This window comes from Pleuronectes platessa, chromosome 13, assembly GCF_947347685.1.
Source record: "Pleuronectes platessa chromosome 13, fPlePla1.1, whole genome shotgun sequence".
Classification (NCBI taxonomy): Eukaryota; Metazoa; Chordata; class Actinopteri; order Pleuronectiformes; family Pleuronectidae; genus Pleuronectes; species Pleuronectes platessa.
Window position 1 is genome coordinate 25,006,352 of NC_070638.1, and position 64,464 is coordinate 25,070,815.

General features: G+C 40.3%; 2 protein-coding genes across 2 annotated transcripts; both read right to left on the minus strand.

Annotated features, from left to right (window-relative positions):
- Nucleotides 1–1,607: 1,607 nt before the first annotated feature.
- On the minus strand, nt 1,608–48,812 carry cntnap2b (contactin associated protein 2b). The gene is made up of 25 exons (XM_053438666.1): nt 48,405–48,812; nt 26,559–26,669; nt 21,347–21,540; nt 19,874–20,021; nt 19,267–19,470; nt 18,736–18,920; nt 17,814–17,957; nt 16,658–16,916; nt 16,383–16,532; nt 15,245–15,407; nt 13,468–13,574; nt 13,256–13,375; nt 12,926–13,041; nt 11,316–11,400; nt 10,959–11,115; nt 10,443–10,570; nt 9,989–10,159; nt 9,312–9,530; nt 8,550–8,786; nt 8,084–8,317; nt 7,851–7,984; nt 7,428–7,521; nt 6,465–6,695; nt 6,293–6,367; nt 1,608–4,403 (listed from the first exon to the last, which is right to left on the minus strand). Exons 1-25 carry the CDS (start codon nt 48,484–48,486, stop codon nt 4,204–4,206), a joined length of 3,948 nt encoding a protein of 1,315 aa, XP_053294641.1. The 5' UTR covers nt 48,487–48,812; the 3' UTR covers nt 1,608–4,203.
- A 3,364-nt stretch (nt 48,813–52,176) lies between these two features.
- On the minus strand, nt 52,177–56,037 carry ccr12a (chemokine (C-C motif) receptor 12a). The gene is made up of 2 exons (XM_053437994.1): nt 55,880–56,037; nt 52,177–54,446 (listed from the first exon to the last, which is right to left on the minus strand). Exon 2 carries the CDS (start codon nt 54,430–54,432, stop codon nt 53,272–53,274), a length of 1,161 nt encoding a protein of 386 aa, XP_053293969.1. The 5' UTR covers nt 54,433–54,446; nt 55,880–56,037; the 3' UTR covers nt 52,177–53,271.
- Nucleotides 56,038–64,464: the final 8,427 nt, after the last annotated feature.

Consider the following 64,464-nt stretch of genomic DNA (forward strand, 5'->3'; position numbering starts at 1 on the left):
ATTTGAATGTGATTTGTCTGCCTGAAATTTGCTAGTATAGGCATATTGTATTTCCAAGCAATCTATACTTTACTTAATCATAATCTACAACGAGCTGCGTATTTGGATCAGCAACAATAAAAAGCAAGGACTCCCAGGAAGATATCAAGTCAATAACATGTATTGATGAGACATTAATGTGATGAAAAAGGAGAGGAGGAAAGGGATTTTACTTCTGTCATGTGTCCCTGGAATATGTTGACCTATAGTAGCACTAGCAAGTATAGTATAGTAAGGTTTTAAGTCTTCTCTTGAACTAGAGGGTGTCTGACTCCCAAACCCAAAATGGTAGATGATTCCACAAGAGAGGAGCTTGATAGCTGAAGGTTTTTTCTACTTTTGGAGACTTTAAGGATAAGTACGCCTGACTTCAGGAGGCGCATTGCTCTTGTGGGGTAATATTTCTTGTCAGTGCTGCAGACTTTTGATAATTGCTGCAGAGTGTTGTCCAAAATAATCCAGATTCAATGGTAAATGTCTGTAATTTTGTAGAACATAACTGTAAAGGAACTGAACCTTAAATTAACATAGAAGCATTGTAGAGCAGTTTGGATTTGAAGTCTTGCATTGCAGCATGTAGTCTTAGAAGTTACTCCATGTGATGGAAAAGCACATTCTCTTTCCACTTTTCCTCTTTCTGCAGGAGAAAACCTGTTGCTCTCAATATTTCTGTATCAATAGCATACATTTGCACCTCACCTTGACAATGGTAGGATATAAAAAATGGCCGAAAGGAAAGTGGTACCTAGTTGTTCTGAGCTGCAGTGATGGAGTGAGTCAAAGCACAAACACTGTCTGGAATTCTGTAGGAAACAAAGAATATTTATATATAATATAGAATGAAGCTTTAATAAATACAATTTATTTTTCATGACACACTCTCCCTTCATTTTTTCTACACTGGACAAATAGGATCCTGTAGAATGATGACTCTGGCTTTGGATTGGTAAGTAGTAGGGCCATTGAAAGTTCTGGATCGCTTAACCTCTTCCAGAGCAGATTATAATAGAAGCGGAAGTGACTTTGTTGATTTACCTTGTAAGAAATGACCTAGCTTTCAAACACTACAAACCCAGAGTTTAATGTGAAGTTACCTCGATTAGAAATCCTGCATCAAGGTGCAGGCCCCTGCTTAAGCAGCCGATAATTGGCTATTACGTAGGCTTTTGCATGACATTTTAATGTGATAGCACAAAATGGCATATGAGTGTGCTAAAGAGATGCAGCCAAGACTTAAGGATTACAAAGATTCCTTTTTATCAGACACAACACATATGGGGCCAAGAACAATGACTCTGTGTCTGGGGATATGACCTAAAGTTGCATCCAAATTGTGATGAATAACAAATGCTAAATCAAAACAACCAATCTTTATTGGTTAATTAACGGTCCCAGGCTGGAACTATGGACATGTAAAACAATTAGGATTATAATTATATTTGTCTTTTTTATCTTTGATAACTTTTCTTCACAGACCGACAACCCCCAACTCCCACTCTACCATCCCTCCCAAATGTCAATCAACTGGATCCAGTTGTGCGAGGTAAAAAATTGCATAGCAGCCAGTGTAAGATTTGTACTGTATGTTTTACTGGTCTTTCAAGGCGAAACTTCAAGACAATGAGAAAAGCACAAATAATGAGAAATCAGCTATAAAAAGAAGAACAGTTAGGCAAGGTTTGATACATATAACATGAAGAAAGAGCTATGTGATTCTAGAGTAGCATATCAAATCAGAAATGTGAGTCATTCAGTGTCAAACAACATGCCATTACACAGCAGTGCAGTCAATAGTATACAGACGCAATACAATCAAAAGTCAGGATGTAAGCCATAGTTTTATGTGTGTAACAAACATTCTTTTTAAGAAACCTCATCTTACTACTTCAAAATCAGATACATAGCTCAAGTTTTTAAAAGAAGTATCCTGAACTGAGTCGGCCAAGTCTTCATGTAGCTGCTCTGTATCACAACGAAGCTGGTCTCAGTCACATGCCATACTATCCTAGCCCCAAAGTCAGTAAGCCTGAAGCTCAGAGACTAAAGAATACGTAGGACAAATCAACATAATGAACACTGAACACTTCCCTAGTCAGTTGTTTGAGGTGGACAGGCTAATTTCATCAACTCTCATCCAGTACCAAAATGTTCAGGATGTGTTTACTCCAGAATACCACAGAGACTGGGAGCATGGTGAAGCTGCTGGCCTAACTCCATCACAAGTGAAACAACACAAGGTTCAAACCTTTTAAATGTCTCGACTGTGTGTAGTCAATATGTGAAATTGAGGAGCTTTTTACCATCAGCATGGCAGAGTTGTTCTATCCAAACTCTACACTGCTCATCAATTGCTTGTAAAAATTGTTCTTTAGAATCAAATTTCCTCTTTTAAGCTGTCATTTACAGCGGTAGGTATTGATAATATCCCATAGTGATACATAATACAAACATGAGACACACTTAACACATATATAAGAATTTATATTGACTTAGGTACAAAAATACCCTTTTTGTCATTTTGACCCCATTTTATCTCAAATCCGGAGCTAACTTAAGTCTGTTGAGAAAGAAAAGTGCCATGTGTGAATCTGTACTCAGCTTGCAATTTGATGCTCACAAATCTATGCCTAAACTGTGTGCCCAAAATTGGTCTGAGAATACAGACTTGCACGTGGCTCTCTTTTTTCCTCAATTAACCCAAGGGGTTGGGTCTCTGACTTGTCTCGGGGCTGATGCAAATGGCCCAGATAATGTGCCTGATAACTACTCAAAGCCGTGTTTAACACAATATCTTGTATAGAAATAGAAAGGAGACATCATGTTTGTAAATATGTTTTCACCAACCAAAACAAAACAGTCTTGTCCTCATAGTGGCGTTGTCAGGTTGGAGCCCTGTTTTATCTCTATTGTTAGCAACGCTCGTTCTTGGATGGAGTTTGATAACAAACAACAGACAATAAAGAAATTTGAAGTTGTTAGAAACGATTACTTGTGATGGAGTTAGGCTAGCAGTTAGCATTAAGCTAAACTTATTCCCCGCCAGTCTCGATGTACGAACATAGTTATGATAATAATATTAACATCTTGTCTAACCAAACCAAAACAACAAGTTTACCTCTTGTGGACTGACAGGACATCATTCCTTGTTCAAAAGCCGCAACTCATTTGGCACCAAAAACAGTAAAATAAAAGATGCATCAGTAAGTGCCACAATCAATGATAAAAAGATATTAAGAGACACTGTCATTTATGTAGATGCAAAAATAAATACAAGCGTGGCGTTTACTTTTTTCCCTCAGGTCTTAGTCTAAATTATGTAGTCATTTGTCATGGCTACATCTCCTCTACAGGCAAGAAGGCCAGTCAGTGTGCACTCATGCCCTCGTACACACACACACAGACAGAGACACACAGACAGAGACACACACACACACACACACACACACACACACACACACACACACACACACACACACACACACACACACACACACACACACACACACACACACACACACACACACACACACACACACACAAACTGTTTCAGTTTTAAGGCTCAAATTAAACTCTACTGGAATCAATACAAAGTAATGCAAATTATTCGACATAATGTAAACTCCCCCTACAATTAATAAGCATTGCTAAAGATATGAATGGTTATGGCATTAATAGATGAATAAGTTGTATTATTACTATTAATGTCATCATCTTCTAATCTGATATTTTAGCACACTGCACAAAGGTCTACAGATATCAATCTATATAAATAAATAAATGAAAAAATATATCACTCAAATATTAATAAATAACAAAACTTCAATTGAAATTAAATTATAATTGATAAAAAAATAAAAGGAAAACAAAAACATTCCCTTATCCATGGCCTGTAACTTAATGGCACTGTTCTCTGAACCATGAAGGCTGTCATCCTGTCCACTGTAAATAAAGTTTATATAAACCGTTCCACATTTCATCATCGGCTCTGCCTAGTGTATTCCCCTGTGCTTTCATACCCATTTTATAATACCATTGTCCATAAAGTTTTGAATAAACCATTCGGCACTTCCTCAAGGTTCCACAGGTGTTCAACTCACTACAACTGCCTATGCTTAGAAAATTACATACATCCTAATGTCATGTGTCCATGTTGTTGGGAGGGGTTCAGATGAACCACTCCTTCTTGCTCTCATCGATGGTTTCAGTAAAGGCCGGGTCATTGACGATGATCGCAGCATCAGCACAGTCTGCTGACTCTGCTCCCTTGGCCTCATTAGTGTGGTAGGAGCCTTTATGGCGGAACAGATGACGGATCATAAACACCATGATGCAAAGGACAATGAAGATCACCATGGAGATGATGCCTGGAAACAAAGAAATCAAGCAATTTATAATGACAGATCCGGAATATAAATCTTACAATTAGATTTTCTTAAATCTGTGCTCTCAAGAGACAAATGGATTTAAGAGTGGTGCATATCCTGACCTTTAGTCTAAAATACACTGAGGGTCAATGCTAAAAAGACCACCAACCCCTTAATATAACTTAAAAGAGTTTATACAAGACTAAAACTTGTCACTAGCTGAGTAGTTCTTCTCATCATCATAAGTAAACTGACCTTAGTGATTGCCTGTTTAACATTTTCTTAACATCCATTACTAGATCTGTTTTGATTAGGCACAATTGTATTTCTATTTTGTCTGTTAGGACTCTTTGCAATTGATAAGCATTATGAGTTGTGTCCAATCACAGATCACAGTATACGTTCTAGAGGAAATGTAGTAAAGGACTTTACAAAGTCCAATAATCTCAACCCTATCTGATATCCCCCAAATCGATGTGTATAATATTAAAAAAAATGCTTGAATAGACCAGCCAGAGGAACCATCTGGTTCTTGGTCACCTGTTATCAAGAACCGCCTCTATTTGAGTCCATTTTGTTCCAGACTTCTTCTTTTATGAATTATGGAGGCCACTGTGGCTCTTAGGATTCTTCAATCCTGTAAATGTGCAGCTCCTTCAATCTCATGGCTTTGTCAGTTAAGAGACCTTATATAGACAGTATAGATGGTATGTGTCTTTCCAAATAATGTCCAGTCAATAGAATAGGATATGATTAACAAATTAACTCAAACCAAAGTGTAATAACTTCTCACCGGTGATGAAGAGAAATAGGATGATACTGAGCAAAATTTCAAGTAACATAGCAAAGTGTCTTTTAGTACTTACAATGTATATTTTCGGTTTATTCTTTAAAATATTGGTAAATGGTTTGTATTTTTAATGCGCTTTTGCATTATTTTTCCACTCAAAGCGCATTACAGTAGGGGAGAGTGGGGTAATGTGAGACATCGGGTAATGTGAGACACCCCCTGTATATAGGCAACGGTACACATTTGTGGTCATGTGACCATTATGTTTTCAAGTCCCTCCCATTCCCCCCTAGCCATGAAGGAGAAGTTGGTGCTGATGCTGTGGTAATTATGTTTTTTCACAAAAATGTGTTTTTTGCATGTAAAAGTATTTTTTTTTGCTTTGAACTTAATCAACTGTTGTGTCAAAACAAATTGATTCAGGTAGAAAAACTTATATCATACATGTTGATGAACTGGCATTTGAATACGCAGAGAAAAACAATATCCCTGTCCCTGCCAATTGGACAGAGAAACCATGTGCAGGTAAGCTAGGGTGTGCAAAGATCACATGAATCATAATAATCATAAATGTGCTTAATAGACCAATCCCCATGATTCTGTTACTAGTCTGATATTAGTTTTGGAATGTGTGGTTGTCAATCTAGCTGTCAGGATTTTAATTATTACAACATGTGTTGTTATGGTAGTTTCAAACTAGAAAAATTAAGTGGATCACTTTACCCCCTTGATTTCTCTGGTCTGTCTCACTTTACCCCAGCTTAGGGGTAAAGTGAGACACAAGACCACTTTTAAAAAAACATTCATATTTTCACTGCCCTTTGTCCTGAAGACATTCTGATGATTTCCATTGCTAGGAAACATCCTGAATTAATGGGAAATGTGTAAATTTTACTGATATATCATTTTAGCTCGCCTAGAGGGGAGCAAATGTAAAAAATGTCTCACATTACATTTTTCATTTTTTTTACCTATTCACACACACATTCATACATTGCCTAAGGACATATTGTCATGCAGATGGGTGGGAAATTGCTTTACGATAACTGGAGGCACTAGTCCTCATCTTCTGCTGGAGACAAAATTGTGTAGGATTTACCTCCAATTATGACAAAGTTGCGATCCACTCCATCACCACTGGCTTTGTCCTCGTTGAAAGGGGAAACAGCTCCAGCTGTGGACAAACAATTATTATGTACAAACTATCTTTTCTATTGGACTTAAAATTTGGAATTTCCAAATTTTGCTTTAAAATATGTCTGTGTCCCAACCTGCTTCTATGTGCCAGGGGTCACTAGCTGAGGCCATGGAGGAGATGGTCAAGGGTGAGGCTCCACAATTGGATGGGACCAAAATCCCATGGGTGCTGACAGGTGCTGCTTGGCCCAAGCGTAGCGCAGCTTTCAGAGGTGCCACACTGTTAAACTGAACTCTTGACAGACAGCCCACAAAGCCTGGCGTGTTGTAGCGCTCGATTAGGATGGGGTCAATCTGTCCAGTTTCTACAAGAAAGACAGCAGATCACAAAATGAGTGAAGTCACAGAAGGTTTCAGGAGCAGATGGAGAATGTTGTCAATCCTTACAATACATAAAACTATTACATATTGTTTGCATTATTAGAATAATTATTTAGTTTTATTGCATGCAAAAAAATTGACAATGAAATAAAGCTATAGGAGGGAACATATTGATTTACATAACAGGAGAAGGTGCCCAAAGCACACTAATTACAGAATCAAGATTAACATGGAATTCACTCAGAATCACTGTGATGACACTTCTGGATTAGACCTTGTACTGTCTGTCATTGTGTGTGGACATGCTGACACATCAGACTTTATTCTTTATGGCATTGGTTTCCAAAATAGGGTGATGGCGAGATGATTTCCAGAAATAAAAATGGATTTAACAATGATCAGTAAAAAATTATATAATTGATAAGTAGTCTGTATTAACACAGAGCTTTTCTAGATTTGATGACCATTCAAAGCGCTTTACAGTTCAGTGTTTGACCCATTCAAGACCCATTCAATACAGTGCAACTATGGACTGTACTTTTTCCTATGAGAATGGCATGCAGAATGGGCTTGACCCTCTGGTTAGAGGATGACTCTACCCCCTGAGTCACCTGTTAAATTGTAATTTAAACAAAACCATGCAAATATAAAACATATCATCACTGTCATCGCCACGTGACCCCTGAGGTGATGCTTCGAATCAATTACACACTTACCAAAGACCTTTCCAAGAAAGATACTTTTTATCAAGTTGAACTTGGTGTCCGAGGCCTCAGGCAGAGAGTATGTGTACACTGGGTAGTGGTCAAGCTGGGGAATATGGAAAACAGAATGGACCAGTGACACCAAGAACCACTCATCACATAATTTACTAACATCTTGGGAAATACACTTATTAGCGTTTTAGAGACTGATATGAGAAATACTGTAACCTTCATGTAAACATGAAGAACTGTTGCACACGATGCTGATCAGGGAGATTGAGAGGTTTCAGTGGCTAAGCGAACACTGGTAGCTTACACACCTTGATCCAGTTATGTACTGGACATACAAACATGAGACTGATATTCATAAATTAACCAATACACTGTTTTGTACAAATCTGCACCATACGTGATACAGTGGCAGACAGTACAAACCTGGAGTCGTATTTCTCTTAAGTTCCTGGTTATATTGACAGAGTGTGGCTGTCCATTGGCCATGTTACGACGGTCAACGTCAATGGTGTGAGGTTCTGTTAGCCCCCCAAGACTGTAGCGGATCTGGAGAGTGCCTGGAAATAAGGTTTTAATAGGGTGAGTGTAACAGCAGTTCAATATATCTCTATAGTCTTTAATGAAGAAATTAATTAAAAGTATATTGATAAACCCACCATTGTGCCTTAGCACCACAGCCAGGTAGTCTTGAGTCCTGGAACTGATGTAGACCAGGATGCTGGGAGTGCTGGAGGTACTGAAGCTAAACACCAGCTCCTCCTGTGTCAGGTTGGCCTCCCTAGGGACACTAACACCAGATAGGCTCTTCCCTTCTCTCAATGCAAATTGTCCCACCTCTGGCAAGAAGTCATAACGTACCAAGGTCCCTGTTTCAAAGTATCCACCAACATCTAAAGTGCACGCATGCATGCATGCATGCATGCAGACACACACACACACACATACACACACACACACACACACACACACACACACACACACACACACACACACACACACACACACGCAGAAGCATCAAGGTTAATTCTTAATTAACACTGTATAACTTTTGCATCTTGAATCTAATCAATGAAGTCATCTAATCTGATCCAATGTAATCTAATTCAGTGTTTGAGGCTGTACCGTCTGTGCAGAAGGGTCCATCGTAAGCAGTGAGTGAGCAGTCACAAGAGTAACTGTTGTACTGCTCCAGACACTTCCCTCCGTTCCTGCACTGCATCCCATAGCTGTTGCAGTGGCCCTGGCAGCCTTGACTCACCCCTGGAGTCACTTTTGCTCTCCCTTCCAGGTCAATAGTCAGGCCATTTATCTTAAGAGCCCGCATGCAGCCCAAGAAACCCCTCTGACCACTTGAGGCACCTGCGAAATAAGATATAAAACACATTAGTTCAGTTAGAGCGATGAAGTATAGCTATCCACTCATGCTTCACATTCAAAGACTCAACCCTAGTATAAATCATGTTCATGTAGGTGCACTTGGACATTTGTTCCTGTGATGATGCACATTTGTGTCATGCAATGCAGATATAGCTTTAATTGCAATGTCATTATTTAGAACTGCAGAGTTCTACATAAGCTGAATGGAATTGTGGACTCATGGGGTATAATCTAGATGTCATATGGATTTACAGGTTTAGTTGCACAGTAAGAACAACAACAGCTAAGGGAGCTTTATAGAGTGCAGTGCTTTACATAACTACTAAATGATATATGTTGTCTATATGACTTTTAAAACGCAATAATACAACGGATGAAGCGTTTTCCAACTTGATGGTCTGAGCCCTCCATTATCCAGCACTGCTGATGACCCCCCGCTGATGCTGGTCCAGCTCTGTCTGCTCTGTCCCTCCACCCTGTTTATGTGTGTTTTTGTGTGTCTCTTACCAACATATAGTTCGCTGTAGAACTCCAGCTTTTTGTGTCCTTGTGAGGGGGTAGGTCTGACCTCTCTGTACTGTCCATTAAGTTGCAGTGCTGCCTCCTTGATGTTCTTCTCAGCCTCAACACGTTGCCATTGATCATTGTTGAGAGGAACCGGTGAGCGCACACTGAGCTCCATCCGCTCACTGCCCACGTCAAAAGAGAAGAAGACCACCGAGGCTCCTGACAACACCAGAGTGAAAAGCAGACAATAGAAATATTTAAGCTTTACTGTGTTGTCTTGTTCTTTAGTACTTCCCTGTCATATCTCATTAATCATCTGTTATTATAGCGTATATTGTTGCTAAAAAATTTAAATTGAAAAAACACGTTTATTTTACTTGCATCTCTACTTTCCTCAGTTAGCATCAATCCCTTCAACAGCCTTTAAACTGTATAAGAAAAATCCCGACCAGATAAAACACGATTCTGAGGGAGCTAACTTGGTTATGGTTTTAATCACACAGTAAAGTGATGATATCTTATTCATCTCTGTTCCTGCTTAAGGAAAAATATGTACTTTTCACTGATGTGCTTCAAATCACACAACTGCAATAACTGCAGCGAGCACATATTGATCTGACTGAGTTTTTTACTTCATAAAGTTTCTAAAATCATGTCCAGTGTGCACTCAAACACACCTTTTAGTTCAATGTGCAAGAAGTCAGTGGTTCCAAGGTTCTCTATAAAGACTCCATGAGTGGAGGAAGTCTTAAAGTAGAAGGAGATATCAGTGCTGGTTTCCCCTCTGAAGGACAGGAAATGAAGAAAGGAGGCAGGGCTGGTGAAGGATGCAGCATTCCAGTAGTTTCCTTCACAAAAAAACAGCAGGACACAATATTGCTCAAATACTGATCAAAGAAAATAGCTCATGGTCTCTGTGTGTACATATCCTTCTATAGCAATGAGTACCAATTTTATATTTTAGATTGGCCTCACATGGCTACAGACTGCATCAATAAGCCAATAATGGTCCGAATAATTATAGATCACTATTATATTGTGTGTGTGTGTGTGTGCGTGCGTGCGTGCGTGCGTGCGTGCGTGCGTGCGTGCGTGCGTGCGTGTGAGTGTGTGTGAGTGTGTGACACTTACGGTCCCCATGGCATTTGAGTGGCCCGATTGTGAGTTTGGCCTCAGATCCAGCTCGGCTCCTATCACCAACCACAACCTGACTGACTGGCAAATGGTCTTTATACACCAACAGGCCTGCATCCTCCCTCCTGCATATATTCACAGTGCAAAGATACATCCATTTCCAGTGTGTGGGACAATATGTATATACAATTAAAATAAATCAAATAAGTCATAACAAGTCCAATCTTACCAAGACAAAGTGCAAAACATGTGATTCAGGTTTAATGGACAGACATAATTTAGATATTTGCCTAGCTTTTACTTTTAAATAACCCTTTGTACACCATGAAATATAATGAACTAAAAAACAATCAATATAGATGAAAAGGGGGACAGAATCCACAATAACGCACTAATAAGATGATTGTTGCTGGCTCTTAGCAACTGTACAGCTACTTTAATGAAGGTACAGTAGCATACAAACTCTGTGAACTTCACTAAGTCAGCTGAGCTGCAGAGCACTGGTCCACTTACCAGGAGCGAAGGTCAGCGTCACAGTTGCAATAGTATTTGGGGTCAGTACAATTGTGTTCGATACCACAGGAACACTTCTGTATCCCTGGTCCAGAACCCCCCCAGTAGGAATGCCTCTCATTGGCTCTTCCTACCCACCAGGTAAACGGGGTGCCATCTGTGAGTCAAACAAGTAACACAATGTCCCTTTACTTTAGCTTTTACTGTACTGATTTTTCATACTACACATGTTTAATTTGAAAATGTCCTGCTCCTATGAAAGGCTTTTAACCTGTTATCCTGTATTATTAATAGTACACTGATACACAGAAAAACAGATGAAGCTGTGACTTCTCTGCGGTTGATAAATCATCTTACCTGGAGTGTTGAGCAGACGGGACATCCGGCAGGCGTATGCTACATACTGTTCACAGTACTTTGCATTGCCAGTGACTGACAACACCTGGACACACACACAACAGCAGACAAATAATCTTTACATGTGTTCTTTAAATAAATATTAAATTGTGCTGTGGTGATAACATTTCTAGTTTAAACAACATTAATTATACAATACCTAGCCCAATAAAATGTACGATATATATATATGCTTTCACTAAGCAGCATTATCAGGAAACACTGTACATTTTCATCGTAATTCAGACGTTACCCAGTCATACTAAATTTTTTATACTATAGGGGTCATGGGAGTTCATCTTCATGCTACGTGCTTACAGGCTTACAACTGTGTCAGTGGGGGGGTCTATGTGGGCACAGTGGGAGTGATAGCTAAGATGAACCATTAACTCAGCAACCACAGTGTGAGTTGTGTTGATATTCCTGGGAGGTAGTCAAACCTCTTCAAGGATGGGAGATTCGACTCACTGCTTTTTGCAGACAAACAGATTATGTTGGCCTCAGTCCTTCTCCCCCAGCAGTGTGAAGTTTGAGTGTTAAGTAGGGTTTGCAATCGCAGTGTAATGATGCAATACGATACACGATATGGCCCACGATTACGATAATATCTGTGATTATGTAAAGCAGCTGGAATGAGAGTCAGCCAAAATGGGTTTCCTCCTTTACGTTGGATGAACTTATCCTTACAGACGGACAGACATTTCAAGAGAGCATCTAAGCAGGATGCATCTTGGGTGTGTTCTATTGGAAGTTTCCTGTCATTCAACTGGGAGAAGACCCCACGGTACACCCAGAATCCACAGGAGAAAATATAATTCTCATCTGGCCAGATAACGTCTCAGGCCCTCACGCAGGAGCTGGAAAGCATTGCTGCCACCTCAACCCTACACCAGATGAGCGGAAGAAAATAGATGAATAAGTGGATGGATGGATGACTGACTCGTATTTACATATTCTCTTGTGTGGTTGTATCCTATTACTATAAGTAACGGCGGCGTGGACTTTTTGTGTTTTATACTGTGAGCAGCCATAAAATAGCTGGAATCAATGCTCTGTCTCCTGTGTGCTTAATGCTGAGGTAAGACTTCATGGTAACCATCTGTTTTACGAACTGCAACTGCTCAATCACAACAAACCAAAGTATCTGTGTTATAGGCGTCTTAACTTATTTTTAAGTTAAGACGCCAACAACTGTTGAGCTTTACTGATTTTTTTATTGCATGAAATTGTGTTTTATCCTACTGCCCCTGAACAACCCTGACAAGGGAACCAGAGCGAGACTGAGAGGGACCGATGGCAGGCATGTAGATACAGCAGGGAACCAGAGAGAGACTTAGAGGCGAACAACGGCGGGCATTCAGCCATGTGAGATCCATGGCAGAACCCCCCCATTTATTCCCCCAGGTTGCACTGTCGATTTTTAAATAGTTTTTTAATAGCCTCAATATCTATATTTTGAGAGGATTTTAAAAAGCATCTATAGATTACTATGCATATTAATGGTCTGTACTACCACAGGCACATATGCATTAGTTGAAGTAGGTCAAAGTAAGTGTGTGGTCATTGTGTACCTGTTCATCGGTCACATTGTAAGTGATTTGCAGCACTGCTTTCCCTTCCTGGTCTGGATTGGTGACTGAAGTCTGAGGAGACAGGTTGTTCTTTACTGTGGTCCAGACCTTTTCCTCTAAAAAAACAAAACAAAAAAAGCCATCAATGCCTCCACACCTTCTTCAGGAAAGATCAACTTGCACTATGCAGTATATTTGATGATGTGCAGCTGTTGAAGATAAGTGTTGAAAGATGAACTCATGTTTGTGTCACAAGCAGAAACAAGAGATACTCCAGGAAAAAGCCCTTTTTCTGTCATATCCAAAGATGGCGATACTTGAACATCTCACCTGTCATGTCACAGCTGACTCTGAAGGGGGCAATAGAGCCACTGCCGTCTGGGTCGATCAAGTAGCTCCCTGAGCTCTTCCCCAGGTGCCTATACTCCTCGCAGGACTGCTGATACATCGCTATTGGAGGAGACACAACACACAACTTTAGATGGTTTGCATACAATATACAGTGTGTGTGTGTTTGTGTGTGTATGAGAGAGAGAACCTACAGGTATGGCAGGTAGCTCCAGTGTATCCAGTGCCACTACAATTGCAGCTGAATGTGTCCCACGTCTGAGAACAGCGACTGCCATGCTCACAGTGGTTGGGAACACACCTTTTAAGACACAGATAAATAGGGGAAGGGTAAAAAAATCATTCAAACTTTTGACTGAGAATACACCACCAGATCCCCTCTAGAGACTATCACATACTGATTGTGCTACATGTAAGAGGAATCATATGCTAAACGAAGTTTAAATTAATGATAAGGATTTCTAGAAGAATACGTCAAATAAAAACACCTACACATGATTTACAACTATATAATATTATATTCCGAATTTTATTTGAACAATTAAAATACAGATTGAATGAGATTTATCACAGTTTGAGAAACACAGCTTTAAGTGGACAGCTTTAAGTACAGATGTTCATAACCTGGCATTAAAATGCATCTCCTGTGACCACTTGTGACCAAAACTCACTTCCTAACTCTGTGTGTTGAGATGAAGAGACAAATAACAAATGTCATTTGTCTTCACAAAGACCACATTATGTTCTCTTTACCCAGTCTGAGTTCAAATATGTGTTCAATGTCACGAGTGAGTGAGAGAGATAGGGAGAGAGATAGAGGTCAGGTGAAGGGCCAAATGGCTCTCATGCAACTTTGCTGTGAAGAAAGATTTTGCCCATTTGTATAAAGTATCATTAATTTTAAGTTGGTTGGTTTGTTTTGGTATTGTGGCAGCGGTCACAAAATATCAACGTACTGTCAGTGAGAAGCATAAAAATAGGTTTTATTCATTGTGAAACTGTGGCAGGTTAGAGAATGTGAGCTGATTAGGGCAGCCCTTAATATGAGGCCCAGGATACATTTGCGTTCACACAGCATAAATAATGTTGCCACATGGGCCACCTCCAATCGGGTTTTAGTGATCAGATCTCTGGACGCATTCAGGACACATTTGGTTACGTTCACACCTGTGCTTAACGCTGACCACTTGTGATCAGATCTCTTAGGTTTGATGTTAATACCAGGTCTGCACAGGATCAGTAAGGAGCTACATTCTAAAGAATGACAATATATTTTTGTAATAACATGTAACAGAGAGTGAGAAATTTAAATCCAAACTTTTTTTAAATGCTTCTTTTTGTCAAGGGTTAGGGGCAGAGGATGTTAGACTTGTTAAGCCCTATTAGGCTAATTTTGATCTGTGAATATGGACTCAACAAATAAATTTGTATTTAGATATGTGTATCTAAATTCAAATATTTCTAACTTTCTGATCAAACCAGAGCACAAATTGAAGATATACAATATTATCCTACTAAATGACAAATATTAGGTTGATGATGTCTTCAGCCTGCCACTGTTGTAGTACTGTACTGTTTGTACTGGACCACGACTATTTGAAGCCTTCAGGATTCAAAATTATTTCTTTGATCTGTTCAGTCACACTTTTATATTTTGTAATCAAAACCTAATTCATGTAAAACGAGTCAGTAACCGTCAACTGCTTTAATCAATGTGGATACAAACACCCAAATGGTGTGTGTGTGTGTGTGTGTGTGTGGGTGGAGCTGTTTTGACCTTTTACATATTGAGCCAGGGGAACCAATTTGTGTAGCACCCCATTGGGAAAAAGGTTCCAGTTCTCCAAGTAGCAACAGGAATCAGTTTCCAACCCACCTTTGCTAATGGAACAGCAGAACTACCCACTTTGTAACTTCCTTGTGCTTCTTCTTATTTTATATCAACCAGTTTATAATTCTACAGTTTTGTACCTGTCAATGATGGCACACATATCCAGGCTAATATTTTCAAAAGTTCCCATGTGGCCCTGCTCCACAGCCCTGAGGTCAGCTAGATGGTCGTCTATGTGGATCATCTGCATACAGCCCTGGAAGGAGCGCTGTGCTGATCTGGTGTTAGTGTGCATGAAGTAGCCTGGACACAGACAGAGGAAGTGAAAGTCATTGTTAAAACCAGTGGAATTGTTGAAAAAATCTGTCTGTCTTAGTCACTACACATCACAAAAAGTTCTAAATTGTTGAAACTGTTAAAAGCTTTCTCCACAGACACATCAGAAATTCAGGTGGGGTAATGACCAATCCGTATTTACATTTTTCTCATTTTCAAACGGTGGAAACTAAATAATATGAAAAGCCAGGAATAGAACATGGGCACCTGCTTCGTAATTTCCAAATGACTCTAGTTTCTATCCATCCGGACTAAAATGCAACCCCAGAGTTTTTAAACAAAAATGGGACCAGCAGCATTCACAAATGTCTGAGGGCCTGGTTAACTCTGGAATAGTGTGGAGGCCAGACAAAAGTGATTCATTTTCCAAACTAAAATGTGTTAGTGTGGATGTAGCCATAGACCTCCGTGTAATGCCCAGCTAGAGTTGTTGTTCTTCTTACACTTCCTATTTTACACTCACATCAATCCTACTTATACATTGTGTTTGTATAATTTTCACATAACTTGTCTCTCTCTCCCCTCTCTTTTCAAGCTACCGCTTTTCTCCCCCGCACTAAGGGTCGAGGCAGATGGTCACCACAACCGGTTGATGATGGCCACCCACATTGAGTCTGATTCTAGAGGTTTGTTCCCGTTACAAGAATATTTTCTCTCCAAAGTCTGCAATGATGCTAGTTGTGGGAGTTGTTGGGTTCCTTCTATAATATTGTATGGTCTCGACATTACTGTGTAAAGTGCCTTGAGATAACGTCTGTTATGATTTCGGTGCAATACAAATGAAATTGAATTGAAATGAAAAGTGGCACTGTGTTGTGGTAACACACTTAATTTAAACAACTCTCATTTGGCTAAAAGAAACTTAAGTAACTGTGTGGTTCACTGCTTGACAATACAACTTGCACTGCCACTTCCAGAAAATTGAAATCTATGATTAGTCACCTCCAAAGTAGTAAGTTCCTGCAGTCTGGATTTGTATGGGGATGGCTGTTCTGACTGTAGATGCTTCATCTCCATCCACGGTCAGCATTGCATAGTTCTCCAGGGCATTCAGATGGACACTGTGCCACTGGCCATCATTCAGACCTGAGCCTGAAAACAAAAACACACTTCAGTTGGGAGAACAGACAAATTGAAGCAGGCAACAAGGTGACAACTGATTCAACTAACTGAAGGTTCCTGAACTTCCAATCTGATGAACAATGAGCTGAGCTCACCCGATGAGATGTCAATGCGTGTGTTCTTCCTCTGTGTCACATTCATGTAGACGGAGACCTTGCCCTCCGTCAGCCCCACCTCCACCCAGCCGTCAGCCAAAGCCGTAAACATTAGCAGCCCATTTGGGTTCCATGTCCTGAAAGACAGACTTACTGACAGAGTGTCACTGTCACTCTGACCTGGCAGCCGCAGGAATGAAGTTGAGTTGAAGAAGACAGGGAAGGAATTGGACTCGATGCAGGAAAAAGTCAGGTTTCGCTATAGTGGGAGAGAAGGAGAGAGGAATTGTCTAATTGTAGTGTGGACTGCTCAGTTTTCAATTTCGATGTATTGTAAAAATACAGGAATGCTGGAAATTATTTCAGCAAAATAGTAGTGACCTCACCAAACATAGATTACATTAATATGGATGATAAGAAATGTTAGAGCAGGGAAGGACATTAGACATTCTTTTACAATGTCTAGATCAGCGGACACAGATGACTGCACTAGTTGCTGAGTCGGTGCTGGACCCACAGCTGCTGTTGATCCACACAACTGTACCATTTCATAAAAAAACCTGGAACTTGCTGAGGAGCAGTTTTGAGCCATTGTGAAACTCATGGATCTACGCTACATTAGTCTTTTCTTTCTTTTTTTCTGCGATGCACTTTGCAACTGTCCTCTTATATCAGATCCACCCACCCCTACCTGCCCAGCAGGTATCTGACCTTCCTTCCCTTCCAGCCATACTCCCTTCCTGGCAAAATGTGAGTTTCAACATATTACATTTCTCCTTGGACTCCTGATCTGCTTTTGAAGAAGTGTGTTTCTCTCTAACTGCCTTTTTCTTACCCTTAAATGTTTTTAAAGAAGAGTTTGAACCTTCTATTTCATCACCCTGGTCTCCAAGAACTAGCTTTACGTTCCAGCCTGTTTGTTACAGAGTTATGACATGTGTTGTGAAATATTATCCTTTAAGAAAAAGTTACAATCAAGATGAGGACTTTCCCTGAACCGATCATTCTTAGTGCAAAAAAAAACCTCTCTTTCAAAAAAATATGAGATTCTCAGAAATTTCATTTCAAAAGTGCGTAGAGTTGTTAAAAGTGTCATTCTACTCACACCCACACATGCAGGCTAACACACACACTGAGTCATAGGGAGTTGTCTTACGAAGCTGGACGTGTCCACCTTCTTCCTGCGAACAAGGTTTGTGATGTTGTCTCCATTGTAGGTGATTCCCTCCATACAGCCCACAAAGTTATGTCTGCCTCCTGAGCTTGGCTTTGATGACACAGCCACCCCTCCAAAACTGATCTGAGGGCACAGTGACGTGGACAACATGGACTAAGTTATAAAGATCCATCTGTGATATTCACTGTGAAACTGTGACCCCTATAAACTCTCCATATATAATCAAATAATTTGTTTTTAGTTGACAGAAAAAAATGCTTTTACTTACTTAAAAGCATTGCATTTCTGTCTTTTATGTTGATATTATTCGTATATACGTTTTTATGTTTTAAGTCATATACAAAGTCCAACTGGTCGGCTGTTTGTAATATTAGAATAAAGCCTGACAAATAAATATTTCTGCTGGGACATTGTCCCTGCATACATAGAAATTCAACATTAAGCAAAGGTTCACTGGTTGCTGATAAGGGGGACTCATGTGACTCTAAAGTGAAAATTATGTTACATAAAGATGTAATTGTATATTATTAATTTGATTTCCCTAAAATCATGAGAGTTTTCTTTCTGGGCTGATGGGAGTTAATTGGTAAGGACAAGCAGTAGCAAGGTAGCAAAGAACACAGCAACAGAGCATCTCCATCATCTTCCTCACACACATTATCAGCAGTATTGATAAGCTATTATGAGAGTACCAAAATGGTTTCAAGTTTCAAGAGTTTATTGTCAAAAAAATATTCAATAAAATAATGTGACCCCAACTGAACCGAACTCTTATATTACAATAAGTTACGATAAGTTAAGTTTGGATAAGTAAACGCAATAAAGTCGAGGATGCAACACATTTGAAAACACATCTTTGTCTTTGCATTTTTTGATATTTAGATATTTAGGGAGCCTTTACCTCATAGTCCAGGTCAAGGTGGTCAAAGTCTCCATTGGTCCTGAACTGCTGAGTGTGATGGTCTAGAGTGAAGTTGACATTCCTCCGATAACGCTCTATGACAACTGAATGCCAGTGGTCATCATCCAGTAAGCTCCCACTGATCAATGAGGTGTGACCCTGGATGGAACCGTACTGGTTACTGCCTGCAAATCACACAAACATGAACAGGTTTGGTTTATCATGTTTGACAGCACTAGATGGTAAAAGAGTTGGATAGAACATAACAGGCTGTCTGTGGCCAACACCAGACATATGTCATGCTTTTGCTGTCCATGAAACCACACATATTTTACAGCAATGCCACTTAAGTTGTCTATGAAGATTCTCAGTCATCCAGATCATGGTATATCCAACTGCTAGAAAACAGGTCAACTGGACTTGGTTGAGTTTCTTGAAGATGTTTCACCATTTCAGAGGCTTCTTAAGTTTTAACTAACTGCTGGGAGTAGTTATTTAAACTGCAAGGTCGTTAGGGGTTGTTGAGTTTACCTAAATTGATGCTAAGCTGCAGTCGAGCCCTGCGGAGCTCGAGGGAAATGTAGTCTCCCTGCTGTCCTTCTCCATGGAGCAAGACCCCATCTCTAGCTGTGGTTCGAAACTTTAGTGAGATGACATCCTTCACAATCTTCATTTTCTTATTCCTGAAGCGGTATGAGATGACACCATGGCCATCAAAACTGATCACATCTGACCCTGGAAGACAGGAAAAAAGGAAATTCTGTATTCTGCCAACTTAACAGACCTGGGATCCATAATGTCCATGTTACACTGTTTTCATGTGTGTCACAGTTGTAAGTAGTGCAAGAAGCTATGGACTGTTTGTCGGACTTTAATTATTTTATTTTATTAATAATTAAAAATAATGTTAATGCAATGCCAACCATGTGACAGAAGTGCAGTATAGGAGCTTTTTAATTAGTATATTTAGAGCTAGGAAGAGGTAAATGTAAAATGATTTATCATATAGTTTGTTTAAATAAAATGTAAGTACTACTGTAACACCACATCTGTATCTTAATACATGTACTGAAAAAAAGATTGCTGGTAAAATCTAATCTAGTTCACAATTATAGACATTTATTGTATTTGTACTCACAGTATGAGCAGCCGTAGAGCTCCAGACGTACGCCAATGCGTCCCTCCTTGCTCCAGTCCACTGGGATGAAGCGAATGTGGCGAGCCAAAATGGTGTGCTGCAGTTCATGGTGAACCACGCTCTCACTGTTCATATTTCCCTCAAATATCTGAAACACAAAGAAAACAAACGCTATACCGGCATGTACATGTAATACTTACATTTTCTATTGAAAAGATAAATGATATAAATTTGAAATTTTTTATTAAAATGTTGAAATTCCTTCATTAAATTATTGATACGATAAAAAAAAAAAAAAGTATCTTTCAACATGTTCAGACAAAGCAGAAACATGCTGTGACTCTGTAAAATATCAGATTAGAGAGGATAAAAAATCTATTGGTATTTCCAGTCAGGGAGCATATTTCCAGCAGGCCCAAGACATAAGAACGTGTCACGGGGAACTCAAAACCAGTTATATATTAGAGAAAGCTATTGACATTAAGCACAAGACCCCCTTAAAATGAACAGACAAAGCAACAAAACAAAAACACACACACAGACAGCTACACGCACACACACAGGGAACTAACTATCTGAGATGACAGAACGTTAGGATCAACACACTGAGCCTCTGCAATATTGCATCAGGCACTTAGTCTAGATGACATTGATCCAAGCCGGAGAGAGCTCCATATAAATAACATCTAAGAAGAAGTAGAAGGACAAAGTTTTAATGTTAAGAGAATGAGGTGGCCTCCACTGGGATGAAATCATTTTCTTCGAATGTCTTGCTTTTTGAGTTTGGAAAGATTAAGAATTTGTAAATCATTTAGAATAAAAGCATAAATAGTGCACTTTACCAAAACATTTGTGAGTTTCTATGCACCTGAGTTTCAGTTCATCCCTAATTTGATCCAGCTCAATCTAGCATTAAATGGTAAATAAATTGTGCTCTTCAGTCTGTTCTACAGTCCCAAGACAAGCAACTACATGACCATGAACAATTAACTATCCTATTTTTTTATTTCCAGGAGTTTCATATTCAACATTGTTTTCTAAGCTACTGAAACTGCTACTGAACTGTATCAGATCAGTAGAAGTGAAAAGGGATATATGTACAATGAGAGATATATGTGAAAATACCTTGAGGGAAATGCAACCTTGGATTTATCCAGATGATCCAACAATAAACTGGTTAGTATTTGTACAAAGAGTTGTTTTATATTATACTCTACATTATTACTAGTATACCATGCTTTGCAAATGCAGTGGCTGCAACAATTTGTCAACTGTTGGAAAAGTTTCAAATCTTATTTATGGCAATGTTTCCCCTAAAGACATCTCAGAAACTACCAGTGTCACTAGTAAAACGTTGCTGCACCCATTTCATTTGAAAGAAATTGTAAATAATGGTTTTCAAAGGGTTCTAGTAAAGTTAAGATCAGATGAGATGATCTGACACTACACAACATCAATAAGGTTCTTCCTTACCCACATGTTACCATCCTGTAAATAAGGCCTCCAGTTTTTCTGAGTGTCACTGTAAAGCAGCCGATACTTGCTGGTCCAATCCGAGCTACTGTAGCGACCCTGAGTCGCTATGGCAACCACCTGCTTCCTAGATCCAAGATCCACTTGTAACCACTGGTAATGGTCTGTATCCAGAGGTGACCAGCCTCCAGCACCTAGGTGAAAGATGAGAGAACATGACAAGGAAGAAGAGCAGAAAAGGGTGTCATTTGAAACTGGGGTGGCCTGTCTTCAGCTTGGAACAGAGCTGTGTATGTGCTGTTTCTTTAAGAGTCCAAAACTATTTCGGTAATTGATTTAAGAGTCCATCTATGCAGTATAGCTTGTGAGTTTGTTTGCCTTTGTGCATTGTCAGTGACTTTATTAGACATCTGCAAACTTTGCGATTTTTTTATTTTGGCTTCTCTCATCTAAAACCAGTACAGTTTCAGTTACTATGTACGCTTTAAATGGAATGATTTACAAACTTCCCTCCAACTGCAGGCACCACTAGGCACCACTAGGCAGCACTAGGCACCACTAGGCAGCACCACTAGGCAGTGCATTGCATTAGTGCATTGCATTAGTGACGATGCAATGCAGTGCATTGCATGCTCTCAAATCCCCAAACGGAGGTCCTCAGACATGATTTTTAGATATTTGAGGTCGTGAGATTGTTTCCTTCGCAGACATGTCACTCTCAAATCTCTCGGACCTTTGCTTATACCGCATCGAAAAATCGAGGAATTATTTCCAGATCCTTCTCCCATTGGAGCCCCATGTTAATTCTGAAGATTTTTCTGAAAAGATTAAAACTGAAAAATAAAACGTAAATCGCTCCCACGGCTCCATTTCTCAGCTCTCACGACTAAAAAATATATCTGGTTGTAGTGTAAACTCTTGTGATTCTCAAAATGTCTTTTCCAGATAGGACTTATAGTTTTTGAGTAACAAGTATTTGTTTGATGACGGTGCTAGAGTGTGAAAAAATGTCTCTCTCATTAAAACTAATGAAAATCTTAGGAGGAGAATTTATGAAATGAGAAGTATGTTTCTAAACTGCTCGTACGGCCTCATTTTTTTACTTCAATCAATAATATAGATATGTACTTGCTCGTCCAAGTCTCGTGATTATCACGGTGTGTTCATTTCACGGTGAGGAGTTATAGATTTTTAATTAGAGCATTTTGTTCGGGACCTTCTCCTCAGGTCTGATGTCTGCCTCTCTCACGACACACCTGCTGTAATCAGGGAGTCACACACGCAGAGGGAGGGGGGCCAAAAGGGACAGTGAGATCTATTTTTAGACTACTGCACAGGTGGTAATCAGCACTGCAGGTAGTTCAGTTAGTAGAGCAGAGGGACAGTAACACAGAGGTGGAGGTTTCAAGTCCAAGTGTGGGTAAGTTACAAACATTAAATGTTTTCGTTGCCTTTCAGGGGGGAACTGTTGAATTCTTTAAATAATCAACTGTCAATGATATCTAAAGTCAATGTGATTGGATTAGTGGGTCTGCCGCTGACTCAGTGATCCACTGGTTGTGACTTCAAAACCAACAGAAGCCAAAAATTACTTTTGAACAAATATATTAATATATCCGGTTGTAGTGTCAAGCCTTGTGATTCTCAAAATTCTTTCATTTTCCAGATAGGACTTATAGCTGGGTTCCCGCGGGGTCTTAAAAAGTCTTAAAAAGTCTTAAAATTAATAATCGGAATTTTAGGCCTTAAAAAGTCTTAAAAAGTCTTAAATTTGATTAAGCTAGGTCTTAAAAATGAAATGGATTAGGTAACGACTTCGCGATAACTTGCTCTCCAGTAAATGTGCTTTGAGGAAATGTCCCTGCTGCAGAGTAAGCAGTACGGTAATCAGTAGGGATGAGCGAGTACAGCATTATCTGTATCTGTATCTGTATCTGTTAACCATATGAATTATCTGTATCCGTATCCGTACTCGGAGTGGGCGGGGCCTAACCCGGAAGTGGGTGTGACTTAACCTGGGAGTTTGTGTGTGAGTGTGTGTATGAGTGAGTAAGAGAGAGACAGAGAGGGGGAGGGTGTGTGTTTGTGTGTTTAGCTTAATTTGTCATATTTTTTATATCACTACTACCTAGAATGTGTCAGACACTCGTGAAGTGCGTGAAGTAAAATAAAACTGGTTAGAGCCAACTGACGGTTTAAAAAAAAAAAACTCCAACTACAGAGAGAGAGAGAGAGAGAGAGAGAGAGAGAGAGAGAGAAGCCAGACGCTAGAGAGTAGTCAGACACTCAATCCGTGAAGTAAAAAAAAATAATAATAATCTTCGACAGGCAGAGACGCAACGCGAGTCGCTTTCTACCAGCACCACGTCTGAATGAACCCACGTTTAACAGAACTCTACTGGTTAATAAGTAAGTACAAACTGAAATAAAAACAAACTTCAAGCTGAAGAAACCCTAAACGTTAACGGAAAAGACCCGCGAACCTGAGTGACTGAGAGACAGAGCTGTTCTGTGAGTGAGTGAGCTGTGACGCTGTGTGAGGATTTTCATTCAGTCCGAGCACAGATATTGACTCGTATTACTCGTATAATACTCGTGCTCGGCAAAAGTGCTTTATCCGTTCCCGGATACTCGTTTCAGCCGAGTATCCAGCTCATCTCTAGTAATCAGTCCCACCCCAACAATTCGTATGGATATAAATCAGCATGGAACCATCACTAACTTTGCAGGCCCCGGTGAGAACTTATCGGAGGATTGATGTAAGGACTGTATATGAGGATCTTATTCTTTTTAGCCGGTTCTGATTTCCATATATTTCATTTAAGAGTAGGCTCAAAACCTTCCTTTTTGATAAAGCTTATAGTTAGAGCTAATTAGTGCGGAAGAACGTAACTTTTTCTATTTTATGACACATGACACATGGAGCTTCTCTTTCCAGCTTCTCCTTCCTCTTCTCCATCCCTATCCCCTTCCCCGGAATCCCTTTGCTTTATCATCCGCAGATCCAGGGCCTCTGTGGCCGCACCATGGATTGCGGTTTGTGGATCGCGCACCAGGGGTCGCAGTGTTGGATCCAGTGTGGCGGATTCTGAGTTATGTGGGCTGATCGTGGTGCTGGTGGCGGACCCTGTGTCGCGTTGGCATTGGGCACGGGCGGTGGACCAGGACCGCGGTGGTGGCTCCTGATGGGTCCTGGTGGGCGGCGGTGGACGGGGACTGAGGACTGGAGTGGCGTCTGGTCTGGATGGTGGATCGTGGTCTGGATGGTTGCTGAGCATGGACTGTGATCGCAGCGGGACTGCTTGGCATGTCATGTTGGGGTTGTCCTTCGGGATGTCTACCCTCATCAAATGCTGCTAGAGACTTTAATCTTTAATCTTGAAGACTTAATCTTGATGATGTTTTCCTGCACGTGGCATCTATTGCACTTCTGTCCGTCCTGGGAGAAGGATCCCTCACATATGGCTCTCTCTGAGGTTTCTACGTATTTTTACCCTGTTAAAAGGGTTTTTAGTAGTTTTTCCTTACTCTTGCTGAGAGTACATATACACCATGTTTTTAGACTAAATCCCTGCTGTAATCCTGCTCCAGAGGAGACTAAAAACATGGTGTAAATTACGCTGTTTTGAGTCAGATTTGAATGTTGGGGTTAACGGACACTCGGATGACAGAACAGGAGCTGTTTTTCATCAAAAGGTTTATGTTTTTCTGTAGTTTTTTATGATTGAAGTGGTTTGGCTATGGCGCCGATTACCCCTGAAACTCGAAAAGTGTTTTGTGGACTCAAACACTTCCCCGACCCCACCATAGGCAAAGTTGTGGGTCGATAATGAGTGGAATTTTTTTGCGGCCCCGCGATTCTCTGCTTGTTGTTGTATTTAACCCGTTCCATGTAGGGGTTCGAGGGTAAATGATGATGGTCCTCATAGCCATCCCCCACCCCTCTCTTTCTCACTCTGTCTGTCTGCTTGTGTGCTTATAGTGGGGGGGGGGGCAGATGGGGAAAAACTAATTTAAGGGGAAATTTCAAAGTTCTCAGTTACAAAGTGTTTTTTGAAGAGAAATACTGAATAAATGCATCATGATTTCAAACTCAAAAGTAATCGTTTGAATTATCGTGATTTCAATGTTGTCCAAAATAATCGTGATTATGATTATTTTCCATAATCGAGCAGCCCTAGGGTGAACTATCCGTTTAATCTAGTCCAGGTATCAAGGGGATTACAGTAGTCAACTCTACTTCTTAACTACATAAACTGTAGACATCCTAAATTCCAGATGATAGTCATTTTTGGTTACTAAACCTGTCAGAGAGAAGAATAGCTTTACAAAGATCAGAAAGCACATCTGTCAAACCAAACATGTTGTATAATGACATCCCATTTGTGAGGGTGGACATGGTGGCATCCAGCTGCAGGAGAGATGTGAGCATCACCAGGTCAGCTGATTATCACAACGGTCACTCTTTAAGAAGTAGCAGCATGCTGGGCCTGGGTGCTGCTGCCACGATGCAGACAGTCACGACACTGGCCAAATAATGAACAGTGACCCTGTGCCCTAGAGCATCTGGATCCTGGACTATATTTCCGTAGCTCAGCACTTTTACTTACCCATAACCTGAAGTGTCACCTATTGACACTCCAGGGCTCCTGCACCCAGAAGGTATTGAAACGACCTTCCCGATATAAGCTGCACAAACAATATTTGTCCACAATGGTGAGATCATATCACTGTTACTGACTAACTCTGGCATCAGAGTGGTTTAAAGGATCATGAACAAATGTACCCTGCCTGCTATGCCCACTGGGGGGGTTCTGCACATGTTCCCTGTTTTATCTTAGCATTCTGCTTGGCTGATCCAGGGGACATACAAAGACTGGAGCCATCCACGCCAAGCATAAATGTATTCGTATTCGGGCAAAAAAATGGGTAAATGATGCTGTGTGAATAGTTTGCATTCAAATTCCTGGCTTCATTTACTTGATTGTCAGTTATTGGTGACCTAAACTTTTTTCTTTACCTTAGACATTTTCAGCTCATCTACATATATATTCACTGGGCTTGAACTGCAAAAATGTAAATAAATAATAAACTGGAAAAATAGGAGTGTTCTAAAACATTTTACTGTGCTTTATCTGAATATCAACCAATAACTTTTAGAATGTACATACACAATAGTAGGGACAACACAATACTTCTTGCAAAGGCATACCTTGTTTTCGATTGAGTTTGGCATAACCAGCTCCATATCCTCTGGCATATACAGATGAACTGCTGAGGGAGCTGTAGGGAAGAGGAGTGGCCAAACTGTCCTCACACTTCCCTGTACCAGAGAGATGAAAAACAGACAAAGTGATTAGTTTTCCGGTAAGTAAAGAAGGTTTTAGTAATATCAACTAAAGACAAATCAACGGTTGTATCTTTTGAAGTGCTGATAAGCAATTGTTAGCAAATGTATGAAGTTACTAATCTCGGATGGTCAACATTGTGAGCACACACCACCCTTATAAACATCACCATGTTAGCGATCATATAGGGAGATTAATGAACATGCTCAGTGCTGTGTATGAATGAGCTAAAAGAGCCCCATTCATTGAACATGCTCATATTTTTAGTGAATGGTAAACTAAACGGATCAGTTTGCAACGGTTGAAGGTGAACTTGGTTCACTCTCTTGCTCCCATCTTTGATTATTGATAGTTTGTCTTAAGAGTGTTTGATTAAGCAGATATCAAACACTCAACTGATCAATCTTTATTTTCCATTATAGACACATTATCAGTTATTAGTATCTGATGTTTTAAATATACATCACATTTTATATTCTGTCTGTGTTTATTGAATATGATATTGAAACAAAATGACTATGAATCTATGTTTCAAGAGACTTTTGTCTTCATCTATAAATATCAAAACATCTATAATGTACCCAGGAAGAGTGTCTTTGTGTCTGAATTAATAGTCCTTGTAATTCCAATTCATGTTTGCTTTACCAATAACACTATGCAGCTGTGCACTCACAACAGATTATCCTGATTTCCTCATACTTTATAAGAGGGTTCCAGGCAGAGAAAATCTGCAGCCATCTGGAGACTCTAACTCTGACATTTCTGTTCACACATGCACCTCATCCGGAGAAAGTGCGGAGAATGACCTGGAATTAAATGTCTGTATCATGTTAAATGTAATTTTAACTTTTTTATGTTGCTGGTGTCTATAATTAGGTCACTGCTGCTGAGCAATTATGCATAGTTAATTTCTGCAAGCAGAAAAAGGCTGATACTCTCAAAATATTCTTTAAAAGAACCTTAACACACACTGCTACAATATTGATGCTCATGTCCTGACTCAGGTCCAGAAGGCAGACAGCTTGTGTGTGTTTGTGGGTGTGTGTATGTTGGTCCTTGAGTCTTTGTTCTTGCATGGAGTCTTGGATGGGGGAGGGATCAGAGCTCTGTGTGTGTGTGTGTGTGTGTGTGTGTGTGTGTGTGTGTGTGTGTGTGTGTGTGTGTGTGTGTGTGTGTGTGTGTGTGTGTGTGTGTGTGTGTGTGTGTGTGTGTGTGTGTGTGTGTGTGTGTGTGTGACAGGTGCAGGGCATGGTAATGAGCTTCCTCATATGCATCACAAAACAACAAGCCAAGCATGTATTAAGCAGTTAAAAAAAAACAGGAAAGTGATAATCTTCCCAACAAAGAACCTGGAAAACAACCTCAACACCTTAACAACAGCTCTACTCTTTGAGAAGAATACAAGTTCTTCATTTATATGATATTAATATAAACACTATTGTCCCTCCAGTGCATCCTTTTGTTAGTATTAGCTAGGGCTGCATGATATTTGATGTCATTTATTGTGTGAACATGCAAAACAGTCTCTATCGTTTATTTAATTGTGTCACAAATGTCTTTGCCGCAATCATTTTTGTAACTTGAACAGCGCTTGCCCTCTTCCGCACAGCACATATGTAGGCAGGAAATTTGCATCAATGCAACACAAGCATGTAGTGTAGTGAACGTGATATAGACAAATTGTCTGTTTTTCTGAATTGTGTCAGCAAAAAAGCCAGCCTGGACAAATTGCATAGCTTGTACCTAAAAAGCACTTTTTCTTTTCCATTTACCTTTTCATTGTTAAAAAACTAATATTTTATACAAGAGTCTAGATAAAAAGAGGACACAAATCTAATATTTAGGGCTTGGGTTATGTATGTTATAGTTATTTGACTTTTCCACATTGACCTTTTATATCAGAAATGTGTTTTTCGTGATGATACGTTATCTGGATATAAAGTGACCTACAGTGAAAAGAAACATTATTTGAACCCTTTGGAATAACACGCATTTATGTATATTTTTTGGGAATAAAATGATATGGTCATGGTCTGATAATTGTCAATTAGTTTTAACTATTTAAACAAATAATTGCATTGTTCTTTTTGAAAACATTATTCAAACATTTACAGCATAGCTTATGAAAAAGTATGTGAAACCATAGATTAACTTGAGCAAAAGCTTATTGCTTTCAGAAGTTAGCAAACCTGGAGTCTAATAAATGAAACCAATTTGGAGGTGTGGGTATGAGCAACTTTGACTTTTAAAAACCACTCAAACATTTTGAGTATGCTGAGGAAGTATCTGCTGATACGATCAAGAGCAGCTGATTTGCATAATTAAGATACATTTATTTGTCCCAAACAAATGCTCAGACATGCACAGGCACACTCATGCAACTGTAGAGAAATTTAACCTCTGATTTTAACCCATCTGGTGCAGGACACACAGAGCAGTGAGCAGCCATGTACGGCGCACGGGGAGCAGATGTTGGGGGAGTAAGGTGCCTTGCTCAGGGGCACTAGACAGGGTAGGGAGAATCCTCTTGGATTTTTGGACAGATCAATCCAGGTTCGTCTTTTTGTTGTTTCTCCGTGGAGTCGAACTACAGACGAACAAGAGACCTTTTCTGCCCATAGTCCAAGTTTCTGCCACTAGTCCACCGCCTCTCCAATAATGCTGGAAATGTTTACAAAGTTATCTAAAAGACTTCTTCCATCCATCCATCAATCCAAAGTTAGATAAATTGTCATAAATAGAGACTATTTGCCACTTTGGCAAGTCTCCCTAGAGGTGGGCACCCAGCCAAGATGACTCCACAGAACACAGAATGAACACAGAATCCTCAATGAGGTACAGAAGGACCCTAAAGTTACAACTAAAGGTTTCAAGAAATCATTGGAAGAGGATAGCATCTCTGTTCATGAGTCAACAATACAAAAAACATTGAACAAGCAGGGTGTCCATGGCAGAACACCAAGGAGAAAGCTTTTGCTATCCAAAAAAACATTGCTTTCAGCCTGAAGTTTTCCCAAAAGCACCATGACTTGACTCAGCAATGTTACTTGGAAAACATTTTGTGGACTGATAGAATTGAAGTTGGATTGAAATTATTGAAATTAAACAATAACATAGCGAGAACTCCACACAAAAATCTAATACAAATTAAAACAACCTCTGAAACAACACAGGTAACTAAGACTTTTAAATGTGGTCTTTTAAACATTAGATCACTGTCAACTAAGGCTATTTTAGTTAATGAACTAGTCTCCAATTACAACATCGATTTATTGTCCCTCACTGAGACGTGGCTGGATCCTGATGAATATGTCAGTCTAAATGAATCTACTCCCCCAGTCATATAAATTCACAGGTTCCCAGAGAATTTGGGCGTGGAGGTGGAGTTGCTGCTATTTTTAATTTTTAAGCTAAAACTCATTTGAATATCTTGTTCTTAGTCTTCCACGCCAATCCAGGAAACACCAACAGCCAATCATATTTGCTGTAGTTTACCATGTTCCGGGGGCTTATACCGAATTTTTAACGGAATTCCCTGAGTTGTTATCAAACCATAGTCCTAAAGACCAATAAAATTATTATTGTTGGTGACTTTAATATTCATGTTGACAATAATAAAGATAGCCCTAGCGTAGCATTTATTTCGATACTAGACTCAATTGGTTTCAGTCAGTGTGTTCACCAACCTACTCATTGCTGCAACCACACACTTGACCTTGTATTATAGTACGGTGTCGGGAATTGAACATTTAACAGTACTTCCACGCAATTCAGTTCTATCAGACCATAATTTAAGAACCTTCGATTTTTCAATAACTGAATTTATGCCACTAATAAAAAATTAATTTTCTAGATGTCTACCTGATAGTGCTGTAGCTAAATTTAAGGAATTAATTCCAATTACATCTAAACCCGTATTATCCGTAGATATAAACAACAAATTCTTTAAAAACCCGAGCTCCATTGAGATCGACCACCTCGTCGATAGCTCTGCAGATTCATTACGATTAACATTAGACTCAATAGCGCCTCTAAAAATGAAAAATGTCAAACATAGTAAATTAGCTCCGTGGTATAATTCCCAGACAAATGAGTTAAAACAATTATCAAGAAAACTAGAAAGGAAGTGGCGCTCCAGCAACCATGTTGAAAATCTCATAGACTGGAAGAATAGTGTTAAATAATATAAAAAGGCTCTCCTCAAAGCAAGAGCTGCCTACTATTCAAAACTAATAGAAGAAAACAAAAACAACCCCAGGTTTCTCTTCAGCACTGTAGCCAGGCTGATAGAGAGTCACACCTCCACCGAACCCAGTATTCCTCGATCCCTAAATAGCAATATCTTTATGACCTTTTTCAATGATAAAATTCTAACTATTAGAAATATAATCAACCATCTCCTGCCCTCAATTGGCACCAATACCCTAACAACAACAGAAATCTCAGAAACGGCTGAGAATCCTACCCATTATTTAGACAGATTTTCTCTGATCACCCATGATCAGTTTACCAAAATAATGTCAGGTTCTAAACTAACAACCTGTATCTTAGATCCGATTCCGACAAAATTACTTAAAGAAATTCTGCCCCTAATTGATAGTTCGTTCAATCAATCTGTCATTATCATCAGATTATGTACACAGTCTTTTAAAATAGCTGTAATCAAACCCCTTCTAAAAAAAAAACACCCTAGGCCCAGAGGTTTTAGCCAATTACAGGCCAATATCTAATCTCCCCTTCATGTCTAAAATCTTAGAAAAAATTGTAGTCAATCAGCTGTGTGAGTTTCTCCCAGCTGCTCCCAATTCGTGCAAATTAATGATGAGTCATCTGTGCGCACCAAAGTTAACCATGGTGTTCCACAGGGCTCTGTGCTCGGCCCAATTTTATTCTCATTATATGTGCTTCCAGTAGGAAACATTATCAGGACACACTCTGTAAATTTCCACTGCTATGCGGATGACACCCAGTTATACTTGTCATTAAAGGGGACATAATATGAAAATTCCACCTTGTAGTGCTTCTACACGTTAATTTGGGTTAACCGTCCCAAAAACTCTGGAAAAAAACAACTCCCGCGATTTGTTGTGGTCAGAAACGATATGTTATTCTGGGATTACGACCAGAATTGACGTCACAGTCTGTCTACATGGCATAGCCCCAGCCCCCCAGCCCCAGCCTCGGGGGCGGGGCGGTGAGAGGGGGGGTGGGTTATTGCCGAAGGGGGGGAGGGGGGGGGGGCGGTGAGAGGGGGGGCGGGGCACTCAAAACAGGTCAATCTGAGGAGGGCTGTTTAAGACAGGTTTAAAAAGGGTGCTGTTTTAAATGATCCTTGTGGTATTTTGACTAAAAAAATGTTACAGACATTTCATTATGACCCTAAGGAGCAATATCAACTGTGGTAAAATGGGCATAATATGTCCACTTTAAAACCTGAACAAAGTAATCAATTAACTAAACTTCGAGAATGTCTCAAGGTCATAAAAACCTGGATGACCCACAATTTTCTCTTATTAAACTCAGATAAAAGAGAAGTTATAATACTTGGCCCTAAACACCTTAGATATACATTATTTCAAGATATGGCTGCGCTAGACGACATTGCCCTTGCTTCCAATGAAACAGTCAGGAACTTGGGAGTGATCTTTGATCCTGATTTGTCCTTTAATTCACACCTAAAACAAATTTCTATGGCAGCCTTTTTCCACTTGCGTAATATCTAAAAAATTAGACATGTCCTTTCGCAAAAAGATGCAGAAAAACTAGTCCACGCCTTTGTTACATCGAGACTGGACTATTGTAATTCATTACTATCAGGCTCCAGCAGTAAGTCGTTAAAGACTCTACAGCTTGTCCAAAATACCGCAGCACGTGTCCTGACGAGAACCAAGAAAAGAGAGCACATTTCTCCAGTATTAGCATCGCTACACTGGCTTCCAGTTAAATCTAGAATAGAATTTAAAATTCTCTTCCTCCCCTTCAAGGCCCTGAATAATATGGCGCCATTTTACCTTAAAAGAGCTGTTAGTACCCTATCAACCCACTAGATCCCTCCGCTCCCAGAATTCAGGCTTACTTGTCGTCCCTAAAGTCTCTAAAAGTAGAGTAGGAGCCAGAGCTTTTAGCCATCAAGCCCCTCTCCTGTGGAATAATCTACCACTTTCAGTTCGGGAGGCAGACACCATCTGATCGTTTGAGAGTAGGCTCAAAACCTTCCTTTTTGATAAAGCTTATAGGTAGAGCTAATTAGTGCGGCAGAACGTTACTTTTCCCATGTTCTAAAATAGGAAGCGTTTAGTTTAAAAAGGCATAGGGGTATTGATGGCTGGTCTACTGAGTGGGCCACATGGTTTTCATCTTACTACCATACAAACCAGTAGCCAGTCAGATTTACCCTGAGCCTCAGTGTACTCCCAAGTTCGGCCTGTATCATTGTATCATTGATTACAAGGCAAAAAACCCTGATGACACTAAGACGCGAAGTGAATTCATGACACATGACACATGGAGCTTCTCTTTCCAGCTTCTCCTTCCTCTTCTTCATCTCTATCACATTGAAGTAAGTCATGTCTCATCAGTACATGTTACTGACTTGACCCCTTCCCAGAGTCCCTTTGCTTTATCGCCCGCAGATCCGGGCCCGCTGTGGCCGCACCATGGATTACGATTGTGGATAGCGCATCAGAGTTCGCAATGGTGGATCCAGTACGGCGGATTCTATATCTTGCGGGCTGATCGTATTGGTAATGGCGGATCCTGTGTCGCATTGGCATCATATAATGGTGGTGGACCACGACTGAGGTCGGCGGCTGATGAGGGATCCTAATAAGCGGCAGTGGACAATGACTGTGGACTATAGTGGCATCCGATCTGGATGGCGGATCATGATCTTGCTGGCTGCTGACCATAGACTATGATTGCAGCAGGACTGCTTGAAGTTAGCCTTCAAAATGTTTACCCTCATCAATGCTGCTAACAACTATAATCTTGATGATGTTTTCCTACACCTGACATCTATTAAACTTCTGTCCTTCCTGGGAGAGGCATCCCTCACATGTGGCTCTCTCTGAGGTTTTTACGTATTTTTACCCTGTTAAAAGGTTTTTTTAGTAGTTTTTCCTTACTCTTGGTGAGGGTTAAGGACAGAGGATGTCACACCATGTTAAAGCCCTAGGAGACGAATTGTGATTTGTGAATATGGGCTATACAAATACAATTTTATTGGATTTGATATGAATGTCATTTAAGGCAAATAACAAATGTTACCATCCACATAAAAAGAAAGACATCAGTAGAGCTCAAAGTACTACCAAAGCCCTCATCTGTTCAAACTACCCTGACTCTGATGGGTCCCGCTTAAGAAGCAGATGTCCTTTCAGCAGCAGCTCTGAAAGGGGCTGAGAGGACAGCTGTCAGTTGAGGTGTATTTGCTATATGGACTGATATCAGATATGAACTGTACAGAATCAGTACTCAAGTAAACATCCAGGAAGAGTATTAGCACATGGCAGCCAAATTATATTAAAGCTCCGCTATCTGAAATCAATGCAACACCTGTGCACCTGCTTCAGATAGTGTTATAACAAGTTGCTGGTGAAATAGAAGGTCCTGGTCAGAAGAAAAGGAAAGGTAAAGCAGAGAGGGAGAGAATTAAGAAGAGAAAAGCTCTTGCCCCAAATACTGGGCCTCATTTATAAAACAGTACGGAGGATCCATAACCATAGCTCAAACGCAAAAAAGATTTATATTTATAAAACCATGCACTCGCACAAATGAGGGCAATTTTCCCTTTATAAAGCCCACCTGGAAACGTGCGTACGTGGATCAGCCTCATTCAGACAAGGCTTCTGTGGTGTCATCCAAGTATCTGCAAGCCCAGACATTTATATTAGACTCAAAATTAGGTAATTTCCGCAGTGTATTTAAAAGGTCCACAGAAGTGGCTAAACCAGCTGTAAATAGCATTTCTGACTGTCCCTGAATGCACCTCGTCTGAAGATATCAGTAGTCATCAATGCTTTAAAACATGGTATAAATGATCTAGTTTGAAGTTGATTGTGAATGTCAGGGCTTGTGGAGACTTGAACGACACCACAGGGGCAGTATGGAGGCATGTTGTGTTTTTTTCTGTAGATTGTTTACGTGTGAAGATAAACGACTAATATCTTCAGTTGTATTGGATTCGGCTGCTTTTCCTTTAACTGAGGCAAAAAGGCCTGAATGAACAGGTGGTGTTTGAGGAGTTTTTCGAAGCTGTCAAGAGATGAAGCTTTGCGGGAAAATAGTTCCTGAGGGTGGGAGAGTGAAGGCCGGAGTCTTAAGATGTTTTTGAGGTGAATGAGGCAGATTTGGTGACAAATTTGATGTGGGATTGGAAAAAGAGGGTGGAGTTAAGAGTGACACCCAGGTTGCGGACATCGGGGGATGGGAAGATGGAGCAGCTTCAACCTAAATGTCGCGGACGGTATCTCCAACCGTCCAGAGCAGAGCCTTGGGGGCCACAACCATGAGCACAGATTTGTTACTGTTACCGACATCAAGGTTGTTAGTGAGATGGAGGGGAAGAATTAAAGATTCTTTATTGGCCAAAGCAGTGATATCATTAATAAAGAAAAGAGACTGAATGGTAACACATTGCTGCTGCTGTTAATACAGTGCATGAGTACGACAGAGAGGACGGCACCTGAAATAAAAAAACTAATGTTTCTCGTCGTCAGAATCTTCTGTGCATATTACAAAAACAACCAAAACTGCAGGATTATAAAATTCTTAGACAAATGCAATGTTCTCAATCTATAAAAATAACAGAAATATTTTATTCCCAAAGGGGGCTTTAAGCAGAATGGTGAAAAATCTACAGTGTTAATCATATCGTCGGCTAATGAACCCAGAGAGGTGGGTACTTTTGTTTGTACTGTGATGTTTTTTTTCCGTCGAATCAATCTGTGTAATAGACTTGGACTTGGTTCAGCACAAAGATCCAAGATCACAGATCTAAAGAATCTATATCAGCTGATGAGTCAGTCATCATCATGGGACAGGGAATATTCATAGTTGCTGAACTCTAGTTTTCTGCTCATCCTTCTATCCACGTACTCCTCTATCAGTGCATCAACCAAGCAGCATTAAGCACGAGTATCACTACAGTATTTATCTATTTAGTGCAATCGGACCGATTGCTGACCAATTATGGCAATAGACAAGGAGATCCTCATGGCACTTGACAATAATGATGACATTAAAAAGATGGCAGATGGCAATTAGTTACTGTGCCACTTACTTGTTTACAACAAATGGGTTAGCCTGCGAAAATAGAGGTCTGGTGCTTTGCGAGAAAAGGGGGACCGGGAAAGGAGTCAAATTCCAGCCTGAATTAAGGTCCTAGTCTGCTGCTGTTATGAGAGAAATTCAGGGTTCATACACATTTTGACCAATGGATTTCCATGACTTTTCCATGACTTTTCAATAACTTTAAACCAAATTTCCATGACCAAACATTTTGTGAAATTTCGGTGTATACGCGAAAAAGAGACAAAATGTAGCATTCAAACTAACAACGAGAATTCCAAGGCATACAGTATACCTTAAATGACAAACCCAAGTATGCCTGCTTATATTTTGAGCATATTTCTTTAAAAGCATATGAATTATTTAAAACTCAGCGTAAATGAACAGGGATGGGCATTCGATTAAATTGTCTTAATCGATCGTCGGGAGAATTAAAGATCGTGATTAATCATTAATATTTTTATATTAAAATTCACTATTTATAGGCTATATTAAAATGCAGTGAAATTAGAAAAAACACAGCGTGTTTCCTCATTGAGGTCTTTATTACAAGATGAACAACTCTTGTGGCAGTTAAACGGGATCAGTTCAATGGTTACATTTCAAAATATGTGCTGCTGTACTCTTAAGCCCCGCTGAGAGCAGCTAGCCGCTGACAGCTAGCTGGATTTGACGGTTCTCGACCTCTCAGTCCGGCTGTTGTCACGCCCTCACTCCCGGAACCCCTCACCCAGACCCAGGTCTGTCCGGGTTCCCTTTCCCGTGGACTGATGGAGGCTAGCTTCGGGCTGCTTCCTCCAGCTGCTAACATCCTCGCTGTGCTGCGTTCAGGGCAACTCGGATGTCTGACCTCCTGCCACATAGCGAACATGCTATAGTTTTCATCAATAAAACAATAATGTCATCGACGAAATTCTTAATGATCAATTCATCGATCATCGATCGTCGATGAATTATGCCCATCACTAAAATGAACGACATTAAAATATGAATATAACAAATTACCATGACTTTTCCAAAACTTTTGGGAGATTATTTTTTTCCATGCCTGGAAAAACACATTTTAAAATTCCATGACTTTTCCAGGTTTTCCATGATCGTACGAACCCTGGAAATTAGCTTTTCCGATTTGTGATGTATTACTGCCATTTTTAAATGCAGTGCAGCCATGAGGACCTATAGTGAAATCAGAAAGCCTTTATGACATGGCGCCTTGATCAATCTGACACTGCTGTTGATCATTTCAATAGTTGTGCTACTGATGGTAAACTAATACAAAACAAACAGCCCAAAGGAAGGGCTTGCTTGAGATGAAGTGTACAAAATGGCTAGTGAAGCAGGAGGACATGAAAATAAGAAAATAATGTCTAAAAGCCGGCGCATGCTTCTGCAAATGCGTCTGCGGCTTTTCATGCCGCTGTTGCGAAGGACTCATTGTCATTCATGCTTTTCCAAGCGTTGCGCGTGTTACAAAGCAATTCCCCGCCAGAACACAAGGCGGAGTAACGTGTTTTGTCGAAGACGACCTTAGAGACGCCTTCTTTGTTCTTCGTCGACTGTTTATTTACATAGCCACTGCGGCTCCTCATAGCCTTTTTCTGGCGGACATATCCGCCAGTCAGTGACGGGTTATACAAGTGGTCATACTTTCGGATCTCTTCTGCCAAACGCTCTTCTATTTGGTCCATATTCGTTCTTTAAATCTTCCGTTGTTTCTGCCGGTATTATGTGGCATGAAACCGGAAATGCGACTCGGGAAAGGATGTAGTTAGCAGACCAATCACATCCCTTGCGGGCTGCGTAAGGCTCGCGGAGCTTTGCCGCGCAAGGAAGAGCTCTTGCGCTTACGCAGAAGCATGCGCCTCCCTTAAGTCCCATTCTATTTGTGAAGTTACAGAGAAACACACATCTGATTAAATGAAACTGTATTAGATTTCTATCCACATTGAAGTCCACATTGAAATGAAAAAAAGATTTTACGCTCCTTCAGAATGAACAAACAAATACTTATAGTAGTCGAATTTAGTCTGCTGATGAGTCCATGAACTGCATCTAATGACCACTTCCACAACTTCTGTGTCGACTAAAAATTACACAGACAGGATGAATATCTCACTAACAACTCACACGTCAAGGAGAACCACTCAGAACCATCCCCCACCTCATATTAATTAATTCACATGAACAAGAAAAGTGAAACAATTGGGCAAATCAGTGCAGCCATCGGACAAGGGAAAATAATAGGAAGGTGCATAGAGTTATCTGAGCTGGATCAGTGCATCATTGGAGACACAGCACTGCAGGTGAACCCTCAGCTGAGCAACTGTGGATGCTCCAGCTGAGCCTTACTGGACCCATTGGGATTGGACATGCAAGGTTCATACTAAATGTTTTGATTATTATTCAGGTTCAGGTCCCACTCAGTGTGCAGTGCATCTCCAGAGCGACATTCGTCTCAGAACAGAAATAAACAGGTTTCAGAATTTACCAGCTGCACTTGGACGTTTTAACTAAAAGTTGTATAACTATGGAACATGTGACACAATTAATATGTAAATATCAGTATGTAAAACCTAAAGATAGGTAACTATTTTTTTGACTATTATTCTCCTCCTCAACATGTTCATGTGTTTAAAAAGTGTTATCTTTTGCAGTATACACCAAATATACTGTGTGTGTGTTCTACTGTTTAACATTTCTCCTGTTAAACATTTCCATGCATTCTTTCACTTGTCAAGAATCTGCAAGAGTGCTCTTCTTTGTGCGTAGATTCTGTTCTTACATAAGAACAAATCCCAGATAAGAAAACATTGGTGAATGTCAGAATCTTTGTTAAAACTGAATACGTGGGTTTTAAGGAGATAACCCTCATATGTAGAATACACAATCTTAGTATTCAAAATAGCTAAATAAAAGAATCGATTCCAAAGGGAAAGAAAAAGACCAGAACTCTAGGGATCACAGCTAAAAAAGGGTTACTAGTAAGGATTTAGAACAAAAGATGAATGCAAAAAAGTTATGTCAAAGGAACTATAAGAAAACGTGTGAAAGGAAAAAAAACAAGAAGCAGCAACTGCGACAGGTTGCATGCAGGCACGACAAATGCACAGTAAAAAAAAAGTGATTTAGTATGCTTAATTTAATCAATAAACCAACCTTTCCACCAAAGTCTTTTTTGTAATATTGTGGCTTTTCTCCCAGTTTTCTAAGCGGAAACCTGAAAACAAGTACATAGATAGATAGAGAGATAGAGAGATAGATAGATTACTTTATTCATCCCGGAGGGGAAATTAAGTCGTCATAGCAGCCGGTACAATTGAATACAATAAAATACAATACAATAGAATAAAATATAAAATATAAAATATAAAATATTGCGGTAGAAAGAATAAAAAACAGAAACACAAGATAAAATAGGTAGATAAGGTGCAGTGGCAGATGATGGTAATAGTACTGATGATATGATGGTAATGTTATTGTCAGACAGTATATAAAAAATAGTACAGTATATATAGTATATAATATATATTTATATATGATAGTAATTATACCAATATAATAGCAGTATATAGTAATAATAGCAGCAACAGTATATATAATAATAATAATAATAGTTAAAAATAATAAAAATAACATGTACACATGTATAAATAAAATATGTGTATATAGACTTATATATACAAAGAATATACAAAGAGTATGATATAATATATGATATATAGTACGGGTATAAATATAAGTATTTGGCGATACAATAGATAATACTAGGGCTACGTTGTAGCACTAACGGGCCCGAGCACAGGCAATTTCAAGTCTGTTGCGGTCGGGGAAGAGAGAGCGATCGATGACCAAGCGCACGTCTCTGCCTTGCGTGCGTTTTAAGCTCTGCAGCAAGAATAAACGCTTCACTTCCTGTAGCCAGCAGGTGGCGCTATGATTTTAAGTCATGGTGTCTTTGTAGATGTCATCAGGTCGCGACTCTTGTCTTACATGTCTAGTTTGGAGTCGATGGGACCAAATATGTCTAAGATATAGAAGCTTGTGTTTTCATGGCGTTCATCACACTTTGCCGCCACGCCACGGTCAGACGGTGTGTCAGAAAGTTGTTTCTTTGATAACTTTTTATCTCCATATTGTTGTGATGACACTCATCTACATTTTTTGTTGATCTGATGAAAGCTCTCCGAGAAGTACATAAAAATAGAACATGTACCAAAAACAAGACATTTCCTGCTGCCACCAGGGGGCGCTGTCATTTTAAGTCAAGATTTTTGTGTTGTTGTCTTCAGGTCGCGACTCTTGTCTTACATGTGTAGTTTGGAGTCCATGGGACCAAATATATCTGAGATATAGAAGCTCGTGTTTTGATGGCGTTTCGTGACACTTTGATGCCATGCCACAGTCAGACGGTGTGTCAAAAAGTTGTTTCTTTGATAACTTTAGATCTTCATTTTGTTGTGATGACAGTCGTCTAAATTTTAAGTTGATCTGATGAAAGCTCTGCTACAAGTGTATCATAGAAAAAAACATGGAATATTCCCAAAATGGCCACTAAATCCTAAATTGCTGGCTTCCTGTTGCGTTTTTCATAATGCTCCGAGTGGCTTTTTTGTGCGTCTGGTCATGATACACAACTGTCTTCAAAATCATGAGGATCAGTGAATGCTAAATGAGGTGCTTCTCAGTAAATGAGGGGAAGCTCCGTTGGTGGCGCTGTTGAGCCATTTTGCCACGCCCATTTCCAAATACCCCAGAATACGTACATTTTCACGACTTTCTAACCAACTGCAAACTTTTACAACTTTTTGAGCATGTTAAAGGCCTCAAAAAGCCAATTCATTGCGCTCCGCGAAATAATAATAATAAGAATCATTTCAATTTCAATAGGTCCTCTCACCGATTTCGGTGCTCGGGCCCTAATAATATACTGTGAGTGTAAGAATATGTAGACAGAGTGTGCAAAAGACAATATTATTGTATAAAATGATGAATTGAGACAGGTATATTTAGTGCAGTTCTGTGATGGTGGCTCTGACAGAGGTAGAGGAGTTGTACAGTCTTATTGCGGTTGGGAGGAACGATTTCCTGTATCGTTCCTTAGAGCAGCGGGGTTGAATGAGTCTGTGGCTGAAGCTGCTCCTTAGCTTGTCCAGTGTTTTGTGGAGGGGGTGAGACGGATTGTCCATGATTGCCAGCAGTTTTGCCAGCATCCTGTCCTCCACCACCTCCTCCAGGGTGACAAGCTTAGAGCCAACCACAGACTCTGCCTTCCTAATCAGTTTTTTCAGTTTGTTGGCGTCCCTAGCCTTGATGCCCGCACCCCAGGACACCACAGCAAAGAAGATGGTGCTCGCCACAACAGACTTATAGAACATCTGCAGCATCTTGTTGCAGACATTGAAGGACCTGAGCCTCCTCAGGAAATAAAGCCGGCTCAGGCCCTTCTTGTAGACGGCCTCTGTGTTGGTGGACCAGTCCAGTTTATTGTCCAGTGTGACACCCAGGTACTTGTATGCAGGGACCACCTCCACAGCCGTCCCACCGATGCAGACAGGAGAGGGCAGGGGCTTGGTCCTCCTGAAATCCACCACCATCTCCCTCGTCTTCGCCACGTTGAGCTGCATGCGGTTCTCCCCACACCACTTCACAAAGCGGTCAACCAGGTCCCTGTACTCAGCCTCCCCTCCGCCCTCAACACACCCCACAATGGCCGTGTCATCAGAGAACTTCTGCAGATGACACGTCTCTATGCAGTGCTTAAAGTCAGCAGTCTATGTGGTGAAGAGGAAGGGGGACAGCACAGTTCCCTGGGGGGCCCCGATGTTACTGATCAGACGATCAGACACACAGTTCTGTAATCTCACAAACTGTGGTCTGCCCGTCAGATAGTCATCGACCCAGTTGATGAGGGGAGCACTCACCTGCGTGCCCTCCAGTTTGGCCTTCAGCAGTCTGGGCTGGATGGGGTTGAAGGCGCTGGAGAAGTCGAAAAACATGATCCGGACTGAGGTGTTGGGTCTGTCCAGGGAGGAGTAAGCCTTCTGCAGCAGGTAGATGATTGCATCGTCAACCCCAACATGGGGCTGATATGCAAACTGCAGGGGGTCTTGTGATGGGCACACCAGCGGTCTGAGGTGGGCCAGGACCAGTCTTTCCATGACCTTCATGATGTGAGAGGTCAGTGTCACCGGCCTGTAGTCCTCCAGTGCAGCAGGACGTCCTTTTTTGGGCACTGGGACCAGGCAGGATGTTTTCCAGAGCACTGGCACTCTTTGAAGGTGTAGGCTCAGGTTGAAAAGGTGCTGGAGAACTCCACAGAGCTGGCTGGAACATGCCTTCAGCACACGAGGGCTGATGCGGTCCGGCCCCGCAGCTTACCTCGGTTTGAGCCTCTCCAGCTCTCTCCTCACCTGGCTGGCTGTGATATGGAGTCCAGACTGGGGGGTGGGGGATGTCAGTGGTGGGTTTGAGGGTGGTGCAGAGATGTGTGTGTTGCAGGAGGTGGTGGGGGGCTGTGGGGGATGTGAGGATGTCCTGGGGGTGGGAGGTGTGAGAAGGTCTGTGGTAAAGGCCAGCGGGGGGGTGGGGGGAGATGGTGACTGGGGTGGTGGGGGGCAGGGGGTGATGGGGGGAGGTGGGGGGTTGTTGCTCAGAGACGCAGTAGAGGCAGTCGTAGAGTCAGCGGAGGGTCCGCTGGGGGTGGGGGGGTTGGAGTTGAACCTATTGAAGATAGCAAGGTACCAAGATAGCAAGGTACCAAGGAAGACACTGTACCCTCCGACTATTCCAAAGTTATCTAAAAACAAGAAGCAGCAACTGCGACAGGTTGCATGCAGGCACGACAAATGCACAGTAAAAAAAAGTGATTTAGTATGCTTAATTTAATCAATAAACCAACCTTTCCACCAAAGTCTTTTTGTAATATTGTGGCTTTTTTCCCAGTTTTCTAAGCGGAAACCTGAAAACAAGTACATAGCAAGATAGCAAAGTACCAAGGAAGACACTGTACCCTCCAACTATTCCAAAGTTATCTAACTGACAAAAAATATTCAGAGACCATCAGACCAGAACAGAGATCATGGTGAAACCCCTCAGTGAGGCAGGAAATGCTGTATGTTGGCAATGTTTTGTGACTGATTGAAACCCAGCCGTGTTTTCTATTTCTACATGTGTTAGATACAGAGGTATAAAACAGAACAGTGCAGTGATTGGACATTGTGTGTTCATCATTCTATGCTACAGTAAAAAAAGCAAGAGTGAGACACTGTAGTAAATCTGATGTCAACCTTCTTACCTTATAAGCTGTTACTTCAAATACTCGTTTGCTAGAGGGGAAACCACAGTTTGGGATTTTCAGCCACCAGATTTATCCCAATGAAATACTCACTGTTATGACGAAATAAATGGTAAATGGTCTGTACAGCTATTAATTCATTCAGGGTCTGGGCACACTGTCATTCATATAGTGCATTGAATGATAATACAACATCCGTACACTGCTGGCAGGTAAGACATTTCGGCACATGGAGTGAGGGAAACAGGGATCGAACTGCTGTCTGTTCGGTCTTGCTGACCACTCAAAGCGCTTATTTGTTTTTTGCCATTCATACACATTCATATACAGTGCATCTATAAGCAGTGCTTTCTGTGAGAATGGCACATCAGGGATCAGGGGCCATTTAGGGTTCAGTATCTTCCCCAAAGATACTTTGGCGCACAGAATGACCATATTACGGTGGCCCTGAGAGCTCAACGAACAATAACTTAGGAAAACACATGCAAGTTAAGAAAACACATGCAAGTTGACAAAACACTTGCAAAGTAAGAAAACATCTTCATCAATTTCACAACACAACACAACACATTACAGAAACGCGCAGCAAATAGAGAAACGCCCTGCAAATAGACAAACGCGCTGCAAATAGACAAACGCGCTGCAAATAGACAAACGCGCTGCAAATAGAGAAACGCGCAGCAAATAGACAACGTGCTGCAAGTAGAGGAGAAAACACAACGGAAGCGTTTCCAGAGGACAGCTAAAAGTGATGGACACTGCTGCCACAAAAACGTCCAATACACCATACAAATTCGGTTCAACACAGGGTTCGGCCACCCGCGGCTCTGGAGCCGAATGCGGCTCTTTAGCCCACACACACACACACACACACACACACACACACACACACACACACTCGCCCGCTCCTGGTATTTCATGATGGCCTGATACGATGATGATTTAAAAAATGTACATGACGTTCACTCACGTTCATCGTTACGTTCACGTTAATAATATGAAAACTGATTCGTTAAGTTCAGCGTTCACGAAACATATGCACAACACTGTACTGAACAGTCACTGCAGAGGGGCTGAAGAGCCACATTCGGCTCCAGAGCCGCGGGTGGCCGAACCCTGTGTGGAACCGAATTTGTATGGTGTATTGGACGTTTTTGTGGCAGCAGTGTCCATCACTTTTAGCTGTCCTCTGGAAACACTTCCGTTGTGTTTTCTCCTCTACTTGCAGCACGTTTGTCTATTTGCTGCGCATTTCTCTATTTGCAGCGCGTTTGTCTATTTGCAGCGCGTTTGTCTATTTGCAGGGCATTTGTCTATTTGCTGCCCGTTTCTGTAATGTGTTGTGTTGTGTTGTGAAATTGATGAAGATGTTTTCTTACTTTGCTTGTGTTTTGTCAACTTGCATGTGTTTTCTTAAGTTGCTGTTCGTTGAGCTCTCAGGGCCACCGTACCATATAGACCCCACATAGGCTTTGCTAAATGTTGCATTTGTTGATGGCAACAACTACATTTCATCTCATGTACATTAACAATAAATACTTTAAATACTGTATTATTATATACATTACATCCATCCATTCATCCAGAATCTATTGAGGCTGTCTTTTTTTCCAAATATCAAGTTAAAATTTGTTAAAATTGTTTCAATTAGACGAGCTGGACCACGTGACGTTGCTCTGCTTGTCTGTGGTGCCTCTTCAGTAGCTGCTTATAAGTGAGCCCATAGATTTGTTATAAGGCAGTTGCATGGTAAAAAGATGACAAGCCTCACCATTGATCCTCTACACAGTGTAGGACCTAAGGTACTTCCACACGCCACTTCTCACATGCCCTGCTGCAATGATTGTCTGCTCAGGGTTAGGGTAACACATATACAGTGCCTTGCATAAGTATTCACCCCCTTTGGACTTTTCTACATTTTGTCATGGTATAACCACAGATTAAAATTATTTTCATCGTGAGTTTATATAATGGACCAACACAAAATAGTGCATCATTTGGAAGTGGGGGGAAATATTACATGGATTTCACAATTATTTACAAATAAAAATCTGAAAAGTGTTGAGTGCATATGTATTCACCCCCTTTACTGTGAAACCCCTAACAAAGATCTGGTGCGACCAATTGCATTCACAAGTCACATTTGCAAGTCACATAATTAGTAAATAGGGTCCACCTGTCTGCAATTTAATCTCAGTATAAAAACACCTGTTCTGTGACGGACTCAGAGTTTGTTGGAGATCATTACTGAACAAACAGCATCATGAAGACCAAGGAGCTCACCAAACAGGTCAGGGATAAAGTTGTGGAGAAATATGAAGCAGGGTTAGGTTATAAAAAAATATCCAGAGCTTTGAACATCTCTCTGAGCACCATAAAATCCATCATAAGAAAATGGAAAGAATATGGCACAACCGCAAACCTACCAAGAGGAGGCCGTCCACCCAAACTGAAGAGTCGGACAAGGAGAAAATTAATCAGAGAAGCAACCAGGAGGCCCATGGTTACTCTGGAGGAGTTGCAGAGATCCACAGCTGAGGTGGGAGAATCTGTCCACAGGACAACTATTAGTCGTCTACTCCACCAATCTGGCCTTTATGGAAGAGTGGCAAGAAGAAAGCCATTGTTGAAAGGGATCCATAAAAAATCCCGTTTGGAGTTTGCCAGAAGCCATGTGGGAGACACAGCAAACATGTGGAAGAAGGTGCTCTGGTCAGATGAGACCAAAATTGAACTTTTTGGCCTCAATGCAAAACGCTATGTGTGGCGAAAACCCAACACTGCCCATCACCCTGAGCACACCATCCCAACAGTGAAACATGGTGGTGGTAGCATCATGCTCTGGGGATGCTTCTCTTCAGCAGGTACAGGGAAACTGGTCAGAATAGAGGGAAAGATGGATGGAGCCAAATACAGGGAAATCCTTGAAGAAAATCTGATGCAGTCTGCAAAAGACTTGAGACTGGGGCGGAGGTTCATCTTCCAGCAGGACAATGACCCTAAACATACAGCCAGAGCTACAAAGGAATGGTTTGGATTAAAGAATGTTAATGTCTTAAAATGGCCCAGTCAAAGCCCAGACCTCAATCCAATAGAGAATCTATGGCAAGACTTGAAGATTGCGGTTCACAGACGGTCTCCATCCAATCTGACTGAGCTTCATCTTTTTTGCCAAGAAGAATGGACAAACCTTTCCATCTCTAGATGTGCAAAGCTGGTAGAGACATACCCCAAAAGACTTGCAGCTGTAATTGCAGCGAAAGGGGGTTCTACCAAGTATTGACACAGGGGGGTGAATACTTATGCACCCAACAGATGTCAACTTTTTTGTTCTCATTATTGTTGGTGTCACAATAAAATTTATTTTGCACCTCCAAAGTACTATGCATGTTTTGTTGATCAAACGGGAAAAAGTTTATTTAAGTCTATTTGAATTCCAGTTAGTAACAGTACATAATGGGAAAAAGTCCAAGGGGGGTGAATACTTATGCAAGGCACTGTATCTACAATTGAATTGCAGTGTTATCAACCATTTAAAAAGTAGGGGAGAGCGGGGTAATGTGAGACATCAGGTAATGTGAGACACCCCCTGTATCTAGGCAACGGAACACATTTGTGGTAATTTGACCATTATGTTTTCAAGCCCCTCCCATTCCCCCCTTGCCATGATGGAGAAGTTGGTGCTGGTGCTGTGGAAAGTATGTTTTTTCACAAAAATGTGTTTTTTGAATGTAAAAGTAAATTTTCTTGCTTTGAACTTAATCAACTGTTGTGTCAAAAGAAATTGATTCAGGTAGAAAAACTTATATCATACATGTTGGTGACCTTCCAACATATAAAACCATGTGGTTGATGCTAGCTGAAGATTAGCCTGAATTGCTAAGAGATGTTGTTTTTTCTAAACAGTGGCTGTGGGGTAAAGTGAGACAGTGTCTCACTTTACCCCACCATGAAGCACAAGTTAAGTTTAGTCTTAAACATATTTTAGTGTTATATTACATTATATCTGTTTTATTTTTAATGTCATAAACATTGTAGAAAAGCCATCATGCCAAGAAACTATACACCAGGAAGACAACCTGGGGCCAAACACCCCTCGCAGAGATGGAGAGTGCAGCCGCTGAGGTCATGCAATGAAAGAAGTCCTTAAGAAAAGCTGGAAGGGATAGAAATATTGATAAGACAACCCTCAAAATATTCATAAAGAAAAAAGAGAAAGGGAAAGTAAAATCAGTAGCCTGGGGTGCAGTAGCTGAGGTAAAGAGAATATTCACAGATGAGATGGAAGAGGAGCTTGCCAAACACTTGAAACAGTTAAGTGCCGTGAACTGGCATTTGAATACGCAGAGAAAAACAATATCCCTGTCCCTGCCAATTGGACAGAGAAACAATGTGCAGGTAAGCTAGGGTGTACAAGAGATCACATGAATCATAATAATCATAAATGTGCTTAATTGACCAATCCCCATGATTCTGTTAATAGTCTGATATTAGTTTTGAAATGTGTGGTTGTCAATCTAGCTGTCAGGATTTTAACTATTACAACATGTGTTGTTATGGTAGTTTTAAAGTGGAATAAGTAATTGGATCACTTTACCCCCTTGATTTCTCTGGTCTGTCTCACTTTACCCCGTAGCTGGGGTAAAGTGAGACACAAGACCATTTTTTTAAAAACAATCATATTTTCACTGCCCTTTGTCCTGGAGACATTCTGATAATTTCCATTGCTAGAAAACATCCTGAATTAATGGGAAATGTGTAAATTTTACTGATATATCATCTTAGCTAACCTAGAGGGGAGCAAATGTAAAACATGTCTCACATTACCCCGCTCTCCCCTTAGAGGCCTCAGAGCAACGGCTGTTGTACAGATATTATGTATTTTAATCGATAAAATGTGTCAATGTTTTGAATAAACCGACCTGTCAACACTGACTATAAACTGACTCCATCCTTCTGTGTTCCTGTGTGTGAGAGTGTGTGATTGTGTGTGTGTGTGTGTGTGTGTGTGTCTGCGTGTGTGTCTGCGTGTGTTTGTGTGTGTGTGTGTGTGTGTGTGTGTGTGTGTGTGTGTTTGTCTGTGTGTGTGTGTGTGTGTGTCTGTGTGTGTGTGTGTTAGCCTACTTACGGGACACTGAAGATGTAGCACTGGCGGTACTGATGATGCTCCACACCACAGGCAGCAGCCACAGCGCGGTCACATGAGACATCTTCAGAGATAAAACTCAGGGTCGACGGGGCGGACAGAGACGGTCTGTTGTTCTGGGCACACGCAGGCAATACGCTGCTTTCTTTATCAGCAGCTAAAGCAAAGAGCAATGTCTGACCTCCTCGTATTGTCTCCTCTCTCCTATCTATTTTCCACCTGCCCAGCGGCACTCCAACGGGGTTCAACCAACAACCTCCAGAAGAAGCTAGTGGACAGAACGCGGGTGTGCTGCGGGCCGGACCTCAGGTGCATGGTCAGACAGACAGACAGCGGATGCTACTGCGCTGAACTGCCGGACTCATCAATACACCCCCGATCTCTGCTGGAGTTGGTACGGTCCGATACGCACAACAATGCAGGGCTCCTTGAAAATCGGAGGGGGTTGAGGGGGGTTGGGCAGAAGGGGAACGCCAGAGGAAGGTGTGAGGACAATATGAAGACAAAGATCAGTGTTCTCCGCTACACGGGCAGCAGATGTCTCTATGAGTGAATAAACCTGGGTGGATTCAGACAGGGATTTCTGTTTTACAGAGGCTACACATGAACTGCTAATATAATTATACAAATATGACTGTAGATCCAACCAATTCAGCAGATCTGTTTTCATACACAGATATGTAACAATGCAAATGTCCGAGTGAGACGCTCCGGACTCTCCGGAGCTCATGTGAGAATACAGAAGAAATCCTCTGGGACAAACACTGTGAGCAAGTGACCACATTTTTGTACACATATTTTAGTTTCCACCAAATGAAAACAAAAATGCTGCCATGTTTTGTTTACCAGTAATGTTTTCCAAGCTCCAGCAAAGACAGCAGGCCGTCAACATTGAACCTACATGCAAGATGGATTGGTAATCATCCAGCAGCATGCATAGATAAGTGCCCCCAAGTTAAATGCCTCAATCTCAGTTTGTGTCAATGATCTGCCATTAAGATGTGTAGTTTCTATGAATATTTTGTTGAATTGCATTGTACTAGTCATTGCTGCATTCTGTTCTTTTTCACATGCAAGGACTACTCAATTCACTGTTCCTAACCAACCAGGTAGTCCGTTTTATAATATATAGAGTCACTACACTCTCAGCACTTTGCTGTTATATTAACACAGGTGGGCAGGTCTACTGCAACGTAATAGTTCAAACTGTACAGTTATTACATCTTGCGTCTTAAAATCAAATATTTCCTGAAACTTTGGGTTTTAGATGCATAGTAAAAGTCTGTTTGAGGTCTATTGCTTTGGAATGTCACTTGCCAATATTTTGTCAAAATGATGATCACAATGTCATATCAACGAGTCACACACTAGAATAATCTTGTACTCACCCACATTTGCTAGCATACAATACATCAAAAATAGAAAAAATTAGTGCTGTATGCATGTACTCAAGAAAATCCCTTTTTTTCAGAGACACAGGATGGGAAAACTATTAATTCAAGGTTTCTTTGGAAAAATTGAGCCACAAGAAAATGTCTTGTAGCTGAAGAGCCAGTGTGAAGATTCCAGGAACCGTGCTGACTATCAAACTAACTGCTGCAGCCATTTTACATCACCACGAAAAAAGAATGAAAATTAGTTGACAATTTAAATCACAATATGAATCACTTTACACTTGATACCAAATTTTACTTTGTTACAGCACATGCTTTCTTTTCCATTCTTCACATATTGGCAATATGATACACCTGATATACTATTGGACCCGATTCCAATCAAAGAGCTGGGATTGGGGCAGGCACCGAGTTGAAAATGTTTTCTTCTATGTGCTCGCATAAACCACAGCAGTGGTCAGTAACTGGGTCAAACCGTGGGTCAGAATCGCTGATAATTTGGATAATTTCATTATTTGTATTTTCACATTTCAGACTTAGACACGGACATAGACACACAGCACAGGTGCTGATCCACAATGACATGTCATAGAATCACAAAATAGAATAGAAAGGTAGTGTTACATATATTGACAAATAAATACGTAAATTAAGTAATGTGTGAATAAATCTACACAATTCCTATTTGGAAACTGTGACATGACTACAGAGTGGAAAAATCCATCTGTCATGGAAATAATGATCCTTATATTTGCAATGTTTTTTAGGCTATTTATTTATTAATTTACTGCAGAATTATAATAGTGCATAATTAGCCTCCAGGGCAGGGTCTACAGAGTTTAATCGGTTGCTTGTATTGCATTTATGTTCATTTGTATTGCTTTGGTGATTGAAGCAAAAAATGAATATGTAAGAATATCATTTCACTGCACGTTAGAAAACATGAAACTGACTTAAACTCAGATTAAACCATTGCATTGGTTAAATTCCCTGACTCTCTATATGTGTATATGTAATTCCAAAACTTTACTGAATTTGAAACACTTTGCTGAAATAAACTTCAGTTTATTCATAACCTTTACATTCCTGCAGAGGTTCAGTAATGACATTTACTATTACTGGTATTATTAACAGACTTGTGTTGACCACAATATAAAAACACTGCAGTCGATACATTTTCTTTGGTAATTTTGAGTCACCTATACTTTCTTTGAGTGTTTTAATTATTTTTTGATCTTTTATCTCTATATTTTCACTGCTTGTCAGATGAAGACAGAATTAATAATGTAACAAGCTCTTACAAACAGTATTGTGAAGTCAGGGGTCACTTTAGATGTTTATGAGCTGGTAAAGACTTTTGTCACTCTAAAAACACTACAATGTTTTTATTTTAATTAGTGTAATAGAAAATGATCTAATATCTCATCAAAGTTACAGGAATAGAGCAATTTTTTTTCAACAAATCTTTGTATGTTTCCTCCTGACCCCTAGACAGTAGTTTTGAGTTTGAGATGCTGAAAACATCCCAGTTTTTGCGTGATAAACACACAAAGCACTTTACAGAACAGTCACTCATTCACATACACATGTAATTAATAAAACTAGAAACAAACTTTATTTCTAAAATAAGGAAAACTATTCTTTTTAAGGATGTTGCAAATTATCCCACCACTCATTGTACTGGTTAAAATCACAGCATGAGAAATTTGTCTCAGAATTTAAATATAAATTCGGAGACAAAGTGATCAATAATTTAGTCATATTAGGGCTGGGGGAAATATTCACTACCACTATTATTTGCCAATTTTCAAAGAAATGGTACCTGATAAGGGCATCAGGAAATAAGGAGAGAAATTATCCAACATTGTTGGCTAATTTCGGTAAGCAGAAAATACGGTAGAGGAAGGGATGATGTTAGCATTGGTGATGTCATCAAAAAAAAGAAAGGGAGACTCTTGCTGCAGTCCTTAAAAGCACAGGTACATGTTTGCTAATGCAGAACTTACAGTTGTGGGGTTAGTAGCAATGCTATTTGATGGAATAAATCGAATAATCCCGTGATAACAATAAATCGCAAAATATTTAGTTTTACAAGAAGAAATAAGAGAGGGATTTCAACATAAAATACCCCTTTATTCTTCACATTGTTTCAACATATTACTGGCCACAAGCGTGTTTAATGTTGTTTCCCAAGAAGTGACTGGAATGAATCACCAGAGAAATCTACTTAGCTGACAGAAAACGGCTCCAGATGTTCTGTGAGAAAAGGGGAAATGGTTGAATCATTGGTCACGAAAACTCAAAAACTGTTGAAAATTAGGAGAGAACAGTTTCCATTAAAAGGACAGGTGTCACAGGGGAACAGTGTAGATTTCATATTTATTGGAAAGGTAATACACAAATTATTTCAGTATACACCAAATCAAAAAGACTGGAATTCCGGCCCACGTTCGGAGCACATGCATGAAATCATCAGCAGACAATTCAAAGAACTAAAACAATACAGTTCACTCCCAATGTTTATGTGCAGCATTATCTCTATCCGATAACAATCATGCACTGTTGGCTCAAGCCTTTCTAAAGTGTAAAACCATCTATTTCTGAGCCGTTTGGAAACATGTATTGGCTGAGAGCCACTGTTGGGATATGGGACTTGAAAGTATTGAGAGGAGGACCAATACATTGGTTTTGATCTTTTCATTGGATTTGTTGACATAAACAAAATATGTTTGCCTTTTCATTCTCAATGATTTACCAGCTCTGCACATGTGGCAATAATGACATAATCAAATTCATAGTGTATCTACATAAAATGTGATCAAAGCCAGAAGCATTTTGTAGTTGCATACAGTAGCTATGGTTTGTACAATTGAAGATAGTCAAAAAAAGACACAAATAAAGTCCAAATCATGTAATCCTTTCAAACAGAGTTAACTTTTTATAGAATAAACAATATCTAAACACTGACAAAATGATCTAAGACAGTTAATGATAAAGACAATTTGATTCTTTATAATTAAGGGTGAGATTTACTCACTTTACAGTACAAGCCACAGTCACGCATTCACACTCAATTCATGCAGCTACTATATGTTCCACGTTTTCTATCACCATCAGCTGGAACATTCATCAGGGGCAATTTAGGGTTCAGTATCCTGCCCAAGGACACTTTGTCATGTGGATTAGAGGAGCTAGGAATCGAACCAATGATGACTTATGTTGTGAAGACCAACATTTTTATAGACCATCAAATGGGGACTTGTCTTCCTAATGAGGAAAATGAACAATTACCCATAAGGTTAATATTTCAATTTAAAGGTGAACACATGTTTTAAGGTTAGAGTAATGTTTGGCATTGGCTAACATTGGGATGATGCTTAGGGTTCGATCAGTAGTTGTTAGGGTTACAATAACAAGGTTACCTTAAGCACTTAGTCCCCAGGAAACAAATATTATTACACTGACATTGGTTTGGTGTGTGTGCGTGTGTTTGTTTGTGTGTGTGTGTATGTGTGGGGGCGGGGGGCGGGGTAGTAATCATAAGCAGAGTGTGGTGTCCGATGTGATGTGGTTTTGGTGCTCTGGCTGCTGAGGCTGATATGTCTCTTCAGACAGGGGATCTTCTTTGCCACTAGCCTTCTGAAGTGTCTCTGGAACTTCTTTCCCACAAACGTATAAAACACAGGACTGATACAACAATACAGAAATGCTATGTTCCGGGTGACATACAAGGCATAGTCCAAACCATCAGATTCACTACACAGGTCATCATCCTCTTTGGTGCTGGAAATCTGTATAGCTTGAAGGAGAATGACGATGTTGTAGGGTGTCCAGCAGGCGAAGAAAGTGAGAATGATAACAAATATGAGCTTGATGGCGCGGCACTTCTCCTTCATGCGGATAGACAAGATACGGACAGTGATGCTGATGTAGCAGTACATCACCATGAACAGAGGGAGAAGGAAAAACAGGAGGAATTGTTGGTAATAACTCACCAGACGCCAGCGCTCCATTGTGCTTTCAGGAAATCCTGACTCCTCACACATAAGTCCACTGAACGGATTTTTCGACACATTCTGGAGAACCAGCTCTTTTATGCTTGCTACAACACTAATACACCAAACTGCTACTGACCCAACAATGGCATATGCCTTTTTCCTGCTCTTGGCAGCTGCCACTGCATGCACCACTGCAAGGTATCGGTCAAATGTCATGAGTGTGAGGAAGAGAATGGAGCTGTAGAAGCCAATAAAGTAGGCGCTGCTAACCATCTTACACAGAAACGAGCCAAAAATCCACTCTGACTGATGGTATGTCGCCCAGAAGGGGAGACTGGTGGCAAAGAGAATGTTGGAAAGGACCAAATTCAGGAGGAAGACGTTTGTCACTGTGTTAAGTTTTTCATACTGGTAGATGATGAAGAGTACAAGCCCGTTGCCAAAGTAACTCAGGATGAAGATGACATAGTAGAAAACCGGGATGAATCTTGCCCCAAAGTAGTTGACACTCTCCTTCGAACAGATCTTAACTGTTTTGGAGCCCACATAGCTCAGGTCGGTCGTGTTACTGTCATTGAACAGTTCCAGGAAGAGCTCATATTGGTCTTCGTCGTTCATGGCTGGAGTCTATCCTGTAGCGTAGAGATGTTAAAGAGCATTAAACAACTGATCCTGATCACAACAACTGAGCTGCAAGACGGCAAAAAACACTTGAGAGTACAAAATAAAATACAGAGAAGTGTCAAGAAATAAGTGACTGATTCTTGTGGGTTCCATCAACTGAGAACTTTCTGTTCTCTGTTCTCAAAACAGAGAACAGAAAGTGCTTGGCGCAGCTGAAAAAAGTCTCTCTCAACTAGTGTGCAACACATGACTCATTTCTTGTTGTTCCCAGAAATTATTCACTATCAGGTACTGTGACTTGAGTTTTATACTTTTTATCTCCGCAATGAAATGGGATCCTTTGTGAGGAGAGGTAATTTGGGAATATTAAACCATAACGCCTGCAATTAATAGCCATCCTGCTCTAACAACCCTACCATCACTACAGCCACCTCCAGAGAGTAAAACATCTTCCAGTGATTTTTCGGGAGCTTGTAGCAGTTGCTCAAGTTTTTATAGTTTCCCAAATTGTCTATAAAGCTGTCATTTCCCACAAAAACAAGACATAGATTGACACTGAAACATGCTAGCCTTCTGCTAACATTTTATGTGTTGGATTTATTCTTGTCCCAGTCTTTTTCTGTAATTTCTTTTGCCAAACCTGAGTTTATATTTAATCTGCTTTTGTACAGATCCATTCTAAGTCATTTCTCACAGTGAAAGTTCATAAAAGCAGCGCAGAGGCTTGTTTCCTGTCCCACGACTTTGCATCATCATAAGTATTTATCATGTTTTTAACTGTGGGTTTGTAGAATCAATGTGACTTTAATGTTGAAACTCCATCAATAAATATTCAGACATGTTTTCTCTTTATGATAAACCATCAATTGTGGTAATCTGTGATTTATCTTTTTTAACCTTGCAACTAATCGGAACTAATCGGAACTACGCATTTAAATGAAAATTTGAATGCGTAGTGAGTTGATGATTTTCTTTTGACGATGCCCTTTAAAATCTATCATCAACAGCAAATGTGCATACACTGACATTATCCACAGCTGCAGAAAATCTATTTATTCTGAATGGAATATCAGAAAACTTATTTTTGGACATGACACAATTTGCTTATACAGTATAAGACTGTCTCGTAGCTTCTCCATTTAACATTAAATTGCTCATAATTTGTGTATTTGATGCTTTATAGTTATTTATAATGAACAATGTTGTTTAAAGTATAGCTGTTTCTTTAATATTCCTTTTCATTAGGGCAAAAGAGTATGCATTTTGAAAAATAATTGTCATATGTAGTGTGCATTCGATCTCTGAAATTCCCAACACGCAATACAAACAATAAATTGCACATGTACATCTCATAAATCAGCACATGGTGTCAAATACAAATTAATATAAACAAAAAAAATTGACATTTGAAGTCACTGTTCTGAAGTCTGACTGAACTCACCGCAGGAGCTTTTGTAGGTGTGCAGGAGAAAGATGAGAAACGCAAAGAACAGCTGAGGGACTCTGGAGTGTTCGCTGCAGCAGTTTAGTCAGTGAGAAAGACGACAGTGTCTGCAGAAGGGGTTGTCCAAAAATGTGCTGTAGCATGTGTTGAAATCAGGTGATGTTGCTGGCCAGTCATGAGCCATTAAGACTTTTGTTTATTTTTATTGGTTAGAAACATAGTTGACTTCATAGCAGTGATTACATCGTGATCAAATATTACAGTAGGGCTGCCTCATTAAAGTGCAATCATTTGGCAGAAACACTTCAGATGAGATTCCACAAGTCCAGCTTTCAGGTTGTTTTTCTTTTTGTCAGTCAGTTTGCAGCAACTTCTTGAGACCGATATGTCACCAGAAGTACAATGCCTATAAAACGTATCCACTCCCCTTGGATGTTTCACCCTTTTATGGCTATAATATATGAATTCATGGTCAATATAATTTAGCTTTTTTGAAAAGAATTTGCAAAAAAAAACTCTCTAATATCAAAGTGAAAACAGATTTTTACAAAATAATGTCAATTAATTAAAAATATATAAGGTAAAGTAAATGACTGCATAAATATTTACCCCCTTCAGGTCAGTATTTGGTAGATCCACCTTTGGCTGCAATCACAGCCCTGAGTCTGTGTGGATATGTCTCAATCAGGCTGGCACAACTTGACAATGCAATTTTTCTCAATTCTTCCTTGCAAAACAGCTCAAGCTCTGTCAGGTTGCTCAGGGATCAGGCGTGAACAGCTGTTTTTAAGTCCAGCCACAAATTCTTGATTTGATTGAGATCTGGGCTTTGACTTGGACACTCCAGAACATTCACCTTGTTGTCTTTGAACTATTTCTATGTAGCTTTTGCTGTATACCTGGGGTCGTTGTCTTGCTGGAAAATAAATCTTCTCCCAAGTCGTAGTTCTCTTGCTGACTGAATCAGATTATCCTCCAGGATTTGGCAATATTTTTCTGCCTACATGTTCCCCTCTACCTTTACAAGCCTTCCAGGGCCTGCTGCTGAGAAGCATTCCCAAAACATGATGCTGCCACCACCATGCTTCATGGTGGAGATGGTGTGTTTGTGTTGATGTGCAGTGTTTGGCGTTCGCCAAACATAGCGCTAGTCTGATGGCCAAAAAGTTCATTTTTTGCCTCATCAGACCAAAGGACCTTCTTCCAATTGACCTTTGAGTCTTCCACATGCCTTTGGGCGTATTCCACGCGAGATTTCATATGAGCTTTTTTCAACAGTGGCTTTCTCTTTGCCACTGTCCCATTCAGCTTTGACAGGTGAAGAACCAGGCAACAGTTGTTGTATGTACAGTCTCTCCCATCTGAGCCACTGAAGCTTTTAACTCCTTCAGAGTGGTCATACAGTTGCAATCAGAAATATTCAACCCCCTCACCTCAATAGACATTATAGTGATGTGGATGACAGATAATGACAATAAATGACAAAAAAAACTCATCAAACAACAAAGGATATTTATTGATACGTATTTTAGTTATTTTGACAACAGAAGTTGACTTAACGTGGAAGTTCAAATGAAAAATGTAACTCTTTCAACACATGTGCATGTGCAGTATTATTCAACTTCAGTACTTTCTGGCGCATCCTCTAGCTTTTATAACTTCTAAAAAATGTTTTCGGTAAGTGCGGACAAGCTTCTTACACCTCTCAATTGGAATCTTTGCCCATTTTTCAAGTGCAAAAGCCTCTAGATCAGTGATGTGTGATGGCTTCCATGCTGCAACTGCCTTCTTTAAATCCCACCAAAGATTTTTAATCAAATTTGAATCTGGTGACTGTGAATGCCATTCCAGGACGTTCCAGGATCTTTTTCTCAACCAAGCTTTGGTGGACTTGGAGGTTTTGCTTTGGATCATTGTCTTGCTGGAAAGTCCAATGATCACCAAGGTTTAATTTGTCAACAGAAGGCATCACATTCCTCTTTGAAATGGCCTGGTATTTCTGTGAATACAGGATGCCGTGTACACAATAAAGATTGCTAGTTCCTTTCCGCAGAAAAACAGCCCAACATCATCTTTGACCAACCTCCATGCTGGACTGTGGGGATGGTATTCTTCTGGTCCTAAGCCTGGCCTTTCACACGCCAGACATACCGCTGGTCCATACGTCCAAACAGTTCCAGTTTGGTTTCATCAGTCCATAGAACTGTCACCCAAAACTCAGTAGTCTTATCCAAACTCCTCCTGGCATATTCTAGTCGACTTTTGATGTTCCTTGTGGTCAAGAGCTGAGTGTTTCTTGAAGCCGGCCATGAAGTCCTTTTTTATTCAGTGCACGTCTTTTAGTTGCCACTGTCGCACTTGCACCAGCCTTCATCAGGTCATCCTGTAGGTGTCTTGCAGTCACACAGGGGTTTATCTGAGTTGTTCTGACTAAGTTGCTGAGGGTCCTTGATGAAATGTTGGGCTTTCTTCCACGGCCAGGCAGGTTTGAAGCTGCGCCATCAGTTTTAAACTTCCTTATAATGTTCCCAATTGTGTCTCTTGGAATATAATTTTTGGGGGAAATCTTCTTCTACCCAAGGCCTTTCAGGTGTGATGAAATAATCCTCTCTCTCAGCTTTTGTGGAAGCTCCTTTGTCTTTCCCATGATTGCAACTCACCTTGAATACCTTCATGGGTGGGGTTTATATATGCATCACAGCTGAAGCAAATGAAGGATCAGTATAGAGTTCCCAAAGGCTTAATAATGTTTCAACTCAAGTTTAGGACAAAATAACTGTCAGACAGCTTTAAAAACAACAATATTATATAGGGGTTGAATAATTGTGACATGGCTATCTTAACAAAATATACTGCTACACACAAATACTACATCATGCATTTTCCGTGTTGATTTTCTGTATCACTCAACTCATAAAGAAGTCATCCAAAGCAGAATCTTGCTCTTTGAGCAAGATTCTGTCAACTTTAATTGATAAATCCTTAAAATCTTTGGGGGGTTGAATATTTCTGATTGCAACTGTAGGTGTCTTGGTGGCCTCCCTCACCAGTATGCTTCCTGCCCGGACACTCAGTTTGTGAGGACGGCCAGCTCTAGGCAGATGTAAACAAGTGCCATACTCCTTCCGTTTCTTAATGAATGATTTAACTGAACTCTCTGGGATGTCCAATGAGTTGGAAATCTTTTTGTAGCCATCTCCTGACTAATACTTATCAAAGATTTTTTCTCTGAGTAGCTTAGAGTCTTCTTTTGTCTTCACGTTGCAATTGTAGCAGGAATACTGATGAACCAGAGACTGGACCTCCCAGACACAGGTGTTTTTATACTACAATCACTTGACACACATCAACTGCACTCAGGCATTCTCCATTTCACTCATTGTGACACTGCTCATTGTCAACTAGCTGGACTCTGTTGAATTAGGTCAGTCACTTTAAATGGACTGAATATTTATGCAAACACTTATTTTACAATACATATTTTTTATTAATTCACATTATTTTGTAAAAATCTGTTTTCACTTTGACATGAAAGAAGCTTTTTTTGCAAATTCTTGTCAAAATTATATTGACCATGATTTCATGTATAGGAGCATCAAAAGGGTGAAACATCCAAGATGGGTGAATCCTTTTTTATAGTCATTGTAGCTGCAGAGTGACTGCTCATGTTCACACTGAGGATAAAATCATTTCAGCACTCTCCCATTCAACATGGTGTGAGTGAGATGAAGTGAGCTGCCTTGTTAAAGTTTTCATCTGCCTTCTGCATGAAGGTGGTAAGTTTAAAGCTTAGAAACTTGACAGGGGAGAGCGGGGTAATGTGGGACATTTTTTACATTTGCTCCCCTCTAGGCGAGCTAAAATGATACATCAGTAAAATTTACACATTTCCCATTAATTCAGGATGTTTTCTAGCAATGGAAATGATCAGAATGTCTTCAGGACAAAGGGCAGTGAAAATATGATTGTTTTTAAAAAAGTGGTCTTGTGTCCCACTTTACCCCAGCTACGGGGTAAAGTGCTCCACTTACTTTTTCCACTTTAAAACTACCATAACAACACGTGTTGTAATAGTTAAAATCCTGACAGCTAGATTGACAACCACTAATATCGGACTAGTAACAGAATCATTAAAATGCCAGGTCACGGCACTTAACTGGAGCAAGGCCATGCAACTGGTCAGCTAGTTGTTTCAAGTGTTTGGCAAGCTCCTCCTCCAACTCATCTGTGAATATTCTCTTTACCTCAGCTACTGCACCCCAGGCTACTGATTTTACTTTCCCTTTCTCTTTTTTCTTTATGAATCTTTTGAGGGTTGTCTTATCAATATTTCTATCCCTTCCAGCTTTTCTTAAGGATTTCTTTCCTTGCATGACCCCAGCGGCTACACTCTCCATCTCTGTGAGGGGTGTTTTGCCCCAGGTTGTCTTCCTGGTGTAGTTTCTTTGCATGATGGCTTTTCTACAATGTTTATAACATTAAAACATTTACACTCCTGATCAAAATCTTAAGACCAGTTAAAAAATTTCATGAATTTGCATTTTGCACTGTTGGATCTTAGGAAGGTTCTAAGTAGAGCTTCAAAATGCAAAAAGAAGAAATGGGAACAAGAGACCAAAAGTTGTTAGCAGGCAATTTATTGAAAACAACAATTTAACTCAAATAGGCTGTTCATCAGCTGATCAAAAGTTTAAGACCACAGCCTTTAAAAGCCAAAATCTGTGCAAAAATTTGGATTCCATGTCATTTCCTGTCAAGTAATCACACTGTGAAGATCTCTTGATGGCAAAGGCAAAAAAGCTCACCGTCTTTGAACGTGGTAGGATTGTTGAACTGCATAAACAAGGCCTCTCACAACGTGCCATCGCTGCTGAGGTTGGACGCAGTAAGACAGTCATTTTGCATTTCTTAAAAGATCCTCAGGGTTATGGAACAAAAAAATCTAGTGGTAGACCCAAAAAAATCCCCCCGGCGCTGAGCCGGAGGATCCGAATGGCTGTCCGTCAAGACACGGGACGATCCTCGTCCCAAATTAAGGCCATTACTGGTGCTGACTGCAGCCCAATAACCATCAGACGGCATCTGCGAAGGAAGGGCTTCAAAAACAAGAAACGTCATCGAAGGCCACGTCTCCTTCCACGCCATTGCCCGTTTAGACTTTGCAAGGGAGCACCAAACATGGGACATTCAAAGGTGGTAGAAAGTTTTATTCTCTGACGAGAAAAAATTTAACCTTGATGGTCCTGATGGCTTCCAACGTTACTGGCATGACAAGGAGATGCCACCTGAGATGTTTTCTATGCGGCACAGTGGAGGGGGCGCCATCATGATCTGGGGTGCTTTTTCCTTCAATGGAACAATGGAGCTCCAGGTTGTGCAGGGGCGTCAAACAGCAGCTGGCTATGTGGAGATGTTGCAGCGGGCATCCCTCATGACCGAGGGCCCTCGTCTGTGTGGTAACGACTGGGTTTTTCAGCAGGACAATGCCCATCTGACCAAGACTTTTTTCCAGGAGAATAACATCACTCTTTTGGACCATCCTGCGTGTTCCCCTGATCTTAATCCAATTGAGAACATTTGGGGATGGATGGCAAGGGAAGTTTACAAAAATGGACTTCAGTTCCAGACAGTGGATGCCCTTCGTGAAGCCATCTTCACTTCTTGGCGCAACATTCGCACTAGCCTTTTGGAAACACTTGCATCAAGCATGCCAAAACGAATTTTTGAAGTGATCAACAATAATGGTGGAGCTACTCATTACTGAGTCAGTTTTTGACACTTTAATTTCTGTTTTAGGATTTTTTTTTTTTTTTTGAGCTGTGGTCTTAAACTTTTGATCAGCTGATGAACAGCCTACTTCAGTTAAATTGTTGTTTTCAATAAATTGCCTGCTCACAACTTTTGGGCTCTTGTTCCCATTTCTTCTTTTTGCATTTTGAAACTCTACTTAGAACCTTCCTAAGATTCAACAGTGCAAAATGCAAATTCATGCAATTTTTTAACTGGTCTTAAGATTTTGATCAGGAGTGTATGATGTAATATAACACTAAAATATGTTTAAGACTAAACTTAACTTGTGCTTTATGGTGGGTTAACAGCATTTGTCCCACTTTACCCCACAGCCACCGTTTTAGAAAAAACATCTCTTAGCAATTCAGGCTAATCTTCAGCTAGCATCAATCACATGGTTTTATATGTTGGAAGTTCACCAACATGTATGATATAGGTGTTTCTACCTGATTCAATTTGTTTTGACACAAGAGTTGATTAAGTTCCAAGCAAGAAAATTTACTTTTACATGCAAAAAACACATTTTTGTGAAAAAACATACTTTCCACAGCACCAGCACCAACTTCTCCTTCATGGCAAGGAGGGAATGGGAGGAGCTTGAAAACATAATGGTCACATGACCACAAATGTGTTCCGTTGCCTAGATACAGGGGGTGTCTCACATTACCCGATGTCCCACATTACCCCGCTCTCCCCTATGGGAAGGTCTCACACTTTTGTTTAATGTCTACTTTCAACAGAAATGGTATTGTACATTACCAATTCGCTTAGAGGAATAGCTTTTACATTTATATCCCTGTCACTCTGAACCTGCAGCACCTCTGTAAAGTGTTGCTTTATGAAATAAAAAATAAAAAATTCATATTAAGCAGCTAAATCAGATTAGATGGACAATATTCATATCTGCATGGGTACAAAACCTGCTCGATATATAATCTTGTTTTCTTTATCAAGCTTCACAATAATTTTAGACAATTATATTATCTCCACAAAGAGGAAACGCGACCACTGTCAGGGTCATGCGGCCATTTCTTTATATATAGATATATATATATATATATATATCTAACATGAAGAAAAGGAGGTCTTTGGAGCAGTATATATGTGAAGCTCAGTTAGCTTCCAAACCATAGGTTAAACTGTGTACATATGTAATTGACAAAACAACCAGTTACTGTAGATTCCAGATGCTCTTTTTTCTTCTTTTTGCAGAGGGATAAAGGATACACAACACGTGAAATGCTGTCAGTTCTACTGCATGTATAGTGTGAGAGATTGGAAGAAGCCTGTCCATTTTTACGTAACCATTTACTATCATAACTGCTACGGCTCCAGTACCTCAAAACCCTCAATGGAGAAGTGGTACAGAAAACTGATAGATGAATGACTTCAACAGCCACTAGAATTACCCTAATAATAATGTGTTCTTAAAGGCTGATGCATAGATAACATATGCCATGGGTTAATTTTTACAGGACAGGCTCTATTACCATCAATGTGTAAAAGTCAGTTCAATTGGAAGATATGTTGATGACTCCTATACCCCATTACACCTGGTATTAAAATTGGTTGTGGGTGTTAACAGAAGCTCATGACACTCTTGATGTGCTGTATAGTGATAATATGATGAATTTGTTTGGTCCAGCTTGGGTTGAAGCTGAAGCTCTCTCCACACATTAGAGCTTCAGAGTTAACTGGCACTGAAGGGCCTTGTACATGGATGAGTGGTCTGTAGTAGGTGTGTGTAAAATATATTGTTTTTAATTGAATTACTAAAGTATTTTTCTGCACAATTCTGCAAACAGGGCTTCCAGACGATGTTTTTCGCATTTGCGGAGGTGATGGCTTTTTAATTGACCTGACACTTAAATACTGTAGAATCAAATTGGAACTATTACTGAATTTAGATTTGTGAACAAGGATCAATCAGGATTGATATGAATCTTTTATTGAATCCTTTCTTTTTTCAAAAAACATTAGCATTCTCTTTCAGCTCAATTGGTGTGCCAACACATTTAGTGACACTGATATTCAAGTCTTAATGTATAATGTCTTCCATGCTCAGTTTCTGTATTCTCTCGTGTATTTGCTTTTTTAAAAGGTCAACAATTTTGCCAATGATCAACTTGTAGTTGAGTCCATGCTGTGCTGTGTGTCCTCTCTGCAGGGGGACAGAAAACCAAAATCATCAGCCATTTGACTTCTGTTTATTGCAGACTCTGCAGTCATGTGTTATGGAGGACCATACATGACTTAAGTAAAAATAAATAAATAAATAAATGTATAAATAAATTACCTTAATAACAACAGCAATGTCAAAATAAATGTCTTAAATATATTTGCACATTTATTTATTCCCTGATACATTTCCTTTTCATTTTCAGTGTCCTTATGCTAATGAGAAAGGCGGGCCTAACCTCAGTCTCGAGCAGGATTGGTCAACTGAGCTACACACACACAGCCCCTGCGCTCCGCCACATACTCGCTCAGAGACACGGGCAGTGACTGAGACTTGAGCTTTTCACCGTGAAACAGCCGGTCAGTGACTTTGTAGAACAGTGAAAACACAGAGCTTCTCTGGTCACATCTGCTCAGAGATCAGCGGCTTCATGATCAGAGCAGAAGCTGCAGGTGGTTTGTAACGAGCTGGTGTTTCTGTTTCCTCCTTCTCCTCTCGGCTCGCTCCTTTTGCTCAGTACAACACCAGACGTGACGCTCACAGTCAGGACTACCGACACCTAAATCATCCCAATAAAAAATAACCTTAACTAACCCTCTGAACTTGAACTAGT

Bases quoted from the DNA above. Each gene is read 5' to 3' on its own strand.
- cntnap2b (XM_053438666.1), bottom strand. From the start codon at position 48,486: ATGTCTCATGTGACCGCGCTGTGGCTGCTGCCTGTGGTGTGGAGCATC. The intron at 26,670-48,404 runs GTAAGTAGGCTA...TCTCTGGTACAG, and splicing joins TGCTACATCTTCAGTGTCCC to GGAAGTGTGAGGACAGTTTG. The intron at 15,408-16,382 runs GTGACTAATCAT...GTCTGTGTCCAG, and splicing joins AGGAACTTACTACTTTGGAG to GCTACTTCATGCACACTAAC.
- ccr12a (XM_053437994.1), bottom strand. From the start codon at position 54,432: ATGAACGACGAAGACCAATATGAGCTCTTCCTGGAACTGTTCAATGAC.